At 38.3% G+C, this 53,521-nt stretch overlaps 5 protein-coding genes across 13 annotated transcripts; all 5 read left to right on the forward strand.

Annotated features, from left to right (window-relative positions):
* Positions 1-924: 924 nt before the first annotated feature.
* LOC131329961 (uncharacterized) lies at positions 925-1,763 on the forward strand. Its single transcript, XM_058363409.1, has 2 exons — positions 925-990; positions 1,115-1,763. The coding sequence occupies exons 1-2, from the start codon at positions 949-951 to the stop codon at positions 1,544-1,546; spliced, it is 474 nt and encodes a 157-aa protein (XP_058219392.1). The 5' UTR covers positions 925-948; the 3' UTR covers positions 1,547-1,763.
* A 3,136-nt stretch (positions 1,764-4,899) lies between these two features.
* On the forward strand, positions 4,900-7,519 carry LOC131328550 (uncharacterized). Its single transcript, XM_058361485.1, has 3 exons — positions 4,900-6,562; positions 7,256-7,314; positions 7,421-7,519. Exons 1-3 carry the CDS (start codon positions 4,900-4,902, stop codon positions 7,517-7,519), a joined length of 1,821 nt encoding a protein of 606 aa, XP_058217468.1.
* Positions 7,520-15,405: 7,886 nt separating this feature from the next.
* Positions 15,406-28,905, forward strand: LOC131329942 (serine/threonine-protein phosphatase 5). Of its 7 annotated transcripts, none has more exons than XM_058363382.1 (14): positions 15,424-15,617; positions 16,490-16,659; positions 16,834-17,003; positions 17,088-17,159; positions 19,006-19,156; positions 20,280-20,483; positions 22,058-22,166; positions 22,269-22,386; positions 24,010-24,157; positions 24,313-24,561; positions 26,073-26,198; positions 26,281-26,381; positions 28,318-28,392; positions 28,541-28,905. In XM_058363382.1, exons 2-14 carry the CDS (start codon positions 16,581-16,583, stop codon positions 28,598-28,600), a joined length of 1,662 nt encoding a protein of 553 aa, XP_058219365.1. In that variant the 5' UTR covers positions 15,424-15,617; positions 16,490-16,580; the 3' UTR covers positions 28,601-28,905. The 7 variants fall into 7 exon arrangements, with proteins under 7 accessions (XP_058219369.1, XP_058219363.1, XP_058219366.1 ...); XM_058363381.1 differs by having other exon boundaries at positions 15,425-15,617; positions 16,487-16,659; XM_058363386.1 differs by lacking the exon at positions 20,280-20,483 and having other exon boundaries at positions 15,406-15,617.
* Positions 28,906-30,222: 1,317 nt separating this feature from the next.
* Positions 30,223-38,221, forward strand: LOC131329939 (protein MAIN-LIKE 2-like). 3 transcript variants are annotated; one of them, XR_009200894.1, is made up of 7 exons: positions 30,223-30,379; positions 34,512-34,626; positions 34,727-35,371; positions 35,799-35,966; positions 36,041-36,430; positions 36,726-37,400; positions 37,939-38,221. XR_009200894.1 is itself a non-coding variant. In XM_058363375.1 (7 exons), exons 2-6 carry the CDS (start codon positions 34,534-34,536, stop codon positions 37,341-37,343), a joined length of 1,914 nt encoding a protein of 637 aa, XP_058219358.1. In that variant the 5' UTR covers positions 30,223-30,379; positions 34,512-34,533; the 3' UTR covers positions 37,344-37,387; positions 37,939-38,221. The 3 variants fall into 3 exon arrangements, 2 of the variants coding, with proteins under 2 accessions (XP_058219358.1, XP_058219359.1); XM_058363375.1 differs by having other exon boundaries at positions 36,726-37,387; XM_058363376.1 differs by lacking the exon at positions 30,223-30,379 and adding an exon at positions 30,466-31,361 and having other exon boundaries at positions 36,726-37,387.
* Positions 38,222-48,182: 9,961 nt separating this feature from the next.
* On the forward strand, positions 48,183-52,630 carry LOC131329956 (mitochondrial carnitine/acylcarnitine carrier-like protein). Its single transcript, XM_058363403.1, has 3 exons — positions 48,183-48,452; positions 50,694-51,085; positions 51,970-52,630. Exons 2-3 carry the CDS (start codon positions 50,694-50,696, stop codon positions 52,469-52,471), a joined length of 894 nt encoding a protein of 297 aa, XP_058219386.1. The 5' UTR covers positions 48,183-48,452; the 3' UTR covers positions 52,472-52,630.
* Positions 52,631-53,521: the final 891 nt, after the last annotated feature.

Raw genomic sequence — 53,521 nt, forward strand, 5'->3', positions numbered from 1 at the left:
TGCGTTCAGAGGACTTCTGCTTACAGAAGTCAAACAGATACCCATATAGCGGAACTAACTGTTCGAGAAACTTCGGATTTTGCTGCTAGAAGACTTTAGGTGGTGGCGGAGGATTTTCAGGTTTGTTGCTCTAATTGACAAACCAAAAGTTTATATAGATTCCATAGTGGTTCAGTAGTCTACAATTAGATTTTGGAGGGAATGTAATGTCTCTCATCAACACTGCAATATCTCGTCATTTAGCAAATGCGAGTTCTTTGTGTTTGTAGATTTGGTATCTTCCTTGCTGCATTTGTCAAACAGTACCATATTTGCATAATTTATTATCAAGATATGTGTTCATTTTAGTCAATGCCAGAGAGTTTGATAACTTGTTGGCAGCGCCTTTATAAGGCGTGCCCATAGGCAAAAGGGCTAGAATTTAACTATGGCAAAGTTTTTCCAACAGTCATTTACAAATTCCACTTTCCATCGTTTAGGATTAAATCTAGCCATAGTTTTCTCTTTCGTACAGCTATCTTGTTAGAAGACTCACTAGTCACTCCCGCGATTCGAACGTGCGGTGCTGGTAATGAACCAGAGAATTTCCTCTGATTCAAGAGTGACTTTTTTACCCTAGTTTGATCCACCGAACCTACTCCAGCATGACGTGACTCATTACACTTCTGGTTTTAGACTAAGGTCAAAACACTTTGTTTTGACTCTCACATTTTGAGTAAGCAATTTCTAACACATATGTCACTTTGGTTTCATTTGTGATATATTGTTTCAATGTTCATTCTTCTGGTAGTTATGCTATGGTCACAGTTTTTTTTTTTTCGTAGTTGAAGGATCCGTTTATTGTGAAGAAAATGTTGCATATGGAATCCAATGCTTCCCCTAAATGAGCCACAACTAACATCCTGTACAACAGCTTCATTTTCCTCATCAAAATTATATTCCATTAACATGTACAAAAATGTTATGAAGAATCACCTATTGAGGAGTAAGGTTTCAAGATCCATTGTGTGTTGCATTCAGCTCATGTTTGCACCTTTTAGGTACTGCCCTTTTCCCCCTTATTAACTATGTACTTGCTTTTGTGGTGCCTGTTTTTGCTTTGTCTTAAATGCAGCGAAATAGCCATGTTGCAAAGTTCAAAGACAAAGGTTTGGAACATGAGGGCCTTATGGACCGTGTCTTTCACGATGTTACGACCATGGGAAATGAAGCTATCTTTCCTGGTGAGGGGATTGAAGAAATTGCGGAGAGATCCGGTGAATCGGATGGAATGCGAGGTCATGGTGGGTCGTTCCCACAATCCCAAGAGCAGTACCAAACTCCGGTCGGCAAGGGTAAAGATCCAATAGGCCAAACCTCAATAGTGGGCGGGTCGTATTCCTTGCGGAAGCGTAAGTTTAGCGATGCCCAGGAGGCAATGTCCGCATCCTTTGCCGAATCAATTGACTATTTCAAGTCCACCCCAAGTATAGTCATTAATCGATCTGGAACATGGGGCATCGATAACGCAATACAAAAACTGGACACATTCCCTTCCCTTTTTTGAAGTAGAGGGTCAAAATGTTGAATTTCACAGCTGAGCTTCTTGTCTTTTTGAGAGACAACAACATAAAATAGATATTTTCTGCGAGCAGAAAAATTTGACCAATGCTATTCAATGGCTCTGTGATGAGCACAGCTTGGCGGAGGAGAGGTATTACATGACTCCCCTGAATCAACACAGAGGCCTTCAACCTCCCCCATTCCCTCATGTTTCGGACAATGCTGATATTTAGGTGTTTCAAAGCCACGGAAAACTGTTTCATACCTTGCTTCTTACTGTCGTGCACTTTTAAATTTCCTACCGATTATGCATTTGTTGTTGGTGTTTGGTCGTGATGAGTGTTGGAACGAAATTTTATTTGACTTGTTCATATGTCGTGTCCTACGTAGTGCTTAAAACTCGCTGTTATGACATTCCCGAATCTGTCTTGGCATATTCACTAGTGATTTCTCTTTATACTACTCTGTTTTGATGCAGTTGGTGCTTGTAGTTGCTTGTCTGTTGTTGCATTTGTAGTTGCTTGTCTGTTGTTGCATTTGTAGTTGTGTTGCAAGGTAGGGTCTGTTCTAGTTATGTTTTGGTTGGTTTTGTAGGTGTATGCCCCTCTAGTCTTGTTTATGTGCTTGGGTTTTCTTCATATGTTCCATACTCAAGTTTGGCATCACAAGGATTTTTTCGTGATGCATCTGATGGAACGTGGTAATCAAAACCGGTGTGTGAGTTTCCTGCTTCTCCAAAACCGGTCTGTAAGAGTTTATTTCGTGAAGTTCATTTTTTCACATACAAAAAATGCTAGTGAACACTTTTTTACAATGAATTGCCCAACAAACAAAAAAGTTGGAGGCATGTAACCAGGTTTCTTCCAATCTCAAATCATAACACAGATAATAGTTGGTCAATGGGACATTGAAGGTTTGTTTCACGACAACACTTTTTCACAAAATTTCATGAAGATTACCACGTTTAACATTTGTAAGTTGTAACCAATTACATGAATTTTTCTCGTAGGGAAGTATGGATTCGGCAAGAGGAAGTTACTTCGGTAACAAAGAAAATACTGGAACTAACAATTTCTTTGGAATTTTTGGTGATGTCACAAACTACGACTATGGAGATTTGTACAACAATGTAAACCATGTTAACACCACCAATTAGTCGAACGCGAACCCAGAGATTTAGTCAGGATCTGGTAGTGGAGCACCATTCGGGAGTATGTCGAATGCAGGTCGCTTTTGTAATGAAGAGACCGAATATGGGAGTCCAAACGGTGGGACAGGCCACGGGAGTTCGTCGAAGCAGTGCGGTGGGTTTTGTAATGAAGGTACTGAAGATGGGCGTGAATATGGAGAAATTGAAACGGACGAGGAGGATCCCATGGAAAGAGATGAAAGTTTGTTGCTTGAAGATGAAGATGATGTTCCTGAACATGTTGCACGCGCTGTATATCAGAAAGATGTGCAATATCTTGAAATGCTTAAGAATCACGCACTTCAATACGCCCCAGTTGAGATTGTGAGGATACCGTACCATACGTCTACACACAACGGTTTTGATTGGTTGATGTCAGTCTTAACCTGCCCAAATGCTAGAAGGTGTTCTGAGAACTTCTCCATGACAATCGAAGTTTTCGTGAAGCTATGCCAGGAATTGGTTTACAAATACGGCTTCCACACAACTCGAAAACATGCCATCGGAATTTTTGAGACCCTTGCAATGTTTTTATGCATATTGCGTTGCGTGGAATGTCCTTAAAAATCGTGGGGGAGTTATTAAACCGTGGACAGGCTAGTTTTTCAAGGCAAATCAATAAAGTCCTGCTTTGTGTGACGAGTATGGCGAAACATGAAATTCAACCGCACATGAATCACCCACATTCTTACTTGTCACGTAGACCTCAGTATAAACATTTCATGGTAAGATACTTATATATTAATTTGTCGTACTTCGTTAATTAGAAACTAAAATATTAGTATTTGACTTCACCACAGCATTCTAATGTGTTATATAAATCATTGACAGGATTGCATCGAGGCGATGGATGGTACGCATGTACTTCGCAATCCTCCGCCGAAAGATGCCAAAAAATATTTTGGACGCAAGGGTGGCCACACGATGAACATACTAGCCATTTGCAATTTTGATCTCTGTTTCACATTTGCCTCAGCGGGATGGGAGGGATCGATGCATGATTACCACGTTTTCAGGGAAAGTGTTTACCACAGGGGCAGACATGTTTTCCCATCCGTCAGTGGATACTGTGGTTGGCCTAGGTTTACAGTTTTTTTTTTTTTTTTGTGAAATGCACAATTACCGTAAAGTAATGCTTTGATTATATTTACACGGGATTAGCACCAACTAATGCTCTGACCATCAGTAAGCATTTCATGTGTCGTCTTTGAATAAGCTCATATTATATTCAGGTAAATACTACTTGGTGGACAGTGGCTATCCAAATGGCAACGGATATCTATCACCATACAAAGGGTACATGTACCACCTAGAAGACTTTAGGTGTGGAAGAAAACGGCATATGGATCCGTACGAATATTTTAATAGGTGGCACTCATCACTTCGTTCTGCAATTGAGCGGGCATTTGGGGTGTGGAAAAATAGGTGGAGAATGATGAAGGAGACCTCAACCTATCCGGTGCGCATTCATAAACTGTTTGTTATTGCTTCCATGGCGATACACAACTTCATTAGACGGAATTCTCTCCACGATGACGGATTTGCAGAAGTGATTGGGAAGGACGATAGGTACGTGTACGAGGATCTGCTAGACATTGATCCCAATTTTGTGGAGCAGGAGGACATTGAAGGATTCATAGATCCACCAACGACAAATACTCCGGACATGAAATCTGTGCGCCATCAAATAATGACAGCCTTACAACACGATCGGGACGTTTCTGGATAACCACAACGTCAACGAAGAAATTAGTTCTGGGTTTATTCGTCTAATTTTTCCAGGCACATACAGGTTCGTTGGCTGTTATCTGCTCTATGAAGGACCCTTGTTGTTGTTGGGACTGTTAGGAGTTGGGGTTTAATTGTAATTGTTGAAGTTGTTCTAGGTCTTAGTGTAAATGGTCATAGTTGGTTAGAGTTCGTTAGTTGGTTTTTCTGTTATAAGGAGTGAGTGGAGCAGGGAGAGGGGGGGGGGGGGAATTGCGACTTCTCTTTCTTTCCGTTTCTGTAACTCTCTCTCTCTTTCTTCCTCTCTTTTTTTTCCTGTAATTCTTTGTTGAATCTGTAATAAGATTTCCCAAGATTTCCCGTTCTTGGACTCATTTCTACAAGCAATTCCTATCAGTGGTATTAGAGCCCCTTTCCTCTGACTGTGGGTGATTACAATCATGACTGTGGGTGATATCAAACGTTTAGATGAATCCATTCGGAAACTGGCAGATACTACCACCGAATCCATTCAACGATTAAACGACGTCACCGATCGTCAGGCGGCATCTCTCGACGGGTTTAAGGATATGATGGATGGGATCAAGACTCTTATCACCACGTTGAATTCAAAGTACGAGCAGCTTCAAGAAAAGGTATCTTCGTCTTCTTCTTTCCCCATACTTCCAAACCCTAATCAGCATCCGGGCCATGTTCGTCTGTTCCAACTCAAATTAGATTTTCCTAAATTCTTTGGGGACGACCCTGAGGCTTGGATTTACAAATGTGAGAAATTTTTCGAGTTGAATGCTATAGAAGAAACCCAGAAATTACGTCTAGCTTCATTACACATGGAAGACAAAGCTATGCACTGGTATCGTTGGTTTGAGAAGTCCCATACTCTACGCACTTGGAGGGAATTCTCTAGGGTTTTGTTACTACGATTTGGGGATAATGTCTTTGATGATGCTACGGGTCAATTAACCAAACTTAAACAATGGACTTCTGTCAAATTGTACCAAGAAAAGTTTGAAGAGTTAGCAAACAAAACCACTGGATTATCAGAAGAGTTCTTCATTAGTTGTTTTGTCAGTGGTTTGAAAGACGAAATAAAGGGCGGCGTTCAAATGTTTCAACCGAGAACCATCTCTCAAGCTATGGGTTTGGCTCATCTTCAGGAAGACACAATTGAGGCTGTGAGTAAGAAGCATAGGGTACCCATGAAGGCTGCTCCTCCCTATTCCACACTACCATTCCGACCTCACGATGCCACTCCAAAACCTGCCGAATCAGGAGGGATGGTGAAACGAATATCTCCCAAGGATTTTGATGAGCGGAGGGCCAAAGGTTTATGTTTTGGATGTGATGAAAAGTACTTCCGAGGTCAAGTGTGTAAGAAAAAACAGTTATACATGATTGACGTTGAAGATGAGGAAGAGGTATTTTTGGAAGCCCAACAAGAGATCACTCTTGATGAAAGTCCAGAGGAATTCCACATCTCAGTCCATGCTCTATCAGGGGTCCAATCTTACAAAACCATGAGGATTAAAGGGGTAATCAAGCAGACTGGGGTGAATATTCTTATTGACTCCGGGAGTACTCACAATTTCTTGGACCCCGGTGTGGCTAAGAGGACTGGAGTCCGAACTCAACCCACCAACCCTTTGTCTGTTATCGTGGCAGATGGCACCAAGATCAGCAGCAAAGCTGTGGTGAGAGATCTACATTGGTCAGTACAAGGTATGGAGTTCATTTCTGAGGTCAGATTACTTCCTTTGGGGGGATGTGATATGGTGTTAGGTGTGCAATGGCTATCAACCTTGGGGCCAGTACTTTGGGATTTCAAAAACTTACAGATGCAATTCTCAGTTTCTGATAAGGAAATAGTACTGAAGGGAGATACATCCACAGCGGTTCAGGTGGTAAATGCTAAGAAGATGCAACACTTGCTCAACAAGAAGTCTTCAGGTGTATTAGCTCAACTATGCAGCTTACAAACTGTCCCTTCTACAGAGGTACCCCTGGATTTACTTCAGCTTTTGCAAGACTTTCACGATGTATTTAGGGAACCTAATGGCTTACCCCCATTTAGAGCTCATGACCATCAGATCCCACTCAAGCCTGGTACTCAACCCCCTAACCTCAGACCCTATAGATATCCTTATATTCAAAAAAATGAAATTGAGAAGATAGTGAAAGAAATGATGGCGACTGGGGTGATACAACATAGTGTTTCTCCATTTTCTTCACCTGTTTTGTTGGTCAAAAAAAAAAGATAATACTTGGCGAATGTGTATTGATTATAGGGCTCTGAACAAGGACACTATCAAAGTCACAATTCCCCCCCCTCTCCCTGCTCCACTCACTCCTTATAACAGAAAAACCAACTAGCGAACTCTAACCAACTATGACCATTTACACTAAGACCTAGAACAACTTCAACAATTACAATTAAACCCCAACTCCTAACAGGGACAGAGTTTGTTTTGTGATTGGATGTGTGTAGGTCATATAATGTTGTCTGCTTTTATTTGAACTCGAAGCTGTTACTGAACTCTAAGCTAATAAGAACTCGAGTTGTAGTAAAAAAATTGTGCCTAGAAGAACCAAACAACAATGCGTTCCGGGGAAAAGATGATTTTCTGGTAAAAATCCTATTCATGCGTAAAAGGTAACCACCTAAACTTTTGTAGCATTATAGCAGCATAATTGAAACTATCATCATTTGAAGATATCTTCGAATAAACAAATATCTACCTTGACTACATAACCTAACTGTAAGTTAACCATCTAGATTGTGAGGTGTAACCATTACAGATGATGCTTTTGTAGGAGGACTCAGAAAATCCGAACCGGCCAATGTACGTGGAAAGGAGGTTTGATGAGGAATGGCCGTACCACCGTTCCAAAAGTCAGTAGTAGGCTCTGATTCATAATAGGATTGGTCTTTTCTAACTCGGAATGGTGGTCCTGTGCTATTAGGTAAATGGGCTCCCTTGTTCTCCAGTAAAGTGGGTAGATGGTGTTCAAAAGATGTCCTACAGAGTTGAAAGAAGATATCGTTCCAAATGCATAATTTGAACCGCAAGTGAGGTAATTTACCTCATCAGTTCCAAAAAAGACAGCAATCCACAGGGAAAAAATTAGAACCTCAAACAGAAATAAATGAAATGTGACCTTTTATATTCATCTTGGGTAAACTACAGTTAACTCCCTCTAACTAAGTTTCACTTGCACTTTGCCCCCTCTAACTTCTTTTTTTGGCACTCAACCCCCTCTGACTAACTGAAATTCAAACGATCATAACTTCAAACGGTCATAACTTCTTCGTCCGAAATCGAAAACATGCAAATTATATATCAATTTCGAGGTCTTGAAGTCAGCTTTCTAATGACACCAAAATCACATCACGATTCAAAGCACACAGAAAGTTATGATCGAAAGAGTAAGGGCTGGTAGACAGAAAGACCGTTTTGATCATAACTTTAGAGTGGATGGAAGCTAACATAAATGTTATTTTCATTACAACAACAAATATGATTAGGTAGACTGCAATTGCTTGATCATCCTATCAAAAATAAGGTTCCATAAATTTGAAATCATCCCACTCTCTTGAGTATCATAATTGAATCGAGCTGCAGGTTGAGAAACTATAGCCAAGTGTATCAAAAGCAAGAGAACAGCAGTTCTCAGCTCCAAAACGATGTGAAAAAGAGGAATGTTAGCTATAAGATAGCAAATACACATGTTTGATTGTTATTTTCTAGTCAGAGCAATAATGTAAAGCAAAATACATGCGCAAACATACAAAGTTTTCTAGCAATGTTTGTACAAGATAAAAACCTTCATAATTGGGGCGATTTTCGTAGAATTGCAAGCAATGGAACTATATATAACCTGGTGCCTTCTCTGGTTCTCGACATGAAGTAGTCTTGTTAACTAACCTCTCTAACTGTCAAGCCTGTGCCTAAAAATAGGAAACGATAAGCAAATGAAAAGGAATTGACGTCCGGTGAGAAGGATGTACTCGGGTCTAGGGGATTTAAGGAAGCGAAGTCAATAAATATGTAGACTATATGCTAGCCATTGGCATAAACATTGGCCGCAGTTTGGACAAGAAGATGGAAAAAGAATAAATAGTAAAGTTCCGTAGGAGGAAAGGGAATTTTTCTCTACAACTACCGTGTTGGAACCATTACAACTGGACCACGATGCATGTCTATGCCTCTGACATTAAAAGTGTGAGCAAGAAAAACAAGGAAAGTTTGCCAATAATTTGGTTGATTTAGCAGATCCTTCATACAACACGAAAGTTTTGCTATATCTCACAGCGCCAAAAAAAGAAAATTAGAGTTATAGTGCAAACGACTTTTCCGAATCTAACATGCAGCCAGCATCGTTTTTAAATGATCGATTGGTAGAATCAGAATGAATGTGGCGCAGTTGCACTTTATTTTAAAGGCACCGTTCGAACTAAGAGAGAGCTCGGCCAAAGGAGCTCCATCCCGCACCTTGTATATACGAGTTTCTGCACCCATTATTGACAGTTTACAACTAATTGCAACCCATACAATTCTTTTGGCCGTTCAAAAATTACTTGAATTATTTTGCTTTCCAATGATGAATAGAAAGAATATATGTGCGCCAGTACTGTGCGTTGCACAACGCCAAGCCCCCGAAAGCAAAGAAAGCAAGAGAGAGAGAGAGAGAGGAACCTTGGTCGTGTGGGTGCTGGGGCGCGGTGCTTGGCGGATTGTGGCCATTTATTTTTGGTGACCGTATGTAACCGTACGCCCTTTGGCCGAACCTGATGAAGATTGAAGAGAGAGAGAGAGAAAGAGCGCGCGCGCATCGCTGGGTCTGGTCTGTGCGTCAAATAAGAGGGAGGGTGTATGGGGAAGTTAAATTGATAGAAAGGGCAATATGGTCATTACCACAATAATCTTTTTTTTTTAAAAACAACTTTTTAAGGGAAAGTGAAATGGATCTTCTTTTTGGGTACGGTTCATTACGGAAAAAGAACTTTGGAAAACAGAAGCAAAACTGGAACGACATCTTATTCTCACCTTAAAGAGTGTTTACTAGTCAGAAGAAAAATAAATAAAAAATCACATAGGGGCAGAATTTTGTATAAATGAGCTCCTATCGATTAGGGCCTTTGCACAAAAATGAAAGTCCAGATGAATTTTGGGTATGATTTGAACTAAAACAAAAAGAAAGAAAACACATAGTATTAGGATGGAGATGGCTAATTTTGGAAATTTGTAATTCCATGATGAGGAGAAAACTTGTGTGACACTTTTCAATATGTTTCATCATATTTGATTAATATTAATGTAAAGAGAGAAACTTATTTACGGTTGTTCTGCAAACAGCTTGTTTGCAGCAACGCTCAATTGTGACCATCCAAAAGTGTTCTGAACGGTTCAGATATTAGTGAAACTTTTCCGGGGTAGTGTAAATCATCCCTAATTCAGTCACTCCCTAATTCTGGTAGCCACGACTTGGCTGCTACTACAGGACTCTTTGACTGACCAATATTAAATTGAACTATATATTTAGTGAAAATTTTATGATGGATTAAAGTTATATCGAATACAAATTTACTCATACTAATTTTGAATAATAAATTAAAGTGCCATGTGGATAAGTAGTATTAATAATTCTATCACTATCGATAGAGCAAAATGTAACGTATCCTATGGTATTGCATATTCATTAGCCATTAGTCTGACCAAACAAATGAATCCTATGTCGTACATGGCTACATGCGGTACTCTTGAAAAATTAGAAACCACAAAATTTGGTCGTCTCTCACTCATCTAACAAAAGTTTGTCATCGTATTTTAGTCGCTAAATTTATTAGCTTGTGGTTTATCATGAGAAGTATCATGTAAACGTCAAATGTTCTTCCGAGTGTATTTACAACAATTACTCATAATATAGACGACTGCTTGTTACATGTGACTCTTCACATGTGTGATGCGTACATGTATGACTCAACACGTATGTACATGCATCTGTAGACGGATAGACTACTCAATTGTATACATGAACCACGCCCATGCATATGGCATGTGGCTACTAATTAGTTAAGTATGTTAGTATTATTTTTTTTGAACAGAAAAAAATAATAATAATAAATTATACTTATCAAAATTATGTTCAACATCACAAAAAGTCCAAAACAAGACTTACATTAGTTACTATACGTATTTTCAAATAGATTTATATATTTTTAATTTTATCATTGAGACAAATAAAAAATGTCAAAAGTATTTTGACCGAAAACTAAACAAGATCCATTTACAAAGAAAATTAGTCAACTTAGGTGGTGTTCGGCCTAATAAGCCAAGTGGTTTATTTTTTTGTCCTTATTCAAATTTTCTTTTGCATTTATTATTTTTTTGTGAATTATTTCTTCATCATGATGAGAGGAATCTAAAAAGTAAAAAATTATGATCGAAACCTAATTTTTTTGAATAAAGACAAAAAAAAAATCAATAAGCCAATTTTTTCGCCTTCATTCAAAAAAAATACGATTCCGATCGTAATTTTTTACTTTTTAGATTCCTCTCGTCATGACGAAGCAATAATCCACAAAAAATTGACGAAAAACTAACAAATTCGGAAAAAAAAACTAAATAAAGACAAAAGAATAAGTCACTTAGCTTATTAGGCCGAACACCCACCAAACTTAATCCCTACTTACATTTGGACGTAAAAGCGCACCCAATTGACTTGGGATATATGAAAAGTTTGGCTTATTTGGCCGAACACCCACCAAACTTAATCCCTACTTACATTTGGACGTACAAGCGCACCCAATTGACTTGGATATATGAAAAGCTTCTGGTTCCTTGGAATCAGTTCAGCGGCAACGGTGGCGGCATTTGTAGCGGCTTCAGCCTTCAGTCTGCGACGGGCTGTAACGACCCGCGCCAACTAACCTGCTTAACCGGTCTAACCACGTAACTCAAAAGGTTAATCATTGGATATACAGTAGCTAGTCGGAGATCCTTATATACTATATCATTTTTCCACAAATTCTCGATGTGGGACTCTTAAGGTGGGTGGTTCTCACTATCTCTCCCCCTTAGGATGCAACGTTCTCGTTGCATTGATACCAAAGAAACTTTGTCACGACCCTAACCCGTCCCTAAAAGTGTTAGTCACAACAAAGCGCCAATGATCTAGTCACTAAGGCCATATCAATATTAGGCCCCGTTCCGGAATATAAAAAAAGCTTTTATTTTTTAAGAAGACAATTTCAAGCTAAAAAATTATGGATTTATTGAAATCTAAAAATATGCAATATGGATCTTGTTTGAAAGATCTCATCGAGATCTTTTATATGATGCATCAAAATTAAAAAAATATTTTTCATTTACATTATTTTTGAGTTTGAAAATGTGAAACAAGCTGCTTATTTTTTAAGAAGATTTTTGAAACGGAGCCTTAATCATCTCGTGAACAATGACTTAAGGGACACAAATTCGAATAGCGGAAGCAAATCACATTTTATTACACAACGCCAAATTAAAAGTCTTTACAAAAAGATCTTACAAGGGAACCACCCAAAGCTGTGCATAACACAAAGACTTAGACCATGGGGAGGGACAAGGGGGAGCATTGTCTTGCTCTTTTTGGATCTCAATTGAATTAATTATGATTTATTTGGATTGAATTGAGGTTAAATACTTTTAGAACATTGTGTTGAGCATAAATAGGATCATTGAGCATTGTCTTAACATATTCCCATTTGATTGAATGTTCTAAGAAGTACCAGTCAACCCGTGAATCGAGCGCTTGGGGCAACCACTTCTACGATGCACTTCTGGGTTTGTTGGTTCGGTTCAGAAATTGTAATAAAACGTCTTTGGTCCGGTTGAGAAATCATAACGAAAACATCTTTGGTTCGGTTAAGAAATTATAGCACGAGTCATCAATATAGTCATCCTTATGCATGAACCGCTGGGTACTACGAAAGCAATACTCCTACTTGATCTCAAGCACTTCGCTATATCGTCCAAACAGCTTGGAAGTGTAGTATGTGCGTGCGTGCGTTTTTTTTTCCTGAAATTAGGCTCCGTTCCGAAAATATTCTTAAAAAATAAGTACTTATTTTGGAACTTCTCATTCAAAAATAAGAAGGACCATTCCACAAAACCCAAATAAAAAGTTTCTTTCACATTTTCAAACTCAAAAATAATGTAAATGGAAAAAAAAATTTAAATTTTTTTGCACCGTATTAAAGATCTCAATGAGATCTATCAAACAAGATCCATAGTGATAAGAAAATTATTTGCGTAAATACATGATTTTTGAGCTTGAAGTTGCATTATACAAAAAATAAGACTGTTGCTATGAGAATGGGCGCCGGCGGAAGGAAATCATACCGACGGCCGCGCTGGGCCATCTCCGGCCACCGGACAGCCGATCCGAGCCGTCCAAAAATTCTAAAATAAAAAACCGAGGGGGCTAGCACGGGAATTAACGGCATCCGAGGTGTGTAGGGTGTTTGATCCGAGCACCCCTTTTTCATGTATACGATTTCACACAAAAAAGGGGTGCTCGGATCAAGCACCCTACACACCTCGGATGCCGTTGATTCCCGCCCTAGCCCCCTCGATTTTTTTTTTAGAATTTTTGGACTGCTCGGATCGGCCGTCTGGTGGCCGGAGACGGCCCAGCGCGGCCGTCGGTACGATTTCCCTCCTCGGCCGGTCGGTACCTATATAAATTCTTCCAAAATAAGTACCAACCTTCTTATTTTCCGGAACAAGGCTTCTTATTAGACAAAAAATAAGTTCTTATTTCGGTTCCGGAACGGGCCCTTAACCACCATGATGTAAGTTGTAATTTCTTGCACAAGTTTTTATACTCAGTCAAGAACCTGATTCAATTTTTATTTTTGGGATGTACTATGACAACCAATGTAATCATTAATATTGAATCGGTTCACAACTATGAACAGAGGCGGACCTAATAAGGGGCACATGGGGTCACGTGTCCCTACTCAATTCATTTTTTTGTTTTCGTTTTGTAATAAGCCTTAGTTAGGAAGAAACATAACTCTATAACAGGTAATTAAGCCAGGAGGCAAAAGCCCTTCACAAGTCGCTCATAGGCACAGTTGGCCCTCCCTTGCTCCCTCCCCCCCTCTCTCTCTCTCTCTCTACATTTTCGTGTATTACACCCACATATGTGGTTTTTTTTATAACCGGATGTCCAAGCTAATTTAAGCACACCTCGACTAATTTCATTAGCTCACATATGGGCTTTTGATTGGATTTAAATTGACCATTAGCTTCAAAGTAATTTCTTTGTGATCATGTTTTTTTTTAATTAAATGAATTAGAAATTTCAATGTAATTTGATTGATTTGGAGAGTTCGAGTGAGTTCACCCAACTGATTCTAAACGGTGCTTTCGGTATTTAGTACAAAAATACCTACTATTCAAGACAACTCACCTTCCTTAACTAAATGGATTAAATGAAATTATTTGGTATTTTTAGTAAAATAAGTGGTATTTTAACATTAGTTTGATATAGCGTGAAATCACACTCATTACTTTTAATGTACTTAGGGCATTTACACCTCCTTTGGATGGAGCGACTTCGCGAGAAAAGAAAGGAGTTTGAGGGAGAGAGGAACACCTCTAGCATTTGGATGGTGTAGCAGGCGAGAGAGGGTGAGAAAGGGAGGGAGACGAGAACCCCTTACACCCCCGTTTTCGTTTCTCACCGATTTGGTGCGATTCCGTGAGAGAAGAGTGCGTACGTGCGGGCCACGGAGTGATGTGCAGTCGCCGGGGTTGAGAGACAGACACCCCCTTTGGTTGTCGGAGATGGGAGACAGTGTGTTTGGTCGCCGGAGTTGAGAGATCTTGGTCGCCGGAGACCGTTCCCGTCGCCAGAAATTGCCCTGAGAATCTGATTTCTCACGATTGTTTGGTTGGGGTGGTGAGAAAACACAACCCTTTCTTTTCTTCTCTCACTAATAAGGGAGACCATTCCCCTTTCTTTTCTTCTCTCACCCCTCCATCCAAAGGAGCTGTTAATGTTTTATGCTTATTTTCCCATAACTTTTGTAAAACATAGCAGTCATTTTTAATTAAGATGAATGTTTAAATTCGTGATAACTGTTCATAGTTGTGCTTGATCGAGAGTTTTTGTTAAGGTTAGTAACAAAATGTGCCCCCACTATCCTATATTGATGGGTCCGCCATTGGCTATGAAGCACGGGTATTTCGGAAATGGGAGTCGTAGGAGAGCGGCACATGTATGACAAAAAACATGCCGGGTTTGGCAAAAATGAACCCAGGGTGCCTGTTGTCCTTGTAGGAACAGATCTTAGCCGTTCATTTGTTCTCGATTGAGACGAAATCTGCGCCGTCCATTACTGAGCATGGACGGGCTGGCAGGCACCCTAATTTTGGCAAAAACGAACCGGGTACTTTAGCATTTTTGGGTGGGTATGACAATGGGTACTTTTCTCTGTACTTTTGGGCATAATCTTAGGTCTCCTTTGGCAAAATAAGACAAATAGCTTATTCAAATTTTTTTTTCGCATTTGTTAGTTTTGCATCAAACTTTTGTGAACTATTGATTCTTAGCTTATTTTTATCTATATTCAAAAAATTATATTTTTTATCATAATTTTTAACTTTTTTAATTCTTCAAAGACGAATCAATAATTTACACAAAAAAAATTGGGGAAAATGACGGCCCAGGACGTGTTTTGATAATTAATACCCGTCAAGGACATGCTAAGAACATTTGTTAATGCTGAAAATATCTTTGACGGGTATTAATTATCAAACACGTCCTTAGCCGTCATTTTCCCAAAAAACTGACTCAAAACAAACAAATACGATTTTTTTTTAAATAAACACAAAAAACATAAGCCACTCCAAAGGAGGCCTAATGCTTTTAAAACTTCAGGGGTTCCGGCTGTATAAAGTCAAATTATTGGCCTTGATTGATGTGCAACTCCTCATTGCTAAACCACCGATCTAGTTCTAGTCTACTAGGGCTTAAACCAGAGCAGCCACAAGTCCACAACTCCTCCCATCGTTCTAAACCGGCCACTGACTGAATCTCTCCGTCTTCTCCGCCGATCTTCCTCCACCGATTCCGGCGACTCCGACTCCGGCAGCCACCACTCCTCTCTCTCGTTAGTTCCTCTCTCGCTCTCGTTATGGAATTAGCTTTTGTTATATTGCTGCTATTGGTAAAATATGTCATACTTGTTATATATCTAATAATGAAGCATGCCAAAAATATAAAAATATACATATACGATGTTCTAAAAATCGCTAGGCTGAAAAGGGCCGCCTAACTAATCGGCCTCGGCGGTAGACTACCACCTAGTGCCTAGGAAGGGACTAGTAGGCCTAGGCGGCCAACTTTTGGAACACCCCTACAAATTCGCCGTGTCCGTACCCTTCTTTTTTTTTTTTTTTGGTTTTTTCGCACCCCGCACCCGTGTTTCATAGATGAGGGAAGTGGATTTCCGTTGTTGACTTTTGTCCCATAACTAGGTTTCTTTTGAGCCACAAAGTTGGAAGTTGTTTGTCTCAGTCCTTTCAATATGTTGGTTTTGATAGCTTAAAACGTTTCTCATGCACAGTGGAAGCAGTTTTACTTTTCTGCTTGTGTAGTGTGTGTGATTTATTTTCCTAAGAAGTCTACAATTCTGGACAACTGCGTCTGGAGCATTGCTCTAAATTTCCAGCAAGGAAAAGGAAAGGAAAACAAGAAACTATTATATTTTACTCTAGAATACTTATTGATGTCTGAACTTCCAAACCAGTGACGACTCATGTGTCATTTTTGTAGCTTATTTGCAGAAACCTTTGTGGTTTGCTCTGGTAATCTTTTTGCTAAACAGACATAAATTGGTTATATGATTTCAATTCTTGAGTTGTTCTGGGTTTAATATTGATGTAGTTGGTTTTCTCTCTAATGTATAGACTGGTGTGGGTCATCATTAGTTTATTTGACGACGTTGATTTACTTTGGTGAATTTTTCTGTTTGTGGAGCAGGTTGGGCATTTTGATAGGGGCATGAAATGATGGCCATTGCAGTTATTATCATTTGAATAACTCCGTCTGAATTCGCCTTGGAAGCATATTTATGCCAAGTATGGAAACTGAAAAGTCAAACATTTCGCAAGCTGAAGAAATTAAATTTTTGGCGAATGAAGCATTCAAAGGTAACGATAACTATGCTTTCAGACAGTCACTAATTTTCAATCTAGAAGTTTTTTCCCCTTCTGAAAAGCGTGTCATAGGTTCAACAATCAACCTTCTTTTGTATACACATGGCAAAGCTATGCTTCCTTTGTCTTCTTCAACTATGCTGACCAGGTTCTTTTTCCCCTCTACAGCGCACAAATTTTCTCAAGCTATTGCTCTGTACACTCAAGCAATTGAACTGAATAGTCAAAGCGCAGTATACTGGGCAAACCGTGCATTTGCTCACACTAAACTTGAGGAGTACGGTAGTGCACTGCTGGATGCATCGGAGGCTATTAAAATTGATCCCAAATATTCAAAGGCATGCTTTGCAATCTGAAGTTTTTGTGGCCCTTGTGCTTTTAAAGTTCTGAGATGTCTTAATGTTTGTTATTATTAATTGCAGGGTTATTACAGGCGAGGTGCAGCGTATCTTGCAATGGGAAAGTTCAAAGAAGCACTAAGGGATTTTCAACAGGTTTGTTCATTACCATGCACATCTGTGATTGTGTGGAGAAGAAATATTTGTGCTATTAATGTTTTGAAGCGTCAGAGCTCAGTCATAGGAGATAATACGACAATAATTTTACTTTGTCAATTTTAACAAGAAGGTCAATTAGTTGGGCTTTTTTTCTCTAGGTCTTGTGATTGGCATGAATCCTAGCCTTGCAGTATTGTTTGGATTCCGTCTCCAAGTGAATCATTCTAATCCATCACTTGTAAGAACTGAAAGAACAGAATTTCCATGTAATTGCATGTCGGTAGTGAAGCTTCTCCACCCACCCTCAATGTCCCAGTACTTTTCTTGTATATGGACTTGTGTGTGCTTGTACATTTAATTACACAAGGGCGGTCGCTTTGAAGTTCTTAATTTCCTTCATGGTTTGGCCATCTGGGTTGACATATTGTCTTTCGTGGAGGAAATTTGATCTATTGGTTTTATTGGAGAAGTTTTTATGGTTGGCTCAAGTTATTCTTCATCCCATTAGAATTATTTGACCGCATCTACCTATTAGATGGAGATTTCATGCTGCTATGCAGATGAGTTTACCTATTAGTTCAAAATGCAGTGGCCTGATCAGGAAAAAGTTCAGATGTAATATTTTTTAGTCAGGTTGAAGCAGCAGTTGAGATTGATTATGAAGGTCAGTTATATCTCGAAAAGGTGGGTAAGACTCTCTGGCATAAATTTTTTTTTTTCCAATGACAAGCGGACAAAATTATTATAATACTACTGACTTGTTGAAGTGGCAAGGAAGATGGACGAACTAGCAATTGTGATAAACAAAGGGGTAGACATTACACCAAAGGTACTGACCTTTTGAATATCAAACCAAGGAAATCGAGCAACTAGGCCTCTAGAATGGAAAAGGAACTAAAGACTTAAATGCTTTGCAGTTAGATGAGTATGGTTTGGGGGCTCGGTTGAGAAGAATAGAAAGGCTACTAAAAGGCATGTCATGATGTCAGTGCTTAATTCAGTTTCATGGAAGTTTTAACACGGCATTTTAAGGAAGCGCCTCTGGATGTTACATCTACTGAATTAAGCAAGGCTAGAGGAGGTAGATGGAAATGATGTCAGCCGAGGGAAAAGAACCTTTTGCTGAGTCGGTACCTTGTTGATGCTTTCCTGTTGTTTGGGTTTGGTGGTTTTGTGGCTTGTATTATAGGGTTATGGGGTTGTCCTTTGCTCTCGTACTTTTATTTAAACTATTTTTTTGGGTCTCCTCATCTGATTGTATTTTGGTTGTGGTCCCTCGGGCCTCAGCACAATCTTTGATTGAACGTTAAATTTATTGCTTATTAAAGAATGGCTATATATGTAAAATGTGATTCTGCCTCCTAAATGGGATTCTATATTGGCCATTAAGTATTTTGTTCATCTTTTTTGATTTATTGCATTATCACTGACAAAAAGACCAGGATTAATAAGGGAAAGGAAGCAATTTTTGCTGGTGACTCTGTGCTCCTATTGGGATATGGATTGGAAAGAAGAGTTTTGAATATTCTCATGTTAGATGGAAAATGATGCAATACTTTTGCTGCTGACTTTGTGCTTGTATTGTACTCAATTCCATTTGAATGATGCTTCATATTGTGCCAATCACTTTCATATCATCTAAACCGTAGCCACCCTGCACTTCGAGTCGCTCTGGCTCTCTCCTTCCTGTCACTACTTTAGGCATGCTCTTCCACCAGTTTACTCTTTATGCAATTAGCGAATGTCCATCCTTTTCCCTTCCTGAGCAATATATGCAACTTCCTGCATTTCTTCCTTGCCTCAAATTTTTGGCAGTGTGCTAACAAATATTTCACTTACTTAGGTCAAGAAAATCTGTCCAAATGATCCGGATGCTGCCAAGAAATTGAGAGAATGCGAGAAAGCTGTATTAAAGCTCAAATTTGAGGAAGCAATTTCTGTACCAGAGTCTGAAAGGCGTTCAGTAGCTGATTTTATTGATTATCAATCGATAGGTAATATTCCTATCATTTACTTTTCTTTAACTCCTGAATTGATCTGTTTAAACCTGCATTTTTTTCCGTTTTCAGTTTCAGAAATTTGTTTAGTTACTGAGTTATTTTGATGAATTTCTCTATTCTGGTGATTGTTATAGAAATATACTGCTTGCCATCCCTTGATAGAATGTGTAAGAGGCTTGCTATGCTATGATACAACCAAAAAGAGTAGGGCTAAACGAAACATGAAGACGGGTGGAAGTAGTTTGTGTCAAAATTGGACCGACTCTTTTTTGATTTCAAGTTGTCAACACTCAAATAGGCTAGTGCGGCACAATATCCTGTAACTTGGGCATACTTTGTAAGTTGTTAGGGTAGGTGGGCCATGTAATTAGTGAATTGCCACAAACCATAGATGGTTGAAATAAATTTTTCCCTTACTAAATTGGGGATTTTCTTTAGCTGGGCCTCTGAAGATGGAACCGTGGCTCTGGTGCTGATTCTCAAAGCTGCTGTTGTGACTACTATTATCGGTGTCATGGAATTTTTTTTCTTAGTACTTGGTAGTGCCAGTAGTCAATTGTTGCATTAAGGCTGGTGCAATATTGAAGATGAGCGTGTACAGGGGCTAAGAGAAGATCACCCACATTCAAAAACCTTAGATTCTAACATGTTGCAGAAGAGTTTTTGTTTGTATCTTGATAAATATGGATTTTCTTCTTCTTTTTTTTTCTTTGTTGTGTTATTTCCTCTGCGATTTCTGGTCTTAATGTTGATAGTCTCTTTCTCTGGTCAATAGTGAAGCTGTAAAAGGGGGGCACCCAACTTGGGTTTCTCCTAAACTAAGCAATGTGTCAGCTTGGTCAGGAATTGTAGATTCTGAGATGGGTTAATGTTCGATATATAAATAAGAGATGACTTCAATTTCTAGGCTGCAAATTTTAGGTTAGGACTGGGCCCTGCGAAAAAGTGGTTCGGGCGCACCTTGTCCGCGAGTTCTCAATTTGAAGATTTTTATAAACTGTATGAATTATGCTATACAACAAACTTATGCTCCCAAACAGACCAAGTAACTTTATACTTTTGTGGTTGATGGTTAAAGCGATCATAATATAATTTTCCTTATTTTTTATCATTTTAGGGACAGCCCCAGACTCATCGTATTTTTCCACCCGAGTGGCTGCTGTTGCAGCAGCTATAGTAGTGGTGGCTGTAATGCTGGTAATGGTGGGGCCAAAAGCAGCCGCAGGGGCGGCGGCAGGAGTGGCAACTGTATTGGTCACGGGGACATGGTTTGCTGGAGGCAGTGGTGGTGTCCTTAGCAAGACTCGTACATTGGACCTAGGTTTGACTTTTTTAAGAGTAATTGAAGTAATGAAGAAATTATAGAATCCGTCGTAATTCGCGAAAGTTGTAACTTTTTAATGCAGACATATAAGAAGAAGAATCATTTACCACGATCAATTCTCAACCTGCATACAAAACTATTCCTTGGGTTAGGTGCTCTTGAGTATTTATTATTAGAAGAATAGGTAGATACCTTGACCAGAACACCATCATCAACTAAGGATCTTAATGGGTTGATGGATGAGCTGAGAAATTAGATTTGTTGTTTTGAGGTATAATAAACGAATGACATATATAATTTGCTTATGTCTGGTAGAATGTCTTATCTGAATGATGCTTTGAAAAGTTTATATCTTCTACTTAGCCTTCTTGCTCGTCTTCCTTTTTTTTCTGAAAGAACTTCACCTGAATAATTAGATGGAGTTGTCATCTCCCATGTGAGCAGCTCTAAAAAAATCAGGAAACTTCATTTTTGGCTGCTTTATGGTATTTATTTGCACATGGGTATTTCCTGTTTCTAATGAATTCAGTTCAAAGGAACGATGCGCAAAGCAGACAAAAACATACAAGGGAAGTTTCCAAGAAATATTTACTAATACAGTTGACATAGGTTTGATGCATCATTTATTATTTTTGGGTGCAAAGTTCAGGTTTCCTGTCTTATATTATATGATATGTGAATTAGTTACTTCTTTGTGGCGTTTTGTTGTCCAAGTCAGGCATATTCTGCATATTCATGTCATAAATATGTTGGTAATCCGCATTCCACACCAATGTCATTCTTGTTCTTGTTCTTCAGATGGAGCCCTATCTAGGTGGCCATGTTGTTATGAATGTAGTGGAGACCACGTTAGAAACATTGACATGCATGCTCTTTTCAAAATTTGATGCATCCCCCCCAACTATTGTTGTTTGAGTCATGATAGTGTCCTTGTGGAACCAAGGTGACTGTGAATAAAGCTTTACACCAGCTACTCATTCCCAAGTTATGGGTACTGAAACTTTGATTCCAACATTGGTACATTTGGAACTTCATGCTGGAGTCAGATTCACACTCTCTCAGATGATTTTGTATCCACCTTCCCTTGATTTTTCTTCCCCTTAATCTGTCTGTAATCTCCATTTGGAAAACTCTTCAGACATTGTATTGACTTTATTTCACGAGGTGGGGTGATAGTGCCATTATAAACGTTACAAGGCTTAATAGAGAATTCAAGGTTCGGAGACTTGGCAGCCCTGTGATTTTCGTCTATATTTCTTGGTATCTTGAGTAGTTTCTCTTTTCATATTTTGATTGATCATTCATATTCCCTGCACACGTATTAAGTGTGTTCACCGTTCAGTACTCATTGTGTTTGTGTGTTGTATCACATCTGACATCTCTATTGTGTACACATGTCAATAGTTCAAGATTTGCATGTGAGGGCTGATATACTATGTAGTTTGTTTCTGGGCCTAATCAAACTGCATTTGTTTTATGGCGATGGAATGGGAAACGACAAAAAATAACAGTAATATGCAAGCAAAACTGTTTCAGTCACCCAGTAATTTTTTCCCCCTTTTTGACTGTAGAGGTGGAGCCACAGTATTCTGGTGCAAGAATAGAGGGAGATGTTGTAACCATAGATTTTGTGAAGAAAATGATGGATGACTTCAAAAATCAGAAGTCTTTACACAGACGGTATGTATCAGAAACCAGACTGATTATATATAGTTCCATGTTGATACTTTACTGTTTGGTTGTTTTGCTCTAAATGTTTGTGTTTTAAATGGCATGTTGTAGATATGCATGCCAGATTGTCTTACAAATGAGGGATATGCTGCGGGCATTGCCTTCTCTTGTTGATATAAACATTCCAAATGGCAAGCATTTCACTGTTTGTGGTGATGTACATGGTCAGGTAACTATTTACATAATGTTACAATTATGTTAATCCCTTGGAGCAAGTGCAAAACATAAGTTACAGAAAAAACTTCTGTTAGGTCTTGAACTGTATTGGAGCTTTTATAAATGCACGATCAATCTTGAAACACTGGAAAAAAGAGCAGAGCTGGCGTTTGTGAGGTGCTCAGTTAAGGCTCTATTGGCCATTCTTCTCCTTTTGATATTTGTTTGCAAATGAATAACGAGATCAGGGGACAAGCCTTTATTGGAAAAAGAAGTGAAAGGAAACAGAAGAACCAACTATATAACTGCACAAGTATCCAAAAGCTCTACGAATCCTCAAAAGTGGTCAAGAATCGGTTTCTCATACATTCAACTTAAAATGCACTTTCACAAAAGTTGCCTTACCCATTGCAAGAGTTACGTTCCTCTCTCTCTTGATAATCAACAACATTGTCAATTATCGTCTGAGTTTTCCAAATGCTACGTCTTCTTCCTCTTTTCCTCACTCTAACCTTCGCCAATTACAAATAGATTTTCTGAACGAAAAGGAATTTTCCCCAGCCAAGCAAAGATAGTACTTAAGTCCAAAATTCTGTGGCCATTTGGTTGTGGATTTTAAAATGTTTCACCGCTTCATCATCTTGTTTACACCTACTAGACCAATTCACAATTGCCCTTCTCCTTTGGATCAGGTTAAAAGTTCAGATTTTCACTTGAGTTGCCAACTTCCCCAAAAATGGCACCAGGGGAGGAAGGCCTTAGTACCTAGTTTTTTTCTCTTAAAAGCGGGTGAAAGGGTAACTATGACTTCCAATCGAAGCAACCCAAAAAGGTTTTACCTCTTTAAGTGCCTTGATCTGGATAACCTCCATTCCAAAGAACATTCCCCTACCCTAATATCTGGCATTCCATAAAGCCGCTCAAGGAGCCCAGCCAACTTAGCCATCTTGCAGTCTAGTATCCCTCACTGCTGAAAAGGGTAAATGGTACAAAGTTGATTATCACTTTGCAAAATGCTGCAGTTCTCGCTTTACCTCCAGATCTGCCGGACCAGCCAAACACTGCTGCTGCCTGCTTCCCCATCCTTTTGGAAAGCCCAATCCATTATCCACCGCACCCAAACAAAGACAAAAATCACCCTTGCATATTCTTGTAATCTTACAGAGAATGAACCGGTTGAGAGAGAAATTCTTATTTCATTTGCAGAGATGGCACCAACTAACATTTATTTTACTAGCGGGCCAAACTTTATGCCCCAACCAAGGTACAAAGCTTATGTAAATAGTGCAATCTTACATAGGGGCTAAAATTGACCGAAGACCTTGCCATGGAATCCTTGTCCACCCATCCCCCACTTGGCCCCCGTTAACCAATTCACATCTAACCTCACTCCACAATCCAATCACAAAAAGGAGTTTTTGTGGTGGTTCAATTGAAGATTTGCTGAATCAATGTGAGCCTATAATTGTTTGACAAAGAAAATAACAAAGAACATTGTACAACCGTATTGCATTCAGGCCTTATCATTCAATCTGTTTCAAAAGAATACTTGTTTGGCCGTTTCTCTCCCTATATGCTGTCTGATTATGCTGCTGAGTCCTTGTCCATTCTAAATTCTTCTCTGTTTTGGTTGCAGTTTTATGATCTGTTGAATATTTTTGAGCTCAATGGACTTCCTTCAGAAGACAACCCGTACCTGTTTAATGGTGACTTTGTTGATAGAGGATCCTTCTCTCTTGAGGTCATACTCACGTTGTTTGCATTTAAATGCATGTCCCCATCAGGTAAGCGTGATAATATTCATGTTCTTTTTCTTGATGAGAGGAATGAGCAATAACTGACAAGAGAGTTACATGTGAGAATAAGATGGTCTTCATGTAGGTAATGTACAATTCAAATGTTGCATTGTATTGTATTAACATATTTCTAAAATTTTCAGCTGTATATCTCTCTCGAGGAAACCATGAGAGCAAGAGTATGAATAAGATATATGGTTTCGAGGGTGAAGTCAAGTCCAAGTTGAGCGAGATATTCGTGGAACTCTTTGCCGAAGTGTTCTGTTGTTTACCTTTGGCCCATGTATTAAATGAGAAAGTTTTCGTAGTGCATGGTGGTCTTTTCAGTGTTGATGGTGTAAAGCTCTCCGATATTAGAGCAATTGATCGGTTTTGTGAGCCGCCGGAGGAAGGTATAGCTTCACATGCTGACTTGTATATGTTTCTTTTATGGAACTTAAATTGTTCTTGATTCTCTTTGCCAAAACTGTATGCAGTAGTTACTGCTATTCTGAAAGATTATAGCGAGATAGTACTTTTTTCCTAGAAATTGAAGCTTAACGAATGGAATTTGCTTTTCGTAATTAATAATAAGTTTTATCTTGTATAATGTCTGTTAAAGCATCCAACTCAAAACCTATGAAGCACGGATACGGATACGGGATACGGATACGACACGATATGGATACGGCGATACGTCAAAACCTAAAAGAATAGGATACGGATACTTCGGGGATACGGCTGTATAAATTATACATTTTTATAATTATTAGTCTCCTAGGCATAAAAGTGAAGTCATAAGAAATAAAATTGTAGTTGAATTGCTAATACCAAGCATGAAGTACATGTCAATCTCAAAAGAGTAGGAACTTATCATCCAAAAGATTAGAATTTTGTAAAAAAGAAAAAAAATACAGATTAGTAGGCAATAGACTAATCGGTATGCATATAAATACTTCATATATATACACATATATCTATGTACCAGTGTATGTATTAGATATAATTTATTATATAATGTAAACAATAGAAACCCACACCAGTAAAACAGAGAGAACCTTGTGATCAAAGGTTCAAGCGATCTAGGGTAGGAAAATATCGACCGGTTCATGGTTCATAGAATGATCTATCGATGTGCATAATTTCCTAAGTTTTATATTTTTAGTGATGCTATTATTACAATTTTTCCCTTTTAATTTGTACTTGATTCTTTAAAAAATTTCATTTTAACCCCCGCCGTATCCTAAACGTATCCTGCCGTATCCCCCACGTATCCCTCGCGTATCCGAAATAAAAAATATTTAATTTAAATGCAGGATACTTATTTGCCGTATCCGATACGTATCGGGCGCGTATCCGTATCCCTCGCGTATCCGATACTCGTACGTGACTAGTTTCGGAGTATCCGTGCTTCATAGCTCAAAACCAATTGTCTATGATTTGAGAGTCCGTCCAGGCTCATATACTAGTTTTGGAGGTTATAATTAACTAATGTGGGACAAACTCCAACACTCCCCTGCACGTGTGACCCCCGACTTGCACTTTGAGAGGTAAACCAATGACCCACGTGGATCACAACAAACAATGGTGCACTTATGGCACAAACAGGGGGAGCAATGAGCCTTGCCCAAAATTCTTCGAAGCCCTAGTTCTGATACCATGTTAAAGCATCCAACTCAAAACCAATTGGCTATGAGTAGAGAGGCCGCCCAGGCTTACATACTAGTTTTGGAGGTTACAATTAACCAATTAGGGACAAACTCCAACAATGTTGAATATCACCCTGCAGTTTCCGATAATTATTCTCTTTGTTAAATGCTGAAATATGTTGTTGTGCTATACTTTATAGGGTTCTTATTAGGTTTAAAGCATGTCTAGTTTCATGTGGGTTCCTATGGTCTTAGACTCTCATGTTTATTTTCAGGTTTAATGTGTGAACTGTTGTGGAGCGATCCACAACCTCAGCCTGGAAGAGGTCCTAGCAAGAGGGGTGTTGGTCTTTCTTTTGGTGCAGACGTAACAAAAAGATTTTTGCAGGAAAACAACCTAGGTACTCGTCTCACAGTTTTGATGCTTTTCATGGTGTCAATCCTTTTAGTGACATAAATTTATACATCTGATTCAATTATCAGATTTAGTTGTGCGATCTCACGAAGTGAAGGATGAAGGCTATGAGATTGAGCATGATGGCAAACTCATTACTGTGTTTTCTGCACCAAACTATTGTGATCAGGTATTTAATCAGGATCTCTTCCTTAACACTTGTCCGTTTTACCTTCTTAGATTATACCACTTTTGTTTGCAAGGTTCATCAAGGTCATGTCCTTCACAATTTACCTCAGGCAGGCCAATTATTGGGTACTCCCGGATTATCATGTGGCATTGCTATGTGGTACTCCCCACAAATAAATGATTGCCACCACATATTGTGGGTCACTCCTTATCTCCCAACCACTCAACAAAAGTGAGTAATAATGTCCCTGTCGCATAAGTTGTCGCCACGTAAATGGTTAGGAGTACCATGTAGGCAACGCCATGGGTACTCCGAGAACGCTGAATTATTACTCAGACAAGCCATATGTATTCGTCAACTATATTTCATGTTTTCTTTAGACAACAGTTCTTCACCTCTCATGTTTCCGTTAGATAACAGATATTTTTATAATCTGTGCATAAGTCAGAGGAAGGTGGAGCCATAGTTGTCAAGGGTGAAAGACGCACCGAGGCGCAAAGTCCTCTTGGGCCTGAGGCGAGAGGTGCACCTATGCGAAAACATAGGAAAAATAGCACACTCTTTGAATTCCCAAAACTTTTTTTATATGTAAAGCTACAAACATTAAAGAAATTATTTTTGAAAAATTCGAACTTATATATTTAAATTAAATTATTTCTGAAAATAATTAAACACACAAGTTCAATTTGAATTATTTCTGAAAATAAAGCTAATTCTAAAACCTTAAAAATAATCCTCTTCCTATTCAGTGTGTTGTGTTATGTACAGGACCATATGTATTATGTAGTTTACATATACGTATGAAGAGAGAAGAGAGGGGAGAAGAATACCTTGACTGAGAGAGACGCCTAAGAGGAGACGATGAGAGGAGAGTAGAGGAGCAGGCGACAGCAAGAGACGATCGAGTGAGAGAGATCAAGTGAGTTCTAGTCTCCGTCGGCTGAGACACAGAGATCAATTAGACAGATTGAAGACCAGGAGAGGATAGATGGCTTTTGTTTTGTTTGAGATCTGACCACCAGGGTAATAGTTTTAACCTACACAACAGGATCCTAGGGCTGTGATCGATTTGAAAGAAGCGCTTTTTTTTGTGCCTTGTCGCCTTTCTGTGCCTAGCCTGCGCCTTGTTTAAGTCGCCTCGCCTGGGGTGCGCCTCGCCTCACCTTGCGCTTGGGCGCGCCTTTGACAACTATGGATGGAGCAATATGAAACTGGCTTTTGTTGTGTACCAGAAAGGCAAAAACTAAGTTTAGGCATGTTAGATGGAGACTTCATGTTTCTGTGCGTGAGTGTATATTTGTTAAGTTAAAATTTGTATTCCAAATAAGGGTGAAGGACAAGAACAAACACAAGGTCTGAGGTTTGACTTTGTTGTTTTTTCTTTTTTCCTGAATCGGTTCTCTCTCTATCTTAAAAGATCCATAGTTATTTGTTGCCTATTAGGTCATTGATCTTGGTTTTTTCTTTTAACCTAAAACATGACATGCCATAAATTACTTTGTTTGACCTTGTTATTTTAACATAACCCTTCAGATACTTCGCAAATTTAGTAAATATTTTGGGAACTTTACAATCAAATAGTAAAGGAAACCATATGGAGGTATTCTCTGTTGGGATAGTAAAGGTAATCTCTATCCAACAATTCTGACATAATAGTGATAGGATGCAAGAATTTCGAAGCTGGTATTGTTTTTTGTAGAAATATCTGCTCTGTGTGCACATTCACCTTCATGTTTTAGCCCAGGTCTCTCTCTCTCTCTCTCTCTCTCTCTCTCTCTCTCTCAAAGTATAGATAGATATGTTATCAGTCCTGTATTTTGTGTCACGTCTCCAGAATGGTTAATTATTGGCTTTTGGCAGGTCCCTTGATGTAATACTAAATGTTTGACTTTTTCTGCGTTTTTTTAAACTTCTCTTTGCTTTGAGTATGCTGCAGATGGGTAACAAGGGTGCCTTTATTCGTTTCGAAGCTCCAGATCTGAAGCCAAATATTGTTACTTTTTCATCTGTGGTCAGTAGCTTCTGTTTACCAGTACCTTTTCTAGTTTTAATTGTTGATTATCTGTGCACCTGTTTCCAACTTTCCAGAATTAATTGATTAAGCATAGAGGTTTTTTTATTCCCTTTCTTTCTGTAAATTTTCTTGTGTGAATTTGCAGCCACATCCTGATGTCAAGCCAATGGCATATGCCAACAACTTCCTCCGAATGTTCTCGTAGTTTGGGTTCATCACGTCGCTCTCTTATTGCGGCCCAAATGGAAAGCAGAAGGGTGAAGAGTGGTATCGCTGGAAACGCGCAAATTACCCCTGTGCAATTGTAGTTTTCATTTTTTGTTTCCTCAATGCCCTATTGCTTGCGCAATTTTGTTTTTTTTTGGCCCTGTGCTGTGGATCAGAAGTCCAGGTTTAGGTGTAAAAGAAGTATGAACCATGGTGCGTGTAACATGTTTTTGCCATTTTCCCATTGGTAATTTAACTTATTTCGTTGTTCCTGAGCTTAATATAAACAGTTCAACTTGAATATCTGCAGTTTTAAGCACGATAGGGATTTGTGGAAATAGAATCTATTAAACATGTTATCTTCAGATGTCAGTGGATCCATAAGGTGTGGAATATCAATCTCCTCCCATTCAGCTTTCCCACCCGCTCCGTTATATCTGCTCCCCCATGGTTTGAGTCTGTTTGACAACCTCGTCTCCTCGTATTGGGGCGGTGGTCACTCTCTTGCTCTGATTTCCCTGACTGGCTGGTCTATTTGGAAGAGGAGACTGGTTTTCTCTTTTCCCTAGTTCCCCTGATTCGCACTTTACCCTGGAATCGGCCGCAACTGTTGAAGGCCAATTGAATCCCATGGCGAACAATCTCGTCGAGGATAGTAATACTACCACTCGGTGGCAATGTCCTCCCGATGGCTCCTGGAAGTTACGATGCCTTTGCAGTTATTGCTCGTGATTTAGAAGGATCTGTAGTGGAGATTAACTAGGCAGAATTTCGGTGAGGTGGGTGCCGATGACTGCACCATCAATGTGATCATTTTGATTTATTTTTTTTAACACAAGGTTTTTTTTTAACACGAAAGGGTAAAAGAGGAATTTTATTTACCATTGCTACAAATTGCACAACTTGTTTATGTGACACCATCTTGTTAGTTGATGGTGTGAATTGTTTGATTTCTTTTTTCAGTCTCAAGACTCTCAACATGAACCTAGTAATCTCGTATAGGCATGTTCAATAATTGTACCGCATGTTGTGTTCATGGGTGTTGCTGTTCAAAGAAAAAAGAATTGTCGTGTTCGTAAGTTCTTCTTTGACCATATTTTGATTTTTGTTATTATCAATGTTGTATTATACCCCTCCATCTCTATTTTTGTTCGTCCTTTTTCGGGATACCAATTTTTTAAAGGGGACACAATAATGACTACGGTTGAAATTTTTTGATTTTTCAAGAATACCCTTCACTTTTTTAGTCATATTCTTCAATGCATTTAATTTATTTTTATTTTTTTGAAGAGAACTGGCATTAATAGAACTTTTTGGGCCAATTTTAAATTAGACAAACAATTTGAGACATCAAAAAATAAACAAATAAAGTGGGACGGAGGGTGTACATATTTTTTTCTGGTCCTTCTGGATGTAATAGACATTTATAAACCGGCTTACCGTCGATTGTGCTGCATTTTAAACTCAACTATCCGGTTCGTGGAAACCCATTGAACCGTTAAAACAAATACTCCAGATTCCAGAACCACATTTGTCCGGTCCGACCGGCCACGTTAATCTTTGAGAGTATGCCGAACAGTCCACCGCTAACCGCTACGTTCAACACCGTAACGTTAAACCGGGTACGGGAACAAAGATGAACCGGACTATATTTGAGGGCAATTTTTTACACTTGGGTTCCTGAACTACTGCTTTGGAAACACAGTTCGATTGCTCGAAGATTGTTTTCTCACTTCACCCAAAAGTACAAACGAAGATTGTTCTTTCACATCCCCAGGTCTCTCTCTCTCTCTCTCTCTCTCTCTCCAGATATATTTGTATGTATATTTAGCCGTGTTTTGAATGCCGTATTAGGTTCTTCTATGGTTTCATCGTGCTGCCCTAGTCTCTCTCACATTATTTTCAAATTGAAGCCGATAATAATTTAGGGTTTTGTGAATATGACTTGTGGTGATAGTTATTCTCTGTTTCCTTGTGATTTCTAGCCTTGGGAACGTAGAAGGAGAGGGTAGTTGTTGTGGATTCAGTGTCTCAAGTGAAAAGCTAATGTTATTTGTGTCTTCTGTGTTAAGGGTTTCGTGATTTGGAGTTTTTTCCTCAACTGTGTATGTAATGTGCCTAGAAAAGCCATTAGTTTTTGGGCCTGTAATCTTAAACGGTTAAATAGGAGATAGAAAACGACACTGTGGTATATAGGCCGACTGGGCGCATTTAGTAGGGCGCCATAAAACCATTTACATGGAGCAGAAATGTGTACACAAGAAAGAGAGACTACTACTGTGTTTGGAATGTCTAAAAAAACCCCGGCCTTTTTGCTTTTTTGTTGGAAAAACAAGCTAAAAAATTATAGTTCTCAGTGCAGTTGTTTGGAGTTTTTTCGTCTAGCTTTTTAAACGTCTGGTGTTCTGAGAAAGAAACGGCGGGCCAAAAGCTGGCTTTTAGAAAGTTTTTGGGATATTTTCATGGCTTTTTGGCTAAAACAGGCAAAGATGTGAGGCTTTTAATGCTGATAATGCCAAAAGGCTTACTTTTTAAGCCATCTTAAGTACAACCTAAGCTGCTAGGCATGCGAATAGCATCTCCTGAAGTAATGCTCGGATGACTGTTGGGCACTACTTTCTTTGAAAGCATTTGAAAATTTTAAACCACCTGTAAGGCATGTCCGCCCTTAACGCAATCCATTGCTGAGAGGGTCCAGAATTGTGTTTGCCCCCTCGCCTACTTGCTACTGTAGCGTTGGTGTGCTCTGACTTCCCAAGGTATCTTAATGCTTCTAATTTCAGCTGCTCTTTTGATATTTGCAATTGGGGTTGGTACTGACTGGTGTACGCCTTGATTATTGATTGCAATATAGACTAGTTATATCTATGGTCTAAAACTCAAGGCAAGCAAGTTATGTTGCAAAGTACTAAACTTTGTAACTATAATGGTGGCGAACAAGCCCGGCCTTAAATACATCTAGTTTTTCGCACTTTGTAGCGCGAAACGGTTACTCATGTTTATACCAGCTTACCAAAGTTCATCCAACCTCGGGGTGTACAAATCCTGTATGAATCAGCCGGCATGCGACGACTCGACAATATTCGAAACAATGATTGTTTCCATAGCTGATCTATTATTATTCCGAATGGATTTTGTGACGCTATCATTGCAATTCTTAAGTTTTGCCCAATAATTTTCCGGCTCTCCCACTATTTCTTTATTGTTGACATGAATTCTATACCTTTGCAGTTGTTGCAGTGTTGGATATCCCCTTTTTTGTTAGATATAGGTACTAAAATGTTATTTCTCCACTCATCCTTTATTTTAGGGGTTAATTACTTGTTGCCCCCTTTATCTATACACGTTTTTCACTTTACCCCCGCTTACTATAAAACGCAACAACCTACCCCCTTTATCTTCCAATTCCTAACACATAAGTCCTGCCGTTAACAAAAGATATGGCAGAGCCACTGCCCTTACATTCATCCATACTTAAAAACAAAACAGTTAACTAAGTTTGGCATATTCAATTACATCCAGGAGAATTCATCAAAAGATAAAGCCACAAGCCTTAGTGAACTACGTCCAACTTGTCAAGTTTCCAGCAAAATATGGCAGAACCACTGCCCTTACATTCATCCATACTTAAACAAAATAGTTAACTAAGTTTGAGATCCCAGACTAACGGAAGGCCTTATGTGTTAGGAACTGGGGGTAGGTTGTAGCATTTTATAGTAAGAGGGGGTAAAGTGAAAAACGTGTATAGATAAAGGGGGCAACAAGTAATTAACCCTTATTTTAGTGGTCATTTTGATCTTATTAATTGACGAAGACATCTCTATCTCACTGGAGCAATTCCATGTCTTAATAGGCATACCATATCCCCCAAATTCCATTCTTGATTCTCTCTAGCGCAGTTTCAATGCTTTACTTTTTCTTCTAAGTTGGAACTTCTGTCCTCCAGTTTCATAAACACTGCCATGTTTTTCTCCTCTTAATCTTTCTAAATGATACTGATCTAAAACTTTATCAAAATAACTTCTGTAGCTCTCATTAGTCTCTTTATCCTTGGCTAACATGCACAAATCTCCGTTGTTATACACTATCTAATTAGTCTTTTGTTTCCTTTCTTTGATCATATCAATTTTGTAAAGGTTCTTTCCCCATCTTTAGCATCCAATTTAGTATGAAAATCTTCAAAGGCTTTCATTGTACCATGTTTAGTTGTCCTTTTAACATAGTGGCAGCCCATTTATATATCTTAAGTTTTCATTTTATATCGAATTACCACTTTTTATAGCATTCCTTTTTCATTTTGATTGCAACTTGTACCTCGTTAGTCCACCACCAAATTTCTTTAGGTATATGACCTTTTCCATTCAAAACTGTCAGGGGGTTTCTTTCGATAGTTTTTTAATGCATCTGTCATTTTATCCCCCGTATTATTTGTCTTTTTTATCAGGCATATTGTTGTTTCCTTTTCCAAGTTTTATGTTGCTTATTTAAACACTATGCCATTGGACATTTCAATGTAGACCTTTAATATTATCTAAAACAAAAAAAATAAAATAATGGGGTGAGTGGTCCTTGCTGGAAATATAACTGCTGAATGGAGTGGGACTTTGGAAGGGTATTAGGAGAGGATTGGGTGAGTTTTCTAGAGATATTAGTGTGAAAATGGGGCAGGGAGTAGGGTGAAGTTTTGGGAGCATATTTGGTGTGGAGAAGTTAGGTTGCGAGATGCTTACCACTCTATATTTCAGTTGACAGCAGATGGAGATGCGGCGGTGGCAGACTATCTCAAGTTGAAAGGGGATATGGTGCGGTGGGATGTTACGCTTTGCAGGGAGATACAAGATTGGGAGTTGGAGGAGTTGTTGGATCTCTTTGGGTGATCATATGCAATGAGGGATGTGGGGAGAGGAGGATTTTTTGAGGTCGATCCCGGCAGCAAATGGGTCTTTCAGGTGAAAGGTTATTACCAAGTTTTGGCTGGAGAAGCAAATACTTCCTTTCCCTAGAGAGCCATGCGGGGTACTCGTATGCCAACCAAGGTCTCTTTTTTTGCTTGGTGTGCAGGTATGGATAAGATTCTTGGTATAGATAATCTTATACGGCGTCGGGGGGTAATAGTGAATCGGTGTTGCATGTGCTTGAGGGATGAAGAGTCTGCAGCGCATTTGTTTATTCATTGTCCGGATGCCAAGGAGCTTTGGAATCCTGTTCTTGTCTCGTGGGACATGTCGTGGGATTTCCTTGCGACGGTGGTGGAGCTTCTTAAAGAGTGGGTATGGGTTTAGAGTGGGTAGAAGAAGACGATAGCTTTGGATTATGATCCTGCTGTGCTTATGTGGGTCAATTTGGTGAGAGAGAAATCGCAGATGTTTTGATGGGGAGGAGAGACCACTGTTCAAGATTAAGAATCTTTTGATTTCTACTTTGTTTAGTTGGTAGTCGAGGGAGTGCAACCCTACTTGGAGTCAATTCTTTGATATGACAGATGTTTTTGGAGTATAGAGGGGTGTATAGGTCATTTTTCCTTCGACCTTTTCTTTTATTTTTCTTCACTTGGACATGGGTGGCATCCCCTTCATGCCTTTTCAATACTACTTTATTTCTTATCAATATATGTGTAATTTTTTTTTTCCATCTAATTCATAGGTTTGTCATATATTTATCGTTCAATGTGGCCTTTTACTGTTGATATCTGGTACATTCAGATCATGTTGTGATGTTTGACTCTCTCTCTCTCTCTCTCTCTCTCTCTCTCTCTCTCGGATGATCTTGCTTTTCAATGTGTTCCATGTTACACGGTCTTCTTTTCAGATTTTTACCTATTATTTGCAAATTTTCTCTATTTTTTACTGCATCAATAGTAACTTAGTGCTGCTCTCCTTATCATTTTTGGTTGTTTCTTTGTGTTTTAGGCAGTTGCTTTTAGTAGCAAAAATGGATCTTTATGCAACCAATCCTGGACCAATTGATGATTCGGTGCTGTATGATCAAGATAAGCATGTTTCATCTGCAGTCTGGGAGGGGCAGGTGCCATTTGCTAGTGGACACATTCTTTTCTTCTGTCTTCTTTCCCTCAGTACTTTTACATGGAAAATAGTTGAAAATAATCTATTTGGCATATTGACAGGAGCGCGGTGCACTAAGATGCCATGAACACACCTCAAAGCTAGATCAGTGGACCCTCACTTCCAAACAAGTTGAGTTGGTGAAAAAGGCCGGGTTTGGCTACTTGAGGTTAATACCAGCAATTAGTCTGGATAACCCTCTCATATCTGCGCTTGTTGAGAGGTGGAGAAGGGAAACTAATACTTTCCATTTCACTGTTGGGGAAATGGCAGTAACACTTGAAGATGTCGCATACTTGATTGGACTACCAATCGACGGTGAACCTGTGATAGGTGTAACATATACCACCTGTGAAGCGGTATGCCTGAAGTTTTTAGGGAAAGCACCGGACTCTGGGTACACGAGTGGTGGGATGGTGAAGCTCAGTTGGTTGAAAGAGACCTTTTTGCGTTGTCCTGAGGATGCATCAACTGAAGATATTGAGCGCCACACACGTGCATACCTTCTTTATCTTATTGGTAGCACAATATTTTCCACTACCACAGGGAACAAAGTCCCAGTAATGTACCTCCCATTGTTTGAGAATTTTGACCAAGCTGGGAAGTATGCCTGGGGTGCAGCTGCACTGTCATTCTTGTATAGAGCACTTGGCAATGCCTCTCTTAAAGCTCAGAGCACCATTAGCGGTTGTCTAACTTTGCTACAGGTTATTTAAAACTGCTTTTACTTCTTTCAGAAACTCTGTTGGTGGGAGAGGGGAGTAGGCCCGTGGGGCCTATCAGCCTAGCTAGGTTGACCATCGGATCAGACTATAAATCCAAGGGTACCAGATATTCTATGTTAGGTTGGACCGTTGGAGTTTTTGCAGTCAGGATTAAATATCCATTGGATATGAAATCCCACAAAATCATGGGAAATAAAGTACCTTGGGGGAAGTGGTATTAATAATTCCATCACTATTAAAAAGATGTGATTATGTATTGTAGAGGATTAAATTTCTTTTCACTATTAGTCTTGTCAAACAAATGGAGCCTTAGGGTTTTTCGGGCCTGCATCAATTAATGATCTACTAACTGAAAAATTATTAGTTCAAATGCTGCTATGATTAGTTGTTTGTTGATTGTCTTTTGTAGTGTTGGAGTTACTATCACCTGAATGTTGGTCGACCAAAGCTTAATCATGATCCTATGCATGAATGTTTTCCGTTTGTACTTAGATGGAAAGGTAAACAGTCTGGTCCAACATCAAACCGCGATGTCGCCTTTTACCGTAAAGCATTGGACACCTTAAAGCCATCTGATGTAAGCTTCGGTGCGCTTAAATTATATTCACCTTTGCAACAAGTAAAACGGTATTAATATTCTTCTCTATACAGGTTGAATGGTGTCCTTACACAGATATTAATCAGAATGTTATACCAGAAGAAATTAAACGGAATCTAAACCTTGGGAGGTCAAAGACTATGTTGATTTGTTTTGACAAAGCAGAAAGACACCTCCCTGATCGTTGCCTTAGGCAATACGGAATGCACCAACCGATACCGGAAGACGTGCTCCGTTGGGAGAGGAAGAGCCGTGGAGTTGATGGGGGGATAGACTTGTCAGGAAAAATGGAATCAGAGCTTAGTGAATGGTCCGATCGCCGCCTTCATATTGTGGAGGGTGATGAAGATGTTGATGATAGTGAATACATGCAGTGGTACTTGGGAATTACTAGGAAGTTGGTGGGAAGGCCTATACCTATCTCGTCTGAGTTTCAAAGAATGGTAAACTTTTGCTTGGATCTGTTAAGTGCTACTACCTCCTTTCATATTCTTGGTCCTGGTTGGGAATTCCAACTTTTAAAGGGGACATTACTGCTATTTCTAATGGATAGAGTTGGAAAGTTACTAACTTTACAAAGCTTTTGCAATGTTGGGACCTCCCACGAAAGGACCAAGAATATGGTACAGATGTAGAACATGCTAAGTCATTGCAATTATAATTTCACTTTCAAACACTACCTTGTTTTATCATGCTTCAGTTTTTTCTCCGCTCACTACTATAATTTACCACTGGCAGAATGCCGCATTGAGGGACATTGCTCATTTAGCAGATACGCTTCCTACGCATGGGATGGATGAGCAACAGATATATTCAGTCACAAGGATCAGGTATATTGTGCATGAATGTCTGAGGGACCAGGTTGGAAGTTCCACAATAATGGTCAACTCAGAAAATGAACTTGTGAAAAGGGTAAGGGGAAAGCAAAGGGTAAGAAGGAAAGGTGCGGGAAAACGTAAGCGGAAGGATGATTCAGAGCAATGTAATGTGGCTGAAGAGGATGCTCAGTCCCAGTTATGTGTCACAGCCGTTGTACTTGATGCTGTTGCAGTTGACCAATCGGGGCTTTGTAATGTGGGTGATGAAGTTGAGAATTCACAGCTACGCATTCCAGCCACCGATGGTGATGATGAACGACTATGTGATGATCCTGCTAGCGTGGTCGATGACTCTCAGCTTTGTCAAATGGCCAGTGAGGTTGATGACTCTCACTTTCGGCATTCAGCTGATGAAGTTGATCCCATCAAAAAGTGTAATTCACAACCGTCTCATGCAGCTATTGAGTTGGTTCCACAGCCTTCTCTTGAAACTAGCAATGGAGTTGCTCAGCAGAGTGATTGCAGTGTTCTAGTTTAGAGTATGGAGACAATCATTCAATTTTGTAGATGTTATTCTTTCAGGTTTGTGCAAGAGGTTTGTCCTTGTCGCCCATTTGATCATCTTAAGCTCCATTTTTTTTGACAAAAAAAGTTCATTAAATATGTGCTTTTTCCTTTCGATGTCCAACTTTTGGTTGACGCATGAAACATGACTCTGCAAGAGAAATTCATCTTCCTTTTGTTTTCTGCATTTGGTTTACACATGGAAAATATTTTTGTACCCAGTGACGGTAGAGATGGAGCCCATTAGTCGAGCATTAGTCTCGAGTCATTAACCGATGAGAATACATAGCTTGCAATAGTTGAGGCTGCAATGTGCATCTAAGCACTAAGATCATCAATCCAGCGCTCTGGAGCCCTTACTAGATTGCTATGTCGTATGTTTACAAACCATCTTCAGGAATTTATTTTAGTAAAGAATGTTTTAACCTAACTTTTGTGCAACCAAACATTGGGATGTGCGGAAAACATTTTCTTGGAAAAGTATCTAATGTTGAAACAAAGAGAGCCTTAATGATCTTTTGCTATGCTGTAGGTTGAATCTAATTTATATTTCTGTTTTCTCAATACAGGCTGTCTCGGCTGTGGCGCATATTCCTAGCCAAGTGTAGTGCAGCCAAGTGTAGTGCAGATTAGGAGGAGTGATTAGAGACCAAAGCTCCATTGCCCCGTGCCCTGAGGGCTTTGAATTATTAGCCAGCTGATTTTGAGCAAGTTAGTGAGCTTTGTTCAATTGTCCTTATAACTGTTTGCCATATATTAACCCATTTCAAGTGTCTCTGTATTTCTTTATGGTTTGTCTTACTACTTCACATAGATGCTTTTGAAATCATATATGCATGTGGCTTCACTAAATCATTGAACTGCTGCCATTTCAACTTTAATTTTTTTTCACAGGGGAATGTTTATTGATTGATAGCACAGTGGACCTGTTTGGTTAGGTTTATGACTTTATTTTGGAATTGCAGAAATCCCACGCATGGCATTGGCAAAGAACTACTTATCCATTCTGATGCCTACTTTGTAGATGCTATTATGCCGATTTTTCAATCATTTAACACATTGAGAAAATTATCCGTAAATTTTATGGTCTTACTTGAAGATTTGCTAAGCACTTGAAATGGTAGTTTTAGAACAGCTTTCTGTTACTTTAATGGTAGTAGTTTTAGAATGGCTTTTCTCGTTCTTCCTTGGTATGATTGCAAAGCATCATCTAAGAGTATTAATTTATATGTCTGAGTTCCATGATTTCCTTTCTACCTCTCTACTTGGTTTCTCCTTCGTTTTTTCCCAAACTTTGAATTTTGGTTTGCCCATCTTGTCTTATCTGTCTATTGATGCTTACATTTCACCCCAGCATTTGTTGTCTCATTGGACCTTTGCTTAGATTTTGCTGACTTGCTCTAAATTCTTTCTGTATTTTTGAAGCTTTTCTGTTGTTGATTTTCTTCTTTCGAAATTTATATCTTCATTTGGTTGTTGTTGCTGCTGCTGTTGCAGAGAAAAAATATGAATTCTTCCATACATTGTGTCACTTTTATACCTTACTTCCCTGATAACATAAGTCCTGATATGATTGAAATTCTGCAAGTTTTCCTTGGTGGTGGCGTTCGATGTATATTTGGTCTCTGTTTGTGCACAAGAACGAGCTTTTATACTCACTCAGCCATGCCTTTTGCTAGGACAATTGTAATTATTGAATTACTATTCCTGTAAGATCCTTTAGAGGATTTTGTTGTTTGTGATCGTCAAGAGTGTTGATGTCTTTTATAATGATTCAAGTGAGTTTGTTCATTCTGGGGGGTTAAATTTGTCGTGGCACATGTATGTTCCAAAGAGAGCGTGTCCCAGGTATCTTTTTGGATGTACTTAGTTTTAAACGCGCACAGTGTGTCTGCGAAGTCATGGAGACTTGTTCCGTGTTTTTGCACATACCTTCACTGAGAATTCATGTTGTTCGTGGTACTTGCACTTAACTCAAGTGGTAGTACCCCTTAGATTATAACAATAGGTTTCAGGTTTGAATAAAGCACGCTAACATATGGGCAGAATCAGGAATTTCAGTTAAGTGCCGAAGCTTGAGACTTGGAGTTTTCCCGGTTTGGTTTGGGCTTCTAACGATGTTTTTTTTAAAAAAAAAAAATTAAACTTTTTGCTACTAACTAACTTGTATATGTTTCCTTTATTTTTAGTTCAAGGAAGTGATTTTAGCACTTAGAAATTTGCATTTTACCCTCTCAGATGGGAGTGAGTGTAAACTGCACAAACTAGAGTGTTCAAATCATTTCTTGTGTAATATGATGCTCAATTTACTTTAGGGGTTGTCAATGCAATACATTAGTGATAGTTTGATACTTATTATTATTTGTTGCATATACGAGTATATTCCTCAAAAAATTGGGGGTGGCCATAACACCTTGTCTAAGGTTGGTACACCTTGTCTAAGGTTGGTTGGAGCCGTTCGTGAACTGTTCAAAACTCAAGTAAAAAAATTGACTTTGAGATTAGTCATTTTGGTATCAACAAGTGGACTTGCTAACCCATCCAAACAAAACAACTTGGCTTTCTTCATTCGTTTTCATGTCGTTTCACCTTTCCGTTTTCCTTTTCCCTCCATAAATTCAAGATCCAAACTTAATGTCAATAAGATGCACCCTGTGACAAGTGATTTCTATACTTGGTCGTAAAAGTAAAATTGTCACCTAAAATAATGCATTACTACTAGTAGTTAGTATGATATAAAGTGCATTCACAGTAGAATTGTAAAGACCCGGTATTTTTAATAAATAATAATAATTTCCAAAACAAAATTAATATTTTGCTCGTAATTTTATTTAATGCAAAAAAATTATTTATATCGTCACGCCAATTTTATTTCCATAATCGATTGTGCACGCACGTATCCAACGAGTAATTTTCCTAATGTGTGCATGAGTTGCACCGGATCATTTTTTTTCTAATCCAAACCAATACTCCACAAGCACCTCACCTCCTTCTCCCCAGCCGAAACCCACCTTCTCCCCCTGCAAAAATTCAGACTCCCCCACCATACCTCCTATCCCATCCAACACATCATTGCCCAAGAGTTGTTAACCTCCCTCCAAAAATCCAAACCCATTTTATATCCCACTTTCCATTTCTTTTTCCCAGCCTTCTTCCATTTCGGCAGAGAGAGAAGGCAGCCCGAACTCCTCCATCAACCCGTTCATCACCACCGGAGCACCTCCACCATCTTCAGCCGTATACACCGTAACCACCCACCACCACCGAACTCCTCCACTACCGCCAAGCTCACCACCAAAATCATCTCCATTTCTGTCCCAAATGGCCGTGAGACCTGCCCCGTTGTCGTGCGTTCGATCCGACGAGCTCCATTGCCGTTCCGAGCTCCAACCCGCCGCCGTCTCTTCCCGAACCCCGTTTTGCCGGACGAGAGGTAGTCCGAACTCACCTCCCTAAATATATATTATGTTTCGTATTGATTGTTTCATGTTTCGGTATGATAATAATCAAACCCACCGTTGTCGGTCGAGCCGGCCGAGATCCTCTGTTTTTCCGAAATGAAACAGTAACTCGGGAAAACTTGGTTGAAAAATTAGTTGTAATAATTACAGTTCAGTCCCTCATGATTGAAGAGCTTACAAATCTATTTCGTGAGTAGTTAAAGTTAATATTAAGCCCCAAAGTTAATTAATTTTCGATTCCGACACTGCCGGCCGAACCGATCGAAACCCACTGTTTTTCCCAAAAATGGTAGCCACTGGATTTGAAAAATTCTCAGAATATTTACAGTTTAGTCCCTCAAGTTAGATTAGTTTATAAATCTAACCCTTGAAAATTTAAGACTAAGATTATAAGTCCCGAGGTGATTAAGAGTAAATCGTAGACTTTAGTTTCAAAAAAAGAAAAGAGACAATAAAAGGAGTAACTTAATTTACATCGCAAGGTTAAATAGTTTTAGCATGTTAGTATGTTTAGTTGGATCACTGAATCGCATGATTAAATTAAACGTATGATAAATTAATATGTGTTTAGCTTTATTGCATGATTTGTTATTATCGCGAATTTAATTGTTGTTAGTCTGTGAGCATGTTTCGAAAAATGTTGAACTGTGAAATATTGTTATATTGATAGTTTGGACAAATAGGTTCCTGGGTTGGTTGCGATGTGCGGACTTATCATCTTAAACGTTGAAATAGGGTTAACTGAAAATGGAATAAAGTGAGAGGCTGTGATTGTGACTCCGGACAAGGAATCCGGGGATTGAATTGTGATTCCGGACAAGGAATCCGGGGATTAAATTGTTGGAGGTTGATTGGTGGTGATTTGTTGAAAGCGTTGATTTACGAACCCTGAGTACGACATGGTGGTGATCGGCTCTCGGATGTTTGGGACGGGACATAAGGGTGGTATTGTGCTTGTGTCACAACCCGGACTTGAATGTGCTCGCGTGCGCATCCGGTGAAGTTTTATCCGAACTTATGGTCGCGGATGGGATACCGGGTATATAACTTAGGTATTTTTCATCCGGATCTGGAAAAGGGGAGTCGGACCACACCAGTGCCTTACGCCAGAGGTTATGGGTAGGAACGGATCTGTGGATAAGATCCGAGATTTCACTTAGGTTAAAGAATAGTGATGAAATAATGGATTTGTTATCTTCTAATGTTATTCTTATTGCATTGATGGTATTTTTATTGCATTCCTATTATATATCTTGTTGCTTGTAAGTTATGGGTTCGGGTGGGTTTTGGCTACTGAGCGTCATTGCTCACGGTACTATGTTGCCCTGGTAACTCGAATGCCAGGTAGCGAAGACGGAGCAGAAGTGTCGTACGATTCGATCGAGTTCAATCCTATTGTGAAAGAAGCTGAAAACTTTGGTTTCCGTGCGCATAGTCACTCTGATTAATTTAACTCGACTTTATTTTGGAAGCTTCTAAGTTTATTTGAAAATTGTAATATGTTGATTTATTCAAAACGATTGTAATATAATGACATATGCTTTTAAACTAGTGACGTAGTAAATTTATAAATTTCTTTTGTGAAAATAATCTTTTAAATATTTTTTTAATGTCTTTGAATTTTCGGGGCGTTACAAGAATAAGTAAAAGTGAATAATCAAAACATGATACATTAGATTTTGATTATCTATTTAAAGGTTGCTAAAATTAACCATATAAAGTCTCATATTGGTTATTTTTTGCTCATAATCAAAATCAATGGGCCTATTGGTTTCTTTTCTGAGTTTCCTCCAAATTTTCCCCCTTTATTTCAAGAATATTTTTTGAAAAACTAGTTTTTCAAAAAATAGTTTGAAAAACTAATTTTTCAAAAATAGTTTATGTTAAAAACAGTTTTTAATAATAAAAATATGTTTTTGGAAAAAAACAGTTTATTAAACAGTTTTCGGAAGGAGGAAAAAACAACTTAAGTTAAAAATAGTTATATAAAAAAATAGGTTATGAAGAAAATTTTGTGTAAAAAAAAAACAGTTTTTATAAAAAAAAGTTCATAAAAACAGTTTTTATAAAAAAAAGTTCATAAAAACAGTTTTTTTTTTAAATAGTTTTTTAGAATTATTTTTTTGAAAATATTGTTAAGAGAGAGAAGGTTTTTGTGTAATGATTAATGTACTTGATTGAGAAAATGTGAGAATCACTAAATTTGGTTATTGGCAAAAGGTTATTAGTTTTGGGCGTTGCTATTCACAGCCCTTTATTTTCTTCCACAACCCACTACATTTCGGTAAATGGTTGTTGAAAATCATACATAACATTTCGGTAAATAGCTGTTGAAAATAAGATTATATTTCAGTAACTACATGTCGAAAATATGTTCAACTTTCGGTAAACAACTGCCGAACATACATTTTCGGTAAATAGCTGTTGAAAAAAATATTATATTTCGGTAATTAGATGTTGAAAATATATCTCAATTTCGGTAACTAACTGTCGAGTATAATTGGAAATTTTTAACGGGCTATGAGAGAAAATAAAAGGCTGCGAATAGCAGCGCCCTTAGTTTTGATTATTCAAAGACCAAAATTTAATGAGTTGCTAAAAGATTGTTAAGTTTAGTTATTACAATGTAAGTACTTTCTTGAGCAAACATTACTAAATTTAACAACTTTTTAATTTTGTTTATACACCGTTGATGCTCAACTTATTTTAACTTTTCAACCTCAAGAACTGGAGATGACAATCTCGTCTGAAAAGGTTATATACTAACGGAACTGATCCGCATGAAGCAGGTTTACTCTATGTTTTTTACTGCAAACTTGGTTTAGAGCATCCACAGTAGTATAATCAAAACTAAAATGTTGATAAGATTAGCAATATTTGCTCAAAAAAGAGCTCACAGTGGAATAATCAAACTTAACAACATCTTAGCAACTCATCAAATTTTGGCTATTGGATAATCAAAACTAGCAACTTTTTGCCAATAATCAAATTTAGTTATCCTCATATTTCCTCAATCAAGTACACCATCATTACACAAAAATATTCTCTCTTTCATTTTCAACATATTTCTAAGAAAAATACTTGTAAAAAAAGTTTTAATTTTTTTTGCAAAAACTGTTTTTTTTTTTTGGGAAAACTATATTTTTTTTTGCAAAAACTGTTTTAAATTTTTTTTTTCAAAAACTATTTTTTTATTGAAAAACTTTTTTTTAACTTTTTCTGGAAAACTTTATTTTTTTAAATCAAAGTTTTCAAAAAACTATTTTCTCTTTTTCTAATAACATGTTTTTATTAGTTTGAAACCTATTTTTAAAAAATTATTTTCTATGTTCACAATTTTTAGATTTTTATAAATTGAAAATGTGATGCGGCAAGTTTTGGTTATTCAAATTTGATTGTACCATTGCGGACCTTTACATTGCTAACCTTAGCAACCCTTTAAATACATAACCAAAAAATGATGTAGCAATTTTTAATTATTGACTTTTGGTTATTCCACTGATGCTCGTTTGGGTTCAATTTCAGTTTTACAGTAACTTTTTTGTTTTTTTGTTTTTTTTTTTTGTTTTTGTTTCAGTTTTAACTTTTCGAGTCAGTTTCGTGATCGAAATTGTCGATATGAACCGGCTGGTAAATCAGATCACAACCGTTCAAACTTTATCGCTAACCAGTAGCTGTAATTCGTTTACAGTACACCCCAGTGGAGTAGCTGCTTGTAGGAAGACTGAGATGAGAGACTAACGTAAGGCCAGGCCGCTCTGTTGTACTAATGCTCCATTTGTACACATCCGTTTGTCCCAATTGAAAAATCCATAAGTCTGTTTACACAGACTTTTTCTACACAGATCGCGCACAAATCATTATGTGGGGTCTACTTTGGGTACCATACAAACGATTCGATTTGTTCATTTGATGTAAAATATTTTTTTCAAAGGACCCCGCAAACAATCAGCTCAATTCAATACCTATAGATACTTGATCCAATAATCTAATTTTTCATTATCCTGAAATCTAAATGAAAAGTTAGACGATTAGATCGAACATCAACAGGTATCGGATTAAGCTGATTTTTTCATGGAGGCCCTTGAAAAATATTTTGCATTTAATGAACGGATTGGATCATTTTTGTGAGACCCAGAGTGGGCCCCACACAATGCTCTTTGTGCAATCTGTGTGGAAAAGTCTGTGTGGCTAGCACTGCTGTTGAAAAATTGTAGTACTAATTTATTTAGGAATCATTATCTTCAAGTCTTTTTTTAAATCGGTGAAAGTCACTCTTATTATTTTTATTATTTGTAGTTAGTGAAATTTGAATTCCAATTAAATGCATGAGAGAACATGATGTATATGGCTGAGCTACAACTCCAATAAAATTATAGTCTTCTACAACATCATCACTACTCTACATTTTATTGTGGCTAGTAAGTAATTTAAAGGATAAAAACGTAAATTCGTGGACTTTTACACATTACCAATAAGCTGGGAAAATTTCTCGGGACAACGAAAAATTAGGGGTGTACACGGTCCGGATTGGTCTGGTTCTTTAGAAAACCAGTAACCGAACTATTTCAAACGGTTCTAGAAAATTAAAAATCAAGAACCTAACCAATATATGCATGGAACCTAACCAAAACCAAAACGCAAGACTGATCTGGTTTTGGTTCAGTTCCGGTTCTATCCAATAAGCATCCAAACACTTATTCACAAAATATAAACTCATAAAATTAAAGAAATAATCTACTGTAATAAGAAAGGAAGAAAGAAAATAAAAACTTTCCTAACGAATGAGATTTCATTTCTAAACAAATTAAGTTTAACAAGTAAAATATTAACCTACGAAATTCAAATACATATTTAATTACATACATATGTATTTCTATATTTATCTTAGTTTAAATGGTCCGATTCGGTTCTAACCACGGTTCATTAATTGAGAACCAGTAACCGAACCAAAATTAACGGTTCTTATTTTTTTGGAATCATAACATGACTGTAGAACCGCAGAACCGGACCAAATACGACGATTTGGTTCGAATAGGACCAGTTTTACGATTCGGGCGATTTTCTTAAACACCCTTGCGAAAAATTGTGAAAAGTGATCAGCAAATGCAATCTCAGGGAGTATTTTTCTTGCAAAATTTGAATTACCTTTTTCCCGAAATCTTAACTAAAGATATTTTTGTACAATCTATGAATATTTTCAAAGAAGGCTTAATTATCCATCCTCAAATCTCATCCAACTTAAGTATTCATCCTCCATTTTTTGAACAATTATGATTTCATCCCTGCTTTTTTTTTTATACCAGAAAATGAGACCAAAACATAATCTTTCCAATCCCGTCCCACGATTTCCGTTCAATTCCTAAAATTATGGATCCCAAAAATTCGGGTGAGATTATATATAAGTAAGCATCTCTCTCTCTCTCTCTCTCTCTCTCTCTCTCTCTCTCCAAAGTCCTCCATTCGTCCTCCATAAACAACTGCCGCCATTCACACGTCCTCCGGTGAGCGGCGATCCACTAGTCGTCCGACGTCTTCCGCTCTATCGCCGCCGTTTCCCTCCTCCCTCTCGCCGATCAATCATCCTCCGTCGTCATCAATGAAGCCGACGGAAATCTCCCTTCGGTACCGTTGCTGTCGACCGATTCCCTCCTCCCTTTCGCCAATCAATCATCTTCTATCGTCAATGAAGTTTAACGGAGAAGTGGGCGTTATCGTTGTTGCCGAAGCAAATCTTCAAGATGTAATGATTTGAAGTTTTTTTTTTTGTTTATATGGTTTGGGTATTCATGGTTTATTAACCATGAATCGGCGATTGAATATTCATGTTTTTTTTCTCGTCTTGTTCGTTGATTTTTTATTTATTTATGGCTTGTTTGGGTATTCTTACCATGATTATTAATGAAGGTTTCCATGACGATACACAGATTGAATGGTTTTTTGTTTATTTGAATCATTTACCATGAAATATTTGTTCGAATCATGGGATATTAATCATGTCCACGTAATAATCGTCATGGTAATTTAACCATGTAATGTCATGGTAATTTAACCATGTAACGGTTTGAATGTCATGTTATACATTTTTTTACGGTAATTTAGCCATGTTCCATGTAATAAGATCAATGAAAAATATGACTTTTTATTATCTGGTTGGCCAACTCGAAGAATGAAGAAAAAATGCAAATATGTGATCAACTTATCATGTTATATTCCTAAAAACAAGTAATCAATCATATTGAAATTTACCAAATCCCATTGAATTAGAAAAATAATCCAATCTAATCCCACTAAATTGGGAAAAGAATCAAATCCAATCCCACTAAATTAGGAAAGCAATATAACATTGAATTAAGAAAATAATCCAATCTAATCCCACTAAATTGAGAAAACAATCAAATCCAATCCCACTAAATTAGGAAAGCAATATAACATAATATATGTATATCATAGTGAAAAGGATAAGAAAGGCAATTCACACACTAAAATGATGAAAATATAAGTATGAAAAAAGGGCGAAATGAATTCTTACATGACATGGATAAAGATGATGAATATTTAAATATTCCTATTTTCAAATGATACTGATTGCATAAGCGGATCAAAAAAATATTGTATAACAATAAATACATGAATACCTACTTTAATGAATACAATATTACTTAGGGCTTTGCTTATTTCTAAATTATCGAGTTCGAAACCTCTAAGATACTATTAATTCCTTTGAGGCAAGCCGGTCTTTTTTTTAGTTTTAATTAGAATCCCTATAAGTAGTTGGTGTGGTGCGCGTAAAGTAGCCCGAATACTTGCGCTATCAAAGAAAATGAATAAAATACTGAAACTGTTGAAATGGCGAAAAGTTAGGGATTAGTAATGAGTTTAAATTCATCCGGACAGAGGCGATTTTCTGCTAGCACCTCCCGTGGGCCTCCTTTGCTCATTTTTTTAGTAATCCAAACCATGCATATTGTAGGGCTTGTAAAATAATATATCCATGCAAAAAATCAGCTTGTCCGGACATTGATAGGTATGTCAAAAGTTGAGTTCTAGAAGAAAAAATGGACGGTTTGGATCTATCAACTATTTTTTAAGTTAAACTGTCCACAGCCGTTTATTTTTTCGTCTAAAAATTCAACTTTTGACATACCTATCGATATCCAGACAAGCTGATTTTTTGCATAGTTACATTATTTTATAAGCTCTACCAAATGCACGGTTTGAATTACCCAAAAAAAATGTGTGAAGAGAGCCCACTGGGGGTGGCGGAAAACCACCATTTTCCGGCTTATCAGGACAAAATTTACACTCATTAGTAATTATTTCTTTTCTTTAATGAAATTCATATATGGGATTTCTTTCTTTCCCTATGATATTCGCTCAGCAGTCGCGTCCTCATCTGCCAACTCTCTCTAGATTCCCTGTCGTCGCTGTCGAGTAGGAGTAGTATTTAATCAAGTTTTCTAGTGTGCAATGCACGCCCGACCAACCACAACACTACCCATTCTCAGTGGCTCTGATTCTTTAGACACCCCATTCTACGCCCTCCCATAGAAGGGCCCTAATCCCATCTGGGTCTTCTTCTTTTTTCAATTCCAATCGGGTTAAAGCATAAATCGACCAGGGTAAGATTCTTGGTTTTCTTTCAAGTATTGGGTACTTTTTGTACGAGGTTAAAGTGTATCCCATCTAATTGACCTGCTGACTTCTTTTTTATAATTTATTGATAGAAATGAGAATGGGATTTTATTTTGGAATCTCCATTTGATAAAACACTGCTACTGGCATCATTTTAAATGAACTGCGAATTCTGGGTTGATGCGGTTTGCTGATTTCGTTTGTGTTCTTTCTTATATTTATGAACTTCGAGCATTTTTCCACTTGGGTTCATAAGTTTGGACATAAAAGATAGATCTTGATATTGGAATTGGTCTTATATTTATGAACTCCGAGCGTTTTTCGACTTGGGTTTCTGAGTTTGGTCATAAAAGAGAGATCTTGATATTGGAATAGGGATCCTTGGACTGTCCAGGATAGTTGAAAATGAAAGGAAATGGGAATTTAAATTCTGTGCTCCATTTTCTTTGAAATTTGGTAGTTTCCATCTCAGATGCATAATTATTCTCGGTTTGTTGTTAATCCAGTTGTGTGTAAGTCAAGATGTGCCTAATGGTGCACTTTTATGTAAGATTGATGATTCGAAAATAAACTGACTGCTGTTCAAAAAAAAAAAAAAAAAACTGACTGAATTGCTTTTGATTGTATGCACTGTGCAGTTCTTTTAAGTGGAAAGCCGGGTCTAGTCTCTTCATGATTGTATTCTATTTTTATTTATTCTACCTCAAGTACTCTATGGTTCCTCTGACTAGCAAGTCTGAGATTCTAAGTAAACTCCAGCAATCGTGACAAGGATTCTAGACATTGTGCTGATGGACATGCATAAAAAGTATCAAGAGTGATTCAAATTATTATGTGACGTATACTCTTAAAACCATTTAATGGTTCGTCGTAGTAAATCCACAAAGCACCGGCCACACACACAATTGGCACTAGAGAACTCTCTTGATTGCACATGTGGTTTGAATAACCAATTGGATTGAAAATTGTTCTCAATGTAATTTCCTGCACCCTTAGCCGATGGTGCAAATAAAACGAGTATTGATCATCTTGTCGATAATTCTTTCATGTGCCCCAACTTTGCATTCAACCATATATCTGCTGTACTTAACCCTGCAAAATTCAGCCAGAGAATGAAGATTGAATATATTTCAAGATTACCATAATGTCGGTGTAACTTTGAAAAGGTAACATGAGATGCTTTCAAAAGTTGTATTATATGTTTAAGTTCCATCAGTATAGAGGAAACACAGCCAATATGGGGACGCGAAACCTAAGTGTGCATACCAACACAGTTTCTTAAGGCCGTTTAAAAATATAACACAGTTTCTTTAGGCTAGGTCAAGTGGTCAACATGTCCTCCATTGCTTCAAATCATCTGTTGGATTACTGGTACTGGGTAATCTTCCGTTGGAGATATGCTTTTCTCACATAATTGGGTCGGACCCCTTTTGCTTTGGTGATTGTCAAAGAGTTATCTAACTTACAGAAGGGTGTGGGTGTGGGTGTGGGGTGGGGTGGGAATCATGTCCTTTTTTGGAACTTACTCACTGTAATTGTTGTATATGAGGGCATGAGAACAACAAATCAGCTACTCCTTATAGTGCCAGGTCTATTCGATATCCCAACATAAACATTAAAATTCCTTGAACTGCAGATGTGGAGCCATTTTCATTATTTTATAGCTTTCGGCATAAGGCCTTTTTAGAAATTACTTGGATTTGGCAACGTTATGACCAACATTGAAAACAAAAATTGTTCTCGTTTCTGTGGCTTGGGTTGATGGCATGACTGACAGACCTCTTGCCATTCAGAGTAGCATGTATTGGGGCATGGGGGCTTGAGGTTCATCAGCATGTCCATAATATTGTGATTATACTCCCAAGGGCTAGTTGGACAAAGCTTTGTTGAATTGAGTTGGGTAGACTGTTGTTCCTCTTTGGACTTGTTGTTTTGGCAGCATAACTGTGTTTCGTTTACCCTGATTTATACATCCTTTGTTAAACATGGTATCATTTGAGGGAGGAGGGTTCGGCTCTAACATAAGCATATTGCTTTGTTCTTCTTAATGGTTTCTGCAAGACATATGAAGCCTGGGTAGGGGTTCCCTATTGCAGGCCCCACTTTTTGATGTTTTTCTTGGAACAAACCAAACATGATGACTTTTCTTTGACCATTCATATTTTTTCAGCAACATCCAATTGGGTAACTTGTTTGAGCTAAATCATGTTTGTATATCAAATGTGCAGATGGGGGACGTAGCCAAGGACCTTCTTTCAGGGACTGTTGGTGGGGCAGCACAGTTAATTGTTGGACACCCCTTTGATACCATCAAGGTGAAACTCCAAAGCCAACCTACTCCACTCCCAGGCCAACCTCCCAAATTCTTGGGCGCGATGGATGCTGTCAGACAAACAATAGCATCAGAAGGCCCAAGGGGTTTGTACAAAGGTATGGGGGCCCCACTGGCCACCGTAGCGGCCTTCAATGCTCTCCTCTTTACTGTGAGAGGACAAATGGAAGCTTTATTGCGATCGGAACCTGGTATGCCACTTACAATCAACCAGCAGGTCATTTGTGGGGCTGGGGCTGGAGTTGCTGTCTCTTTTCTGGCTTGCCCCACGGAATTGATCAAGTGCAGGTCTGTTTTACTGCACTCTATAATTTTTGTCTTTCGAAAAATCGATCAACAATGAAATGTTGTGCAAAATGCCATGGAATGTTGTTCTTGAAATCATGAGTTGGTTTGATGGGTCTTTGTTTCTTAAATTGATAGGATCCATCACCCAGTATAAGTTCAAGCTCTGGATAGCTTTATGTATTGGCGTTACACACTTTCTCTTCTTCTTTTTTTTGCTAAGAAAATGCTATGCGAAATAACAAAAGTTACGCCAAGTTCTTGCTCACATGAGTTGTGCCATTGTATCATATCCTAGTGCGTCTCCCTTCAAATGAAACCAAAAATTTGTTACTGCAGGACACTTCTATGAGGAAGAAGAGTTTGTAAGTTCGTCAGTTCATATAATATTATCCTTATATTTCCGAGTTCGTTTCTTATTTGGCACTAAAAGCCAAATTTCCCTTGTTTTTGGAAGTCTTCCCTTGCTGCACCATTGAGACTACCAAATTCGATTGTGCTGAGTGCATTATTCTTTTAACGTGAATTTCTCATAGGGATTGATTCCTTTGCCATTTGAAAAGCTTACAGATATTTCTGGTCAATTACTTTGTGCTTTTCTTACTTTTTTTTTTTCATTTGCTTTGTGTTTTGATAAACTTAAAAAAAAAAAAAAAATTGCACATCTTTGGTTCCTGCGGAAGTGGATTTGAATTTCCCTTGTTGATGAAACTCTCTCCAGTGATTTCCAAGTTCAAAACTATTCTATTTACCCAAAAAAAAGAAGTTCAAAACTATTCTTTTTCATCTACTTCACGAATTTTGGATTGGTCATTATGCTGTTAGGATAGGAAGCCCTTTAAGATTTACCCATGAACTGCTGATAATCCAAATGTGAAGCGAAACAGGTTGCAAGCACAGAGTGCTCTAGCTGATTCGGGTTCAGCTGCTGTGACGGTGAAGTACGGAGGACCAATGGACGTAGCCAAACACGTCCTCCGATCAGAAGGCGGCATCAGAGGTCTCTTCAAGGGCTTAATTCCCACTATGGCGCGAGAAGTACCAGGAAATGCCGCAATGTTTGGCGTCTATGAAGGCCTGAAGAAGTATCTTGCTGGAGGGAAAGATACTTCTGAATTGGGAAGAGGTTCCCTAATTGTTGCCGGAGGTTTGGCTGGAGCTTCCTTCTGGGTCTCTGTCTACCCAACTGATGTCGTCAAGAGTGTGATTCAAGTTGATGATTACAAAAATCCAAAGTTCTCTGGTTCAGTTGATGCTTTTAGAAAGATTTTGGCGTCAGAGGGAGTTAAGGGTCTTTACAAGGGGTTTGGGCCTGCTATGGCTAGGAGCGTTCCGGCAAATGCGGCTTGCTTCTTGGCCTATGAAGTAACAAGGTCTAGTTTAGGATGATAACTACTCCATTAATTTATTGTTCTTGTGTTCTTTATAAGTTTGGCAAAGGCCAAAGCAATTGCTACAGTTGTGAACTTTACCTTGATTTGATTCACTTGTCCTCAAAAGAGATCTTTGTTTCCCAATATTGAATCATATTCAGTTAGGTTTCATGTTCGTCAAGATTCTGAAGAATTCTTTTTTGGGCCATAAGAAACTTTCGTTCACTATCCACAAGGAACACCCAAAAGCGTTTTTGTTTTTTGTGCTAAAGCATATTTGTTAAGGCACTTCAAGAAGTTATTGCCTACTTATGATATCTTGCCAATAAAAGGGGCACAAAATGCTTGCCAAATATCAGCTTTGATGGAGGTATGTACATGTAAAGGCTGGTATACCAATTCAGGGGACCTACTATGACTCTGTTATTAGAGATGAGGAAAAGTGTATAGGGTGTTAATGAACCCTTACACATATACCTTTATTTATATTACTCTGGAGAGTTACACATACATAAGATAGACGATGTGGGACAAACCCACTTTCTCTAATAAACACTTCTAACACTCCCTCTCAAGCTGGAGAATAGATATCACAAATTCCCAGCTTGTTACATAAAAATTCTAAACGAGGTTTAAATAGTGATTTGGTAAAAACATCTGCTATCTGAGCACCTGTGGACACAAAAGGCATAGCCAACACACCAGCATCAACCTTCTCTCGAACGATATGACAATCTACCTCAATATGTTTGGTTCTCTCATGAAACACAGGGTTCGAAGCGATATGTATTGCCGCCTGATTGTCACAATACATAGGAATGGGTAACTGCACCCGAAATCCCAGCTCCTCAAGAAATGATCTCAACCAAACAACTTCACATGTAGTATGAGCCATGGCACGATACTCTGCTTCTGCACTAGACCTTGCAACAACAGTCTGTTTCTTACTTTTCCAAGTAACTAAGTTGCCACCAACAAATGTACAGTAACCAGTTGTTGAACGTCTATCAGAAGGTGACCCTGCCCAATCTGCATCAGTAAATGCCTCAACACGCAAATGACCATT

The sequence above is a fragment of the Rhododendron vialii genome, chromosome 6a, assembly GCF_030253575.1.
Source record: "Rhododendron vialii isolate Sample 1 chromosome 6a, ASM3025357v1".
Lineage (NCBI taxonomy): Eukaryota > Viridiplantae > Streptophyta > Magnoliopsida > Ericales > Ericaceae > Rhododendron > Rhododendron vialii.

Bases quoted from the DNA above. Each gene is read 5' to 3' on its own strand.
- LOC131329961 (XM_058363409.1), top strand. From the start codon at position 949: ATGTACAAAAATGTTATGAAGAATCACCTATTGAGGAGTAAG. The intron at 991-1,114 runs GTTTCAAGATCC...TCTTAAATGCAG, and splicing joins ATCACCTATTGAGGAGTAAG to CGAAATAGCCATGTTGCAAA.
- LOC131328550 (XM_058361485.1), top strand. From the start codon at position 4,900: ATGACTGTGGGTGATATCAAACGTTTAGATGAATCCATTCGGAAACTG. The intron at 6,563-7,255 runs GTACTCAACCCC...TAACCATTACAG, and splicing joins TCAGATCCCACTCAAGCCTG to ATGATGCTTTTGTAGGAGGA. The intron at 7,315-7,420 runs GTTTGATGAGGA...CTGTGCTATTAG, and splicing joins CCAATGTACGTGGAAAGGAG to GTAAATGGGCTCCCTTGTTC.
- LOC131329942 (XM_058363380.1), top strand. From the start codon at position 16,581: ATGCCAAGTATGGAAACTGAAAAGTCAAACATTTCGCAAGCTGAAGAA. The intron at 17,004-17,087 runs GCATGCTTTGCA...TATTAATTGCAG, and splicing joins TTGATCCCAAATATTCAAAG to GGTTATTACAGGCGAGGTGC. The intron at 24,562-26,072 runs GTATAGCTTCAC...GTTTATTTTCAG, and splicing joins TTGTGAGCCGCCGGAGGAAG to GTTTAATGTGTGAACTGTTG.
- LOC131329939 (XM_058363375.1), top strand. From the start codon at position 34,534: ATGGATCTTTATGCAACCAATCCTGGACCAATTGATGATTCGGTGCTG. The intron at 34,627-34,726 runs GTGCCATTTGCT...GCATATTGACAG, and splicing joins CTGCAGTCTGGGAGGGGCAG to GAGCGCGGTGCACTAAGATG. The intron at 36,431-36,725 runs GTAAACTTTTGC...TACCACTGGCAG, and splicing joins CGTCTGAGTTTCAAAGAATG to AATGCCGCATTGAGGGACAT.
- LOC131329956 (XM_058363403.1), top strand. From the start codon at position 50,694: ATGGGGGACGTAGCCAAGGACCTTCTTTCAGGGACTGTTGGTGGGGCA. The intron at 51,086-51,969 runs GTCTGTTTTACT...GAAGCGAAACAG, and splicing joins ACGGAATTGATCAAGTGCAG to GTTGCAAGCACAGAGTGCTC.